At 39.8% G+C, this 72,089-nt stretch overlaps 1 protein-coding gene across 3 annotated transcripts; it reads right to left on the bottom strand.

The window, feature by feature from the left end:
* Positions 1 to 35,152: 35,152 nt before the first annotated feature.
* Nup35 (nucleoporin 35) lies at positions 35,153 to 69,685 on the bottom strand. Of its 3 annotated transcripts, XR_005091355.1 has the most exons (10): positions 62,035 to 62,151; positions 58,534 to 58,704; positions 56,315 to 56,442; positions 54,184 to 54,238; positions 41,373 to 41,514; positions 38,871 to 38,940; positions 38,002 to 38,130; positions 36,715 to 36,879; positions 35,616 to 35,747; positions 35,153 to 35,445 (listed from the first exon to the last, which is right to left on the bottom strand). XR_005091355.1 is itself a non-coding variant. In XM_037204914.1 (9 exons), the coding sequence occupies exons 1-9, from the start codon at positions 68,940 to 68,942 to the stop codon at positions 35,670 to 35,672; spliced, it is 945 nt and encodes a 314-aa protein (XP_037060809.1). In that variant the 5' UTR covers positions 68,943 to 69,685; the 3' UTR covers positions 35,153 to 35,669. The 3 variants fall into 3 exon arrangements, 2 of the variants coding, with proteins under 2 accessions (XP_037060809.1, XP_028740283.1); XM_037204914.1 differs by lacking the exon at positions 62,035 to 62,151 and adding an exon at positions 68,936 to 69,685 and having other exon boundaries at positions 35,153 to 35,747; XM_028884450.2 differs by having other exon boundaries at positions 35,153 to 35,747.
* Positions 69,686 to 72,089: the final 2,404 nt, after the last annotated feature.

Raw genomic sequence — 72,089 nt, 5'->3', positions numbered from 1 at the left:
CCCTATCTGCAGGTTTCTCCCCATCCCCTTAATGGTACTTTCAGTCAAGATATCTCTTTCATTGCTCTCGCTCTCTGTCTCTCCCCCAACTCAGCCATCTGGAGCCCTCATGTTCCCACCTCTCATCCCCTGCCCTCTCTATTCCCACCTCCCAGTTTACTCAGGAGATCTTAACCCTTTTCCTTCATGGGGCAATCCATGTGTCAGTGTTTGGTTTGTTTGTTTTTTTTTTTTTCAAGTACATGTCTTCCTTGCTTAACAGCTTCATTAGTACCTGAAACCCCTGCTGTTAAATAAAGAGCTTTTAAATGAAAAGAAAAAGAGTTTCCATTAAATTTAATAGAAAAATTGTGATATGTTTCATCTCAATACAAGATACCCAATTTTCACAGCCAGAAAAATGTACCAGTTTGCATTAGCAATAAACAGCAAATTTTGGAAAGCAAACAAATACCACCCATACTTAATAACACCCATTCTGTTGCTGGAACCTTTTTACTAATATTTCAAATTTGTGGGCTCATGATTATTTTTCAATTAGACTACACTTGAAAATAAAAATCGTATCACAGAAAAACACCTTCCCAGCAAGATACAGGCCTAGTGAGGGGAGTGGAACAGACTGAGGACTCAGAGGACACTGCATATTCCTATTTCTTCCTTGGACTGTGCATACAAATGGGATACTTTGTGCTCGCCTACCCCAGAGGTAATCAGCACATCCCTCCCAGAAGCGCTGCTCCAATTGCCCTGCCACACTTGCTGCACGGCCTCCAACACCTACGGACATGTCCTGGGTGGGTGTGCTACATTTGCTGTGCTCTCATCAAGGCCTGAGAAATATTTCATCTGGTGATCCTAGCCTCACCAAAACCACCACATTGACTCCCAAACTACCATCTGTTTGGTCCACAGAGACGTTTGCAAACACCACTGATGATTACGAGTGACCAAATCACATGGACACCACCCTGCCAATCCATCCAGAACCATTGCCATGAACCAACCCAGAACCATAGAGCATCCTACCATCTACCTGCAGAAAATTCCCCCTATAAAAGCTAGTCATAAAACTGGAAGAGGTTACTATTCTCTCACACATGTAGAGGTCAGGATAAGGACTCTGAAAACATGAAAAAAAATCAAGCAAACATAACATCTCCACAAAATAATTGAATTTGTCCAAGAATAGACCTCCGCACCAAAAATCTATGAAATGCCTGTGAAGAAATGAAACAATGATTCTAAGAAAACTCGGTGAAATGTAACAGAATTCAGTAGCATTGGTTCATGAGGATAATTCTAAATGAGAAATCAACAAACATTGAAATAATAAACAAAGATTTTTAAGTAGAAGAATTAAATAACATATAACCCCAGAATTTGACCTTAATAAGTATATGTTCCTTAACTCCGCTGCATTTGTAAGGTTGAGTAACTACCAAGTTGAACTTGGTGGCATCATGTGATATAATAGGATACAATGATGTTTGTGTCTTTATGATACAAAAGATTGAGACTTGAATTTGTATAACGTGTGGAGTCAGGAAAAGCATTTAGAAATCTTCTAGCCTGACCTATATTCACATCCTTTCTTGAGGATCCAAACAAGAATTTAACTCATTGCTTGAGTCTCCAGTGATAGGGAACTCAGGAGCTAACACCATTGAACTCCATATTATTGTCCATAAAGCACAAGAAACTGCTGTGGGGGTAAGTGATGTCATGAGATCAAGGAAATAAATAACTCCTTTCTCTACACCCTAGCTAACCTCCTCTTCCACATACTTGAATCAGTTGATTTTCTCAGCCTTATGTGGAGATGTCGTGGCATCAAAGTGTATCTAATATAAAAGGCAACTGTGGAGTTGAGTCAACTTCCTATGCAAAACTGTGAACTTGGACTTCTCAATAAAAATGACTTTTTACCCCAAAAACTGCATTAAAGAATTCCTCAGCTTGATTATTTATAGCAATTAGAAAAATGATTTTAAAATATACATAGAAATCTGAGCGAACTAGAACACTAAAGGCGATCTTGAAGAAGGCAAGTTGGAGACTCACAAGACTCAGCTGAAACTTGCTACATTTCACCTTTTGCTTTTCAATTTGTCTTTGTCTATGATGAGAGATAAAGATCTAGTTTCTCTCTTCTGCATGTCAATGAACTGTTTTCCCAATACATTTTTTAACTATTTATTTTTTTGAGGTTGTAATATAATTACATCATTCTCCCCTTTCCCTTTTCTCCCTCCAAGCCCCCTCATTGCTCACTTCCATACTTGTGTGTGGTGATATTTTGTTTGTGCTCTACCAAATAAAGTTTGTCAGGAGATCAGAGTGCAGAGCTAGCCATAGAGGCCAGGCAGTGGTGGCACACACCTTTAATCCCAGCACTAGGGAAAAGGAAACAGGAAGTGATATGGCTGGGTGGAAAGAGGAATATAAGGCAGGAAGAGACAGGAGCTCAGCCCCCTTTCAGGCTAAGGAGTTGGTGAGGTAAGAGGTGGCTGTGTCTTTCTCCTTGATCTCTCTGATATTTCAGGATTTACCCTGATATCTGGTTCTGAGTTTTTATTATTAAGGCCAACTAGGATTCATGCTACACTTGTGGCCTCTTTTTTTCATGAATCATTGTTACATGCACACACACACACACACACACACACACACACACACACTTCTTAATATAACCTCCTCAGTCTGTATATTACCTGCATGTATATGTTTTCAGGGCTGACCATTTGGTACTGGATAACTGGTTGATGTGCTCTTCCTTACAGAAGACTACTTCTCCCTCTCTCAACTTTTGTTAGTTGCCTGGAGTTCTTTGTGTAGGGCTGAGACCTCTTGAGCTTTTCCCCATTCACATTACAATGTCTATTGTTGCCCTTGTTCAGGTCTTGTTTAGGTAGTCATGTTGCTGAGACTTTCTGGGTAAATATTCTGTTGTTACTAGGAGACACCCTATCACAGCAAACTCTCTGATCCACTATATCTTAGAATCTTTCTATCCCTCTTCTGCAATGCTCTCTAAGCCTTAGGTATGAGAGTGCTTTGTAGAGGTATCCTTTGGGACTGGGCTTCACAACTCTGCATTTTGATTGGTTGTGAAATTTTTTGAAGCAACTGTTCTTTCCCTACGTATTTGTAGCATCTTTGTTTGAAAGTCATTTGACTGAATGGGCGGGTTTCCTTCTGGAATCTCCAGGGGCCTTTCTTGTCTGTTTTTATACCAGTGCCATGTTGTTTTGAGTGATGTGGCATTGTGATGTATTTGAATGTCAGCTGATGGAATGTTCTTGAATTTTCTCTTCATTTCAAGGTTGCCTTGCCTTGAAATACATAGCCTTTTGTAGGTGCATAGATATTTTGGGATTCTATTTGTTTCCATGAAGAACGTCATTCAACTTTTGATAGTTATTCCAATAAGACTTTAGGTTTACTGGGTGGTGTGAACCTTTTTATAATTTGAGTTCTTCTAGTCTGCAAGAAAGGTATATGTTCCTATCTGGTTGTTCCTCTTTCATTTCTTTCCTCAGACTTCTGTAGTTTTTGAGTGTAACTTTTCACCTCTGTGTTTGGATATAATCTTGGATATTTAATTTGACTATCATAGATGATATTATTTTCCTGATTTGTCTTTTATATAGTCTGTTGTTGGTATATAGAAATGCTGCTTGTAGCACTAAGTAGACTCGGTGTGTGGTTGTTTTTTTTTTTTTAAAGAGGACATGGAGTTGCAAGGAAGATGTGAGAGTGATCTAGGAGAAGTTAGAAATGGAAAGTGGGAATGAATATGATCAAACTACATTGAATACATACATGAAATTCTCAAAGAATAGAATGTATTACACAAAATTGTTACATTTAAAAAAATACTGTTTGGCGTCCTGAAAAAAAATGAATTAAATGAAAATACTAAATTTAACTAAGAAATTCAGTAACATACTAAATCAATCAAAAAAAGAATTTTAAATTTGAAGACAAATCTTTTGAAATAACACAGTTAGTCAAATAAAGGTCACATGAGAGCCTCTGACCTAGAATTGTTATGTCAAGAAAATTGTCAAATGTGTCATTGACATTGCCTGAAAGTGTAACATTGAAATGTCATTTTTAATAGCATTTTTTGTGTGAATAAGTTGTTTTACAAAAAGAAAATAAGCCAGTGTCCAAAATGGCACCACTTTGCAAAAATCATTATGGTAAAAGTGCATTCCCTTAAATTGTCATTTAGAAGTTAAGAGTCAGCAATTACAAGTGGAAAGTGCATTTTGAACTGTTTAAATGTTGCTTAAAGCATTAGGCTGCTTATGTCACTTAACTCTTGAGATTACTCAACTAGCTAGCCTGTCTTTTATTGAGCTTTTGATAGACAAAATGCCATGTACTTCAGGACTTTAACCTCAACTTCAGTTTTTCTTTAGAAGAGCCTTGCAAAGCAAAAGCTTTGCCATTTTGGTATAATTTAGCCACATTGCTCAGAACGGTACTGTGGCAATCGTCATCATCACCCATACAATTTCTAGGTCAATCTCATAAATTAAAGTATTATTATTTGTACAGTCTTGCCAAAGTAATTTTCCTGTCTCATAGAGGAGACCACTTTTTTCTGGAGGTCCAAGGATGGCGTGGAGGAAATAAAGTGGCAACCTCCTATCAACAAAGGACCCTTCAACTCAGCCCTGGTACGAACACTGACTGCCTTTCTGCCTGAACACTGTGTTAATGTCTCCTCCTGTTTCTGTGGTTAGCCTAGTGGTTCTCAACCTTCCTAATGCTGCAACCCTTTAACACAGTTCCTCATGTTGTAGTGGTCCCAATCATAAAATTTTGTTGCTATTTCATAACTGTAATCTTGTTACTGTTATGAATCGTAATGTAAATATCTGATATGCAGGATATCCGATATGTGACCCCTGTGAAAAAGTCATTCAACCACCCCAAAAGTGACCCAACCCACAGGTTGAGAACTTCTGGCCTAGGCCAAGCAACTCTCACTCCTCAGGGTTTATAAGACAGTTGGTGGTTTATTGTTTTCATTATCTTCAAAAGTATATGACAGTTAAATACAGAGTGTTGCTCCATTAACTCATATCATGTGACTATAAATTTTTATTTAAGAGTCAAAAGGCATTAGAGCCTGAAATCAAATGTGAAAAATTATCTATTCAGGATTTAAAGCTTTTCAGAACAACTGAAGACAGTGCTATGCAATAGACCTTCTGTAACAATAGATGTGTTCTAATCTGGCTTATTTAATGTGTTAGTCACTAGGCAATTTCTGTTCATTTAAATTTAGATTTGTGTCCATTAGGCAAAGGTGAAAAGTGAAATTTTGAGAGACCCTGGCAAATAAGTCCAAGTAACATAGAAAAAATAAAATGATTGGGTCTTAGCACCATGCAGACAAAAAGCTCAGTTATGACTCTCCCAACTCTCACAAGTCTGCCTATCAGGAAAGCAAACACCATAATTTTGATAGTTCATAAACAGGTGCTTGTCTAAGACTTGTGAATGAAAATGAGAAAAAGTAAAATACTTCTTCTACCCTTTCAGGTTCAGTTTTTGTGGGATATTTGTACACTGTGTGAAGATATATTGCTCTGATTGGTATAAATAAAAAGCTGAACAGCCAAAAGCTAGGCAGGAGGTGTAGGCAGGATTTCCAGAGAGAGAAAGGAAGGGGAAGAGGAATCTAGGCTCATGGGAGACGCCAGGAGACACAGAGAAGAAACAGGAGGTTTAAGATGGAAAAGAGATAATGCCATGTAATGTGATTAGAATACTATAAATGGGTTAATTTAAGTTATAAGAGCTAGTTAGCAACAAGTCCAAGCTATAGGCTGAGCTTTCATAATTAATAAAAAGTCTCCATGTCATTATTTGGGAGCTGGCTGGTGGGACAGAAAAAGACTTGTTACATTCAGTAGCTAAGACATAAGAACTAAAATGACAAAAGAGAGTAACAGGAGAAAGGTGTTTAACTTGATGCAAATATTTTAGTATTTTGTGTAGATGAAACTTCATAGAAAATGAACAAGTATTTAGGCCCAGGAACTACATGCCATGTTAGCAAAGCCAATAATATATAGAAGAAGTGCCATGATAGATAGAAAGGGCATGGCATAGGGTAGGGGTAAACAGATACAGGAACTATTGAAAGGCTGACTTATTTTAATTAGGTTTGTTCGTACAGATCCATCTCAGTGCTGACCTTTGGTCTGTGGTGAAAATGGTTGTCTCCCTCTCCCGAGTGTGGCAGTAAGAGCACAAACTTTCACAAAAGGAAACGCAGAGCATGCTTTCTGTTTCTGCTGTTTCTTACATTGCCTTCGGCGCCAAACAATCCTTAAGTCCGAGTGGCATATTTTGAGATAAGAGATTTCAATTCCCTTCACTATCACTAATGATGTTTGTATAAGTAGAAACCATTTGCCTACTATATACTATTTTCATTTCAATAACATAAATATAAAGTTCAGCCTTTAAGGATATAGTCTGTGCTTCCTCCTTTTTAAGATTTTCATTCTCTAACTCACCTCAAATTTAGATCCTATAAGTCTTTATATATATATATATATATATATATATATATATATATATATATATATTCTGGTTTTTTTTTTTTAATGTGCATGAGCACATGTGCACAGCAGATGGAGAACAACTTGCAAGAGGAGTTGATTCTCTGCTTCCATTGTGTGTGTCTCAGGGACTGAACTGGGGTCACAAGATTGGTTTGCAATGGCCTGTATCCCCTGAGCCTCCTCTTGCCCTATGTAAATCTTTTCTTTAGGTTCATGTGTTAGTTGTCTTCAATGAAATGTTTTCTAAACTCTATAAGATACAGGATAATCTCTGAGTGTTGAGAATCTTTTGGTGAACACAGGCAGCATTATTATTTTTAATGAACTTAAAGGCTTATGGATTGGAGAGATTTAGAAATTAATGAGGTAAATACATGCTGTGAACTGGAGTTAGGAACTATAAAAGAAAAGAATTGAGCCTCATGAAGGAATTGCAGGGAAAAGAGCTTTAGCCAGGAGAGTGAAGAATGCCTCTCTGGAGGGGACACAAGTTTGCAGAGGAACTAAGGAGTTAAAGAAAAAACAGACTGAAGGAGAGTAGCTGTGCCCATATGCCAAGAGAACAAGGGGGACACGTATAAGGATCAGCTAAGGAGGCAAACAGAATGGACTTGTTTGGATTGTATTCTAAGTACAGTAGGAAGCTTCAAAACTGTTTGGAAAGGAAGTGAGTGACGATTCAAAGTACATTACAAAGTAGGGGTTCTGTGAACAAAACAGAGGGAGTTGGCATGAACACAGGGAAATCACTCAGGAGATTAGAAAGAATATTGTAAGTGCTAATAAATGCTGTGAGCCCTGGTTCCTGTGGCAGTCTATAATAATCCCATTGTATACGAACCATGTACTGAAGCCCAGTACTAAAGCGCAAAGTTAAGAAATAGATGCTGAAATTTCATCACAAATCAGCTCAAAACCTCAAATTGATGCCTGCGATTCACTAAGAGTGTGAAATATACAGTCATTCAGATATAGATAGAGAGAGTCAAAAGAAGAAAGGAAAAAATACCAGGAAATGATGGAAGGGTCGCATGGGATGGTAGGATGATTGTAGGAAGGGAGCAGGACTCATGAAGAGTAACTCTCACACAGTGATGGGACTCAGACTCAGCACCTCACAGCTGCCAGGCCATGTGCATTCATTTGCAGATCTCAGTCAGACTTCCCTGAGGGTCCTCATCTATAAATGGAATGGATCACAGAGCATCCACCTTAACTTAGCTGTCATTTGAACGCACATGGAATTGGTACCTCAAAATTCTCAGCTCACTAAGAACATAGACAAAACTTACTTATACTAATGTATATCTTCTCAATATAAATCTGGTTGACTCATATGATTTACCTATCCCATTATATTAAATTTATTTTTATTAGTTACAAAACTCAGTTACCTCCCATACAAACCTTGTTCATTCACTTTGTGGCTCCCTATTGAGTTTACTCAGATATTTGCCCTTTATAAAACAGTACAAACAGCTTGAAGTTTATTTTCTAGGTTAATATATTTAGGGCTCTAGGTATAACTCCTTTGCAAAAGTAGGATCAATCCAAAAATAATCTGTTTCAAGATGAGAAGACAATCATAACTTGGAAAAGGTCAAAAGGGAAGTGTTAGTATTTGAAGTGTGACTCATATTACTTCCCTTGTGATTATGAGCACAGTCAAAGCATTTCATTACATTTCAATGCCTAAATTATAAATCAAGTAGCTATTTGCAGCCATAATTATTTACCATATGTAATTAAGCTTGTAGTCACAAACTCTGGCAAGAATCAACATTAACATTTTTATTACTCTTTTTAAACTGGTTAAATGATGAATATAGTTATTACAGAGGGATTACAGGACTGGAAAGTACTTAATTCTTACTAGATCTTAAACCCTATTCTGTACTTGAATTTGTTCTTATGGAAATTTCAAAGAATTAGCAGTTTGAACAGTCTCTATTTTTACATAAATGCCATGCATTTCTCAAACTTGCCTTTAATAATTAAGTCATTTAAGTACTCACAGACTTCTTATGTACAGAAAATATGTACCAATAGTAAGGGTAAAATTAAATGACTCATTTCCTTTGAGATCAGAGCTGAAAACCTTTTGTAACTGTTAGCTTATGAATTTCATTCACCAAGTACCTCATAGTCATTTACTGAAGTTTTTCTTCTCTCTAAAATGCACATTTCAAGCTATTGTGTACAAAATGAACTCAACGTTTTATAATATATCTCAAAATGTCCTTTTAAATATCTTGCAATAAAGATAATACTAGCTAACACTTAGCAGAGGGAAGACTCAGTTTATTTCCTAATTTGTTTATTTTATTTTTAGTAATTCTTACTTTTTTAATTAAAATATAATTATATCTTTTTGCCCCTTCCTTTTCCTCCCTCTAGCCTATCCCATGTACTCCCTCCCTAGCTCTCTTTCACATTCATGGCCTCTGTTTCTTTAATTGGTGTGTGTGTGTGTGTGTGTGTGTGTGTGTGTGTGTGTGTGTATCTATGTCTGTGTGCCTGTGGGTCTGTATGTCTATGTGTCTATATGTATGTAAATGTACAAATACAACTTGCTCATGACATAAAAACATATAATGTTAATTGTGTGTATATTATTTCAGGGCTGACCACTTAGTATTGAATAACCAATTGTGGATCTCTTCCCTGGAGAAGACTATTTCTCCCACTAAGAATTGCTTAGTTGTCTGCAGTTCTTTGTCTGAAGGTGGGACCTCCTGAGAATTCTGCTTTGCATATTATTATGTCTATTAGTGTTGTCCCTGTTCAGGTCCTGCTTAGGCAGCCCTGTTGTTGAGACTTCACAGGCATAGCTTCCCAGACATTTTTGAAACAAAAATCTCACAGCAAACTTCCTGATCCTCTGGTTCTTACAGTCTTTCTGCCCTCTCTCCAACAATGATCACTGAGCTTCAGGTGCAGGAATTGTGTTGTAGATACATCAGCTGGGCATAGTGATAGACCAGCCTGACTCCATCTTAAGGATGGAAGCCATCTTGTTATAAGACCAGAACAAGTTCATTTCTCCTTGCTGCAAAATTCAAGTTGACCATGCTTTACCCTGTTTCTAGAATGTGACATGCTCCCCACCCCATGGAGTTTGACTCACACTTTGAATATACCCTGACAAGATATTCTGCCAAATAATTTTGAAACATTCAGCCAAGTTCCTACATAACCAAAATTCCTCTGGAAATTTGTCAACCCTTGAACTTTCTAGTCTTACAGTTTGGGTGGTTATACAAGCCCTACCTTTTCCTATGTTCAATGCTGTATTTTCAAACCCCACTTTAGGGAGATAGCCCTGTCTGACAGAAAATAAAGCTTACTTAATTTGATCCAAGAGTTTGGGTAATGGTCTTTATTCTCATTTAGTAGGATCAACACTAGTTACCACATGATCTCTCCATTTTGATCAGTTGTGGTTTCCTGTAATAGTCTCTGTTCCCAAAAGAAGTCTCTTTGTTGAGAGGTGAGACCTATAGTTATCTGTGGGTATAAGGATAAATAACTAGAATGCAGTTAAGAATTATACTGGTTTTGTAAAGTAGTTGTAGGCTCTCCTGTAAGAGTCACAACCTCATTAGCCCTGAGCAGTTAGCTAAGTTTCTGTCACTGGGCATGTTTTCCCTCTTGTTGAGTGAGCCTTAAGTCCAGCTAGAGAGCTTTTGGTTACTGTCAAGACATGAGTGCCACTTTTGCATCCTTAGGGTTATCATGGCATACTGGTCATTGTTGTGGCTTATAGGTGTCATAGCTGGGTAGGACTCGTGGTTGTTCCCCTCCCTTGAATGCTTGCATTGTGCCTGCTCATCTCAGGAAAGCTTTGTCCTCAGGGAGGAAGCATTCAGGTCAGTTCTAGCTCAGGGGTCTCAGTGCTATTTGTCAGAAGTGCATGGTGTCGCTGGGCAGCAGTGGTGCACCCCTTTAATCCCAGCACTCAGGAGGCAGAGTCAGGCGGATCTCTGTGAGTTTGAGGCCAGCCTGATCTACAGAGCGAGATCCAAGACAGGCACCAAAACTACACAGAGAAACCCTGACTTGAAAAACCAAGAAAAAAAAAGTGCATGGTGTCTTCAGAAATAAGGATGTATCTTCCACCTCTGGGAGATAAGCAAGGACAATAGCAATAACCTATAATGTTTTCGGAGTCTCTTGGACAAACCTGACCAACAATTTGAAAAGACATTTCTCATAATTTATGCTGGGGGAGGAGGGTGTTAAATACTCTATGGCTCTTGAGGAGAACATTGTCAGTCCAAGTGGAAATTTTTCATTAATCTATATATGTTATATGTAGTATATGTAATTTCAGGTGAGTAGATCACAGTGTGAATCCTGATGACTTTTTCAGACATCCTTCCTATTATTTTGCCCTCCTTCCTTCTTCTCATTCTATATTGCTCTCCTTTCCACCTCCTGAATTTAAGTTCCTGCCCATTTTTCCCAACTCCCCCTTTTTATCACTTCTATCCTGCTATTCCCCTATTGCCCCTGCCTCAAACCCAGCAATGGTTCCATTATACTTTCCTGGTTTTTACAGTTGCTCCAGGTTGTATTCTCACATCTGAAGATTTGGAGTTAGGAACCACAGATGAGAAAGAAAGTTTGTCTTTCTAGGTCTGGGTTACCTCACTCAATATATTTTCATCCACTTACCTGAAAATTTCTTGGTCTTATTTTCTTTACAGCGGAAAAGTATTCCATAGTGTATATGTACCACATTTTCATTAGTCATTCACCAGTTGAAGAACATTTAGGTTATTTCCACTTTCTAGCTATTGTGAATAGGGCATCAATGAAAATGGCTGAGCAAGAATCTGCGGAGTAAGATGTCAAGTCCTTTGGGTATATGCTGAGGAGTGGTATATCTGGGCCCTCAGTTGATAGACTATTTCTGAATATTCTGGAAACTTTAGGAGATGAGGCTAAACTGGTGGAAGTAAGTCATTGGGGTCCTTGGGGACATGTTACCTCTGTCTTGCTTTCTATTTCCTGTTTGGCCATTAAGAAAACATCATTCCTTTATCACAGGCTTCCACTTCCAGGATGTTCTAAGCAAGTGTATGGAGCCAAGCCACTGTAGATTAAACCTTCTGAAAATTGTAAACCAAAATAAACCCTCCTTTATTGTTGTGTAGTCACATTAATTTGAAAACTTTACAATATAAAGTGAATAAACTCAACACCAAAGCTCACTGGATAACATTGTGATAGGCATCAGAATAAGTTTAAATTATTGGAAGTGTATGATCTCATTATGTATTAGGGGGAAATGGCTGTAAGGAAGAAGGGCTGCTCTATCTACATTGTTAGTTATGAACAAGTATTGTGTCCAGATAACTGATGCGTAACTGAGTGGTAGCTCTAAACTGGAGTCAGGAAGCTTAGATCTGAGTGTATGCACATAGTAATTTATCTTCTTCACTGAGCTTCAGTTTCTTTATGTATATAACGGGAAGAAGGGAAGATGAATACTGCCCCCAAAGCTATTTGAGGATGAACGGAGAAAGCGTCCGTGAAAACCTTTTTCTATAGGAAAGTCTCCAGCTGAACAAAGCTTCATTGAACGTGTGCTCAAGTGAACTAAGTGAAAAGCCAAAGACAGAAAGGCAGGCTGCCCACTATCAAAACCTCTCCTGGAAACAAAAGACAGAAAAAAAAGCCTAGCATACATTCAAAACTTGCAACTGGTGGTAATATTTCAACTGACATGAAGATATTTCCATTTTGCAAGTTTCTATTCCCTGTTAAATAATATTATGTCTAATTCCATCCAGTTTGACTGACAGGCTCAATTTCTCTCTTTGGCTAATACTAAATAAAAACTGCAAAAAAAAAAAAAACTGCATTCTGTAATAACCAAAAATTAAAAAATATTTGTGTGGAAAGTTTAAAAACAAATCATATGTGCTTTTTCTTTCAAAAATCTGAGCAGAAATCAGTCCAGGAAAGTGTTGAGATCAGAAGTCAATTTGCAGTAGGCTGAAGAGGGAGTAAACGTGAAGATGTGCATATCTTTAGGAAGACAGTCTCCAAAAAGGAACGGAGGAAGCTATGGTGGACTGTGCAGGAAGGCCTCCAGCACACAAAAGAGGGAAGGAGCAATAAATTCCAAATGCACTCAGAAACAGACTTTCTTGAAACAATTATGCAGTCAGAAGCCAGGTTGCTGGGATTTGAGATGTAGGCGACAAGTGAAAGGCAAGAGTGAGCCTGCATTTTCTACAACCTGTGTTTCTGTTTCTACCTCTTTCCTTTGAAAATAATGGAGACTATGTACACGTTCACAGTCACGTGATCCTACCCTACACTCAATGAGAATCATAGTTGTATGACCTCTGTGACTACACCCCCTCCTGCTATTATAAATGTTTTATAAAAATTAGTGTTAGCTTTCTCCTTAGCGTGTACATGGTTTTCTTTCATTTCAACAGTTTATTTTATTAATTATTACTGTATGTGAAAGCACATGCACATATGAAAATCAGAGGACAACCTTGTGGCATCTGCTCTCTCCTCCCACCTATATGTCATCAGATTAGAGCAGAGAGTGGATTTTACCCAGTGAGCCATCAAGGGACCCGATGCCCTCTTCTGGCTTCCACAGGCCCTGCACATTCTTGGTAGACAGACACACATACAAACAAAATATCCACACATATAAAATAAATGATTTTTTTAAAGAAAGAAAATGCTATCTATTGAGCAGGGGAGACAACTATGTTGTCAAAGAATCTGCCTCTCATGTATGAAGATCTAGGTTTGATCCCCAGAACCAACATGAAAATGTTGGGTATGGTGGCACTAGTTTATAATCGCAGTGTCTTAGGGTTTCTGTTACTGTGGAAAAACACCATGACTACATGCAATTTGCAGAGGAAATGGATTATTTCATCTTATGCTTCTAGGTAACAGCTCATCATGAATGGAAATCAGGACAGGAACTCCAGCAAGGCAGGAACCTGAAGGTGAGAACCGATACAGAGGCCATGGAGAAGTGATGCTTACTGGCTTGCTCCCCACGGCTTGCTCAGCCTAATTTCTTACAGCACCTAAATCACTAGCCCAGGAGTGGCCCCATCCACAGTAAGCTGGGCCTTCCCATAACAACCAAGAAAACACCCCAAAGGCCAATCTGCTGGGCACACTTTCTCAACTGAGGTTCCTGTTTCTCAAATGACTCTAACTTATGTCAAGTTAGCATAAAACTAGCACCCAATGCTGGAGAGGCAGAGATAACATGATCCATGGGGGCCAGCATAGCTGAATTAGTAAGTTCCATGCTAAGGAGAAACCCTGTCTCAAAAAAGGAAGACAGCATTTCTGAAGATGACTCACAGTGTCACTGATCTCTGGCCTCCATGTGCATACATAACACTCATGGGCATACGCACACAAACACTCACACATGCAAGCATGTACACATATATACTTTAAAAAAGAAAATGATATCTGTTGAATGAATGGTGAAGCCCATGTTTTTGGTGTGTGTATACATTCTTCAAAAGCATCAGGTTGATCATGGAAAGCCTTAGGATTCAATCCTTTGGAATGGAGTAAGTGTCTGCAATTAGGAGGTAAACTTAAAAAGAGTTTAGAAATGAGAAAATCAGACAACAGATATATAGTAAACATCTACTGTGATCATGCACTACTTTAAATACTTGTGATACATTAACAAAAACTGGGTAAAGATTTCTGCTATTTTGGAGAGGAAAACAGTAAACAGTAAGTATTACATAATAGAATCATTAAAAAGTGAATTATAGGGGTTGGAGATTTAGCTCAGTGGTAGAGCGCTTGCCTAGCAAGCACAAGGCCCTGGGTTCGCTCCTCAGCTCTAGAAAAAAAAAAAGTGAATTATATAATACAATGAATGTGCTACAACAGAACAAAGGGTATAGGGAAGCCTAGAGCTAGGGACAAGGGTACAATTTTACATGAAGAGGGTGATCAAAGTTTACTTCATAGGAGCAGACATATCTGAATAGTCCTTAAGAAAGTTATGATGTTGGTAAGTAGGTACCTGGCCTTTTCAGCTGGCAGGAGCCACCCACACAAAGTGGGAGCATTCTTGGGATATGTGAGGGACACCAAAGAGGGTGGCTGGAGCTGATTATGTGAGGGTCAGCAAGGAAACATAAAAGAGGAAGTCAGATCATAACGGCCATTAAAGACTTTCATCTTACTCTGAAGCAATTGCAGATCCACTGGACAGCTGTCAAAAAATGGAATGGCATGTTGTGAGATATTTTTAAGCCACCCGTGTGGCTGCTGTTAGAATAAAGGAGGTGGTACTGGATATTTACATGACCCAAGTTCCCCACACCATGGCATCTTTGAACAATAAACATTGATTACTTCTTGACTGTTAGTCTAAAAATATGGAAGCAGCTAAGCTGGCTCACTGTGACTCAAGGCATCTCAGGAGTCTACAACTGAGCTGTCAGCTGGGGCTGTGGTCATCTCAAGCCAGGGTGGCTGAGCTGCATAGCTGTCACCAGAGGCCTCAGGTCCTTGCTAACACAAGTCGGTGTCTCCAGAGGGCTGCGTAACTGTCCTTACAGTGAGGCTGTTTCTCCAGAGCAAGGAATTCAAGAAGACAAGCCTATGGCCACAGTGCCCTCTAAAAGCCGCTGCTCCAAGGGAGAAGGGTCACTTTGCCTTAGTCTATCCCCCAGGAAAGTCTTTGTAAGTTTTCTGTGTTTCCACATTTTCTGAGCTTCACTTTTGGAGCAACTGCTTTAAAAAATGAGAGCCCATAGTTTTCCAATTTAATCAAATATGTTTAATCACAACTTCTACTTGTGCACACCCCCAGTACTTTAAAGAATTGGAAGAGAATTTCTTCCAAGGCATTTAAATGTGTATATATTTGCATTAAAGTAAATGATAGCAAATTGATAAGAAGATATGAAATGTGCCCTTAAGAGGTCCATATGTGTGTGTGTGTGTGTGTGTGTGTGTGTGTGTGTGTGTACACCCAGGAATCAAGCCTTTGCTATATACATATATATACATATGTACATATACATATATACACATATACTCTATTTATATAAACAAAGGATGAAAAGGTCTGAAACCATCAGCCAAAAACTAATCTTTCCTCCTCATTTCCATCAAGTATCTGTCACAGCAATGAAAAGTATGAGACAAACAAAAGAGAGAGAAGAAATTAGCACCAGGCACTGTAGTGTCCACTGCAGTCATCTTACTGAAAGGCTCAGTGCTTCTGTGTTTACATTCACCCACACTTTGAAGCAATGTCCTTCACTGTGTAAATATCATGACACTCAGCCTTCACAGCATGCAAATACAATTGTATTTTGTTTCAAAGACTTAGGACAAGAAACATGGGGACATTTTCCAGAGGCCTGAAAAATGAGAGCCAGGGCATTACATTTAATTTCACTGTAGCATGCTATTGTTTGAATCCAAAATGCTTCCCATGCCTTCCGTAAAACACACAGGCTGTTCTAATGGCTGATGGTACTGTTTCAGGAGATTGTAGAACCTTTATGAGGTGGGGTTTAGCAGGCAGAAGAAGAAGGCAACTAGGCATAGGCCGTTAAAGGCTAAGCTTGGATCCTGGTTCCTGTCATGCTTTCTCTGCTTCATGGTCTACCGTGATATGCACAGCTGTCCTCTACCACAAGCTCCCATCACGATGGTACTCTACCCAGTCCACATACAACCAAGCAATCATGGACCTGACCTCTAAAACCTTGAGCCAAACCAAGCCTGTCCTCTAGTTGTCTCTGTGAGGTATTGTGGACACAGCCACACAGAGGTAACCAACATGAGGTACTTCCCTCTCTCTTCTTCTACTAAAGTATAGTAAAAGGGTCAGAAATAGATTGCTTTGCTGCAATGGAAGCTCACCCAGTACACACTGCTGGATAAAAACCAGACCCTCTGAAGAGTTAGGCTGTCACCTACAGGTGTGATTAGCGTCTAAGAAGTCTCAGGAGCATTGTAGTTGGGCAATAATAAAGATCATGCAAAAATGATCTGTTGCTTTTAGCATCCTAAAATTTCTATCTCACTATAAGGAAAAGAATGAAAGGAAGTCCTCTAACATAAGAAGGAAAAGCACAGCAGTTTCAGCAGACTGCTTCCTATTTAAAGACCTTTCTGTGTTTGGTTTTAAGTCCTCTGACCTATTTGCTTTAATCTTGATTTTTGTCCTGAGAAATCTATGTAAATGCATCATGGCTTTGATTAGTTGTTACTCATAAGGAAAAATTCTATAGTTTCATATATATTCTGATTATTTGGTATGATAATACAGAATTTTTATAACAGTAGTTATATACAATTAAGTACTTTGATAAAAAATATCCTCCAAGATGATATACTTCCTTGTTAATATTCCATACTTAGTTCTATGAGGGGCTTACTCCTCCGCTGAGCACACAATAAACTGATGACACACTCCATCTTTATTTCACTAAACGCAACCTGAAAATGAACATCTTTTATTTGGGAACAAAATTCAATTATAAAGAAAATGCAACCTGAGATCAATAGCTTATTAGATGCTCAGCATGAGGGATAGTTTCAGTTCAGCTTAATCTACTGAAATATGTATCTATATACAGTTTATTGGCATATTCAAGTCTACATGAAAGAGACATGCATTCAGTTTACTTTTATTGAAACATAAAGAATAGAATGGTTTTCAGAAACCTAACAGAAAACTTGAAATCAACAATCTAGGAATCCAAATAATGTATAGCTTCTCCTTAAATGTAAACTCAAAATCTGAATATCCAGTAGTCTCATTTTCATGAATATTTTATATTTCAAAAAGTTGATTGGCAAGAAAACAGAAATGTCGGTCCTCTGAAATAGAAATAATTTAAAGATGTTTATTTCAGTTTTATATATCGTTTTGCTCTGTTTTGATACAGGGTCTTTCCGTGTCATCTAGGCTGGTCTTCAATCACAGTGCATCTCCTGCCATAAGCTCCTGAGTACTGAGACTACAAGAGTGCCTCCTCACCTCCGGAGCCATCAGTTTATAAGGTTGCAGGGATGTATGAGAAAGGAAGCATCTGTGGAAAATGTTGTTGATGGGCTAAGCAAGAGAAGATGAAGCATTAACTCTTGCATTCCTTGACATGGAAGACATCATTTGCCTTCATAAGACCACCTTCAGTGGAACGATCATGGTGAAAGCTTACTGTCATATGAGTTTTGTAAGCACTGGAGAAGACATTTTCTGTTGTTGTGAGATTTTTATATACACTAAATAGGGAGATATATAACTAAAGAAAGATAAATTATGTTAAGAGGATATACTGTTCTTGTTTTCAATGAGATGTGTCACCATATGTTTCATGATGGACCACCCTTAGGGGGGAAAAAAACTAATGACTTGGGGCTGGAGACATGGCTCAGGGGGTTACGAGCACTGACTCTCTTCCAGAGGACCCAGGTTCAATTCCCAGCTCCCACATGGCAGCTTATAACTGTAACTACAGTTCCAGGGAATCCAACACCCTCAGACAAAGATGAATGCAGACAAAACACCAAAGCACACAAAATTTTAAAAAAAAAAAAATGAGTCAAAAGAAAGGTAGGAATTGTTATAGTGGGCAAAAATAATACAAGAGCTGCCCCAGAAGAGAGAGCAGGTGACTCCTCTACAGTCACAGGAGTGAAGACAGTATTTTAGTCATTTTTCTCATTGTGACAGAATGCCTTATACAGAGCAAGGAGGGAAGAGAGACTTAACTTTGGTCACGGTCTGAGAGGATACAGACCATCATGATGGGGAAGGCATGATGGCAGGTGGCTGGCAGAGTAGGAACCAGAGGGGAGGGGAATTCCAGTGCTCAGTTGGAGTTCTCTTTTCCCTTTTTTATTCAGTCTGGGACACTAAATCACAAGCTCCTGCTAACCACACCACAACATGTCTTTCCCCATTCAGTGAGTCCTCCCCAAAAAAGCCCTCATAAACATTAATGCCCCAAGTGTTTCTTGACCCAAGCAAGTTGACAACTGAGATGAATCATTACAGCTCACATAAGACTGTGGGTGAGCATATGTAGACCTGAGGCCTGTGGAAAGTTCTCTTCTGCTTACCTAAATTTCCTCAGTGGAAAGCGAACCCAGATCCACTGAGAGCGAAAAGTAAAACTGGCAAATTTGGCAAATTCTCAAATTTATATTTCTTCTGAAATACGCAAAGAAAGTCTTTTTATAACTCAATTAATTTCTTTTTAACACTTCACTCTGTTTGGAAAGATGTAGGAGGACAAGGATACTATAAAAATGCCAATTAATAGGTCCAGCTGGAACAACCTCTAAAGTGGGAGATACTCAACCAACTCAAAAAATGTAGCTGTTCTTATCATCCTCCTCTTCTCAAGCTGGCCTCTGAGCCCAGGGGAAGCCGGAAGAACTAAAGAGTTGGTTTGATCCTTGCCTTGTAGCCTGCCATCACTGTGCTAGTCTCTGTGGGGCGCTGCGTATGACTTATGGGTGTACCAAATTGTTAGCCTGAGAAACAGTCCTGTTTTCTGAGGGCACAGTCCATCACCCTTGCTCCTGAGACTTCACATCTACCTTCCAACCATCATTGCTTCCACTCTTTAACAGACCTACTGTGTAAATATCCTCAGAGTCTGAAGGTGGCTCCCAGTGAGCATCCGGCCTCACTCGCTCCCTTGCTTGACACAAGGGGTCTTTGAGAACCAGTAAAGCTCATCTTTTTAAGTACCTTTACTCACCTTTGCCACAAAATCACTCCCATTGACACAGAGACTGCTGTGGAATAATCCTTCTGTACACTGTGTGAATATATGTCACTATGGTTGGTTTAATAAACAAGCTACTGGCCAGTAGCTGAACAAGATAAAGTTAGGTGGGAAAGCCAAACTGAGAGTGATGGGATGAAGAAGGGTGGAGAAGAGACACCAGCACACACGGAGGAAGCAGGATGTGTAGAAAATGAGGTAACAAGTCATGAGTCACGTGGCAGAGGGTAGATAAGAAATATGGGTTAATTTAAATGTAAGAGTTGGCTAGTAACAAGCCTGAGCTATAGGCATTTATAAGTAATCATAGGTCTCTGTGTTAGTTATTTGGGAGCAGGTGGTTGGGACAGGAAAACTCCCCTACAAGAGACACCCTAAGTAACCACCTCACAGGAACATTCCAGATGGAAAATGGGGACAACAACTCATCTATCTGGGGCTGCTTACCACCTCAGAGAAGCCAGGAGACCATGTTTAACTACTTCTTTCTACACATTTAGGAGCCAGAAGAAGCAGGCTGCTTCAGTTTACTGGTGGGGTCTTCCAGAGCATCGCATCCTACTTTTTATCTTGCTACTAAACCCACCTACTTAACCTGAATGGGTAGAGGGGTCTTTGTTAGATTGCAGAAGAAAATATATGATAGATACTCTGGGTATGATTCTAAATAACAATAGACTTGCATTGTTAGAACTGAGGATTACTTAAAATGGAACTACAAGAGTCCTAAGATCTGATGCACTCCACACAAGCAGTAATGACTGACATCTGTGCTTTCTATTTCCCCATGTACTTAGAACTCTGTTGAAAATATTCTTTCACTGCTACGGTATTACAGTGGTGACTTTTCAAGCCAGCATTCCATTGTGATTGTTTTAGCATCCCTTTGTTTTGATGGCATTACCATCTTTGTAATTCTATACTGAGGGGATTGTTTAAAAGGCACAAATTTTACAAATAGACAAGTCAATAAACATGCTTTACTGCTACCTAAACTGCAAACCCAAAATATTTACCAGCCGACTATGTTTAGGCCATTTATGCATTCTCCCTGAAAGGTCACGTCTCTGGATGGAAGGGCAGACTGGCATTACTTGTGTTTTGTTCATTGTCGCCTAACCTGTAGCAGCCTTTCTCTTCTTGGGAAAAGAAAACCTCATCAATTAATATTAGCATACATAGGTCTGACACTCAAGGCTGTTAAATTTTCAAAGCTTATTAATGCTACAATGTTACTAAGAATGTGTCAAGTGTGTTAAAATATTAGCTTCACTTAAGAAGCTTTAAAGTTGACGTACTTACTAAAACAAAAATGTTTATCGATTGTCCCTTTCAGTGTTTAGTAAATTAACTCCTTAATCATGATTGTGAAGTCAATGCATTTGAGCCATGTTTGGATCTTTGAGGATAAATTATAAATACACAGGAGGTTAAATAAAACAGCCAATGAGTGATACATCTTATAACAGGTACATAGGTTTTTAATTCTATACCAAGAGTAATTTAATGAGTCCATCAAATCTCAAAAGTTTATAATTCATTGTGCTTCTATGTTGTACTACATTGCTGGATTTTTCTACTAGAATTTTGCACCTTGTTTCATAATGAACACATAAACTTTGGAAAACATTTACCAACTTGCAAATTGGTGATGAATGTATGCCAATTACAGCTGTTCATATTTGTTAAGTTCCCATTTCTTCTAACTGGCTTTAACATTAGACAAACCAGGCTTAAATCAAACTCTCCATTATTCCCATGGCCTTACATATCTGTACTGACTCAATGTCCCTGTCTGTATAATAAGGACAATTATATTTAAGGTTCCTCCAGAGTGATGAGTTTTTTGTTTTGTTTTATAAACTGCCCAATGACGGGTGCTCAGTGACATAGCTTTAATGAGCTCATAAAGGAGGAACTTGGAGTTCAGACGTGGAGGAAGGAAGGTGTAGGTTTTCTGTGTGAGGCTGTTATGAACAAAGTCTCAGAGGCAAGTGACATTTCTTTTTGTGGTTGATGTTTACATCTTTCACTGTTGATCACATATTCTCGGTCCATGTTCACAGACTTCTAGTGCTACCTATGAACATCTGTATCCACTGGTTGGCCCCAGGGATACACTACATGACATACGCTGGAAATAGAACCCTCAGCTTTACTTTCACATTGGCATCTTCAACCAGTCTCTTGCATTCTGCTCATGCATCTTCTAGTTTTGTTTCTTATTTTTATTTATTGTATGTGTGGATGTGTGTGAATGTGACATGCCACAGTGTGCATGTGGAGATCAGAGGACAACTTATGACATGTGGCTCTCTCCTTTCATCATATGGGTTCTGGAGTATGAACTCAGGTCACCAGCTTTAGTGGCAAACTCCTTACCCACTAAGTCATCCATCCAAGTAACCCCAATGCTTCCAGTTCTGACACTGGAATGGGGAGGGGGTGCCTCTATTCCATAGAATTGACTAAACAGAGTCCTTTACTTCTCATCCAGAAATGTTTCCTACCCATGTTCCATTTTGCTTTTGACTGCCTTTGTCCAGGTCTTGATACTTTCATGTACAGGTGAGCGTTCACTTTTTCCTATGCTCTTAATTTACTCTAGATATAGAAGACTGGTCCTACTTCATGACTTTGTTCCATATACTGTGTATCTAAGAAAAACATGCACAGGTCTTCACTTTTCAAAGTATAGTATGTAAGGTCGAAAGGAACACCTAGGATACTTACCTGCTCCAAGTACAGATTCCTATGGACATCATCATGGTCTGTATATGACCCCAAAGGCCAATGTGTTAAAATCTTGGTTGCCATGTGAAGGGTTTGGGGACAGAGTTTAGACTATGAGGGTTTTTATCCTCTTCAGGGAATTAATTGATCTTATGATTTGATAGCATCCCTGGCACAATAGGTTACTTCTTACTCTCAACCACACATGCCCTCCACTAGCCAGCCATCATTAGGCGAGCACCTTTCCTTCTCCACACCTTTCCAGCATGGTACACTGCTTCACCACAAACTTAAGGCAATGGAGCAGCTAAGCATGGGCTGAAACCATGAACTGTAACAACTGAAGAAGCTGTACTAGCCTACAGCAGAGCTTCCTGTGACACTAAATTTTAACTTTTTAGTTCTGCTTTTTAAAATAGGGGCTTCAGTTCTGTTATTCTGTTCAGAGGAAAACTTTGAAGGAAAAAAAAACTTATTTATACCTGCACATTTTTGCCCCAGTATATTTTTGATCCTTTATAATAAAACCAAGCATGTATTTTAAAATTAAAATCAAGACTCACACATGGCAAGAAGGTACAAAGATGTAAAAAGTATTTCAGTATTTCCAAAAGCTTAGGCATTTTCACCTCACATTTTCCAGCTGCTGTCTGGACACTTCTTGCTAGTCACCACAAGGTGGAGGCACACCTGCATTTGAGAAGTGTTTCTAAGCAAAGAACTTTAACTTCCTGTGGATGCATTTCAAAGCTACCTCTGGAAGGGTTAGCGTCTAAGCAGCAGCTAGGAGAGACTATCTGTTCCACATAGTAATCACGAAAATAACTTAGTAGTTCAAGGCATAACACAAAAGTCCCTAGCAATTTTTTTTCACTGATCCATCTCTTAGAGAAGCATTCCGAGACCCTGCCCAGGAACTCTGCCCCCTGGTTCCTCCCCATTTGCTGAAACTTGGAACTAAAAGGCTGTTCATGTTTCCTGAGCAATCGAAACTTTTTATACCAAAAATGTGTGCACACCTCAGCCTCGACCACATACACTAACACCAAGATACAGGAAGCATTAAACAAATTTTAACATTTAAATATTCACAACTAACAAATACGACCAATGTCAATATTCAGACAATCTTTTGCACAAAGTTTTGGTTTACAGAACCATGTGGTTTTTAAATTGTTTATATGTTTTTTAGTACTTTTAAATAATTTCTTACAACATTTTAAAGCAAGCATTGTACCAGAGCCCAGAAAACACAACAGTTCTCTAGTGCATCTCAAATTTAAAAATCAAATGTATTTCCATAATTTTCCTTCCTTCTTCTAACTACTCCCATGCTCCCATGACCCCTACTCCCTCTCAAATCCATGGCCTCTTATTCGTTATTATTGTTACATATAAATAAATATACCTGATGAGTCCACTTAGTTTTACACAGATATGTGTGTGTGTTTAGGGATCACTAGTTGGTATTATATAATCATTTAGGGCGCTCATCCTGGACCACTGATTGTCTCTCATCGACTGTTAACTGCTTATAGCACTGAAGCACCCCATCTAGGTATGGGACCTTGTAAGATTTCACCCATCCACATTGGCATGTCAGCTAATGTTGTCAGTGTTGGTTAAGCAGCCATGTTTAAGTAGCTTCTCTGTAACAGATAGAAGACACAATCTTGCAGATGTCCTGGTCCTCTGGCTCTTAAAATCATTCTACCCCTCTTCTGCGATGTCCCTGAGCCTTCGGTGCAGAGGTTGTGTTGTTGCTTGTAAATGCAGCACTTTTACTCTGTGAAGAAAGGTCACGAGGCACGACAAAACCCAGAATCAGAGCTTTATTGTGGAGAGGGGGGAGGCAGAAGAGAGTGATCAGGCCTGTGAAAGACATATGCCAGGAGAGATAGGGGAGGAGACGAGAGCAGAAGAGAAAGGGGAGGAGTCTGTGACTGGCTTTTTAAGGATTCCCCCTGCACATGTGCATGTGGGCTTATGGAGCTATGCCAGGCATGCACAGATTGTGCAGCACACAGATGACGTAAGACCCCTTACTTAGCTACTGAACTGTACATATGCGATCATATAACTGGAGTGGCAGAATCCTAACATTCCAGACTTTTTGCTTATTATAAAAAAGCAGGTAAGCAGGTGAACAGGAATAGGGGCATTGTTTCTCCCGAAAAACTGCTTCCGGCTGACTTGGTGGGCGTCGGTTGACTCTTGGAGGGGTAGGGAAGGGGACTTTTGGGGGAGCCAGTTGTCCTGGGGTCATCTGCTGCTTTGAGAATTGTCTAACAAGCTGCTGTCCAGGTGGATTCAAGGTGGTTTCCAAGCTTGCTGACCTGTCCAGGTGGATTCTCTGGAGCTTGGAAAAAATTTTCAACATATTAAGAAGTAGCTATGGAAAATTTAAAATGTTGGGCTGGTAACTATAACATTGTAGTGTTTAGTACTTTGCTTATATTGGTTAGTTTAGTGAGAGAGAGAGGGAGAGGGAGAAAGGGAGAGAGAGGAAGAGGAGAGAGGGAGAGAGGGAGAGAGAGAGAGAGAGAGAGAGAGAGAGAGAGAGAGAGAGAGAGAGAGAGAGATTTGGAACATGTTTTTAATTTTTACCTGAGATAAGCCTTATCAGAGACAGATTATTTTAAGGCACCTGTTTCCTTTATTAGTTTAGCATCCAGGAGACACAGGTGATCAATTGCTGAGAGCATTTAACAGTAATAGATTGTTATATTAAAGTCTGTTTTTGTAGAGCCCAGACACTTTTGGGTCTGGGGGTGTAAATACCTCTGGTCTGTTACTGTTTCCTTACCGCGTGGGTATACACTTGATGGTCCTTGGACTCCAGCTCTATGGTGGTCCTGTAACAATTAGCTGAGTAGTTAATTAGAAGAGGGAACCAGGAAGAGAAAAGCTTGTGGGGTAAAACCTCATTCTTCTGGAATTGGGGACAGGGCAGTGGATCCTGGTGTCCTCTGGAACAGAGAGAGAGCAGGGCCCTGTCTGTGTCACTGTGCATGAGGAGGAGAAGCACTGCTGACCAGTCTAGAGTGAGGCACATGGAGGGAGCAAATGAAATGAAAGCTCCTACCTTGGCTGGAAAATCTCTTCCCATTAGGTACCCCTGAAAGGACAATGAAGTGGTGGGTTCTGGTGAGGTGAGTAAGGCTGTCCCCCTACCCTGACAATAGGGAAATGAGGAGAGGTGGAACCCCAAAACTCCCCCAAGACTAAGTGGCTCAGTGTCCAACAGGAAGGAAATGGATCGCCCCATGCTGCATCCTGGGTTCCCTGTGAGCCCGTGGACAAGCCTAGAAGGTCTGCTGGAGGTCTTTGATGTCCCCATGCCACAAGGTGCACGAGGGCAGTCAGCTGACCAATTCTCTCTCTAGGTGGCTTTATGAACCGAGGGGCAAGGCATGCACTAGCCCTCATGGCCTTTTCTAGCACACATTTAAAACAGGGATCTGGAAACCATTGTGCAGCAGCCGCTCAGATAACATGTGCCAGCATTTGGCAATTCTGTACATGGGCTTTCTCATCTCTCCCATGGTACCTTAAATGCCACAGCTGAAACTTCCGCCTGTAGGGTCAGGAGCCTTGCTCTCCAGATGAAGCATAGCCCTGATGTTAGGAATCTCTGGGAGACGAGACAGATTTTATTCCATATCTCGAATTAGTTTTTTTGTTGTTGTTTTGTTTTGTTTTTTGGGTTTTTTTGTTTGTTTGTTTTTGTTTTTGTTTTTGTTTTTTTGGTAGTTTGCTGGCTTGAGGACAGCTTTAGGAAGACCTGCCAGGAGGCAGGCTGTAAACTGATCTCTGGCTGGAGAGCCATCTGGACTATTATGATCCCAATGTGGGTCCTGATCACAAATTCATTTGCATGCATCCTAGCCTGCTTCCAGACCTGTCTGTGCTTCTCAGGGCAGCTGAGAAGGGTGACAGCAAGAGTGAAAGTGAGATCCAGAGTTGGAGACACTGGAGAACAGAGCAGAGGTCAGATAAGCTGAGGTTCTTTGGAGTCAGAGATTCCTCAGGTTCAGGAATGCACGTGGGCAGGAGAGGAAAAATCAGAAAGAGACGGTTCAGCCTTTAGGTAAAAGTGTGGGGATAAGGTAACTTTTCATTTGCCCATTCGCTGGCAGAAGTTAGATAATTCCTGTGAAATATCGGGGTTCAAGCAGCTGTTACATGGCCATATTTCTAGGGATATTTAAGGCATTTATCAGAGGAGGAAGCCTTTATGTCCCATGACTGCAGCTGAGAGAAAAATAAAATTAAAAAATTAAAATGACAAACGGGATCCAAGACTCCCATCTTAGGTGTCCATGAGAGTAGGTATTCTGTGGACTGGCATAAATTAGCAGCACAAATTCACCAAGGGAGAGGTAAGGGCTGGGAGTATATATAACAGATGATACTCCAGGAGTCCAGACAGCATTCAATGCTTCATCAAGAGAAAATGAGTCATGGTACGCAGCCGGAGGATGCCCTCCAGGGGTCCCATTCGAGAGATATATCTCAGTCTACAGTTGTGGGGAATGGCGAGGGATCAGAAAAGGAAAATTCATCAAACTGGGCAGCTGGTGTGTTTTGCAGAGCAATCCTTGTGGCTGGGCAAATGAAAAAGTGGGTAGTAGTAGATCTAAGAAACCTTGGTACAGGGTCCTGGACACAGAGCGCTGGAAGAGCCTGATTTGCACAGCACCAATGTTGGTTTTAAATAAGTGGTGCTGTTACCGCTGTTACCGTGAGAGAAAGGTCACAAGGCACGACAAAACCCAGTATCTGAGCTTTATTGGTGGGGGGAGGGAGGGACAGAAGAGTGTGACCAGTCCTGTTGGAAAGACACGTGAGGAGAAGGGAGAGATGGGGGAGGAGTCTGTGGCCAGCTTTTTAAGGATTCCCCCTGCACATGCACATGTGGGCTTATGGAACTATGCCGATTGCATGATCGCGCTGTGCACATTGCATGATCACGCAGCGCACGGATGACATAAGATGTAAGACTCCTTACTTAGCTACTGAACTGTGCCATGTGCAGTCATGCAGCTGGAGGAGTGGCAGAATCCTAACATGTATAATTTACATGTTATCAGTTGGGGCTGGGCTCCCCAGTCAGTTGTTCTCTGCATTGTGAGCAGCTGTGGCTTTTTCTGTAAAGTGTAAGTGCTCTCCACTTGCTGTTAAAGAAGAAAAATAAAAGCTGCTTTGATGAAGGTAAGAGCCACATGTATGTGTGCACATAACCATACACACTTAGATGCAGGCAAAGATTACACGGTTTAGGGAAGTAGCAGAAGTACTAAGATCCATGACCTCACTAGCCACCGATAACTAACTAGGTTAGAGCATGATTTCCGTCCTGTTGAGTCGGACTTAAGTCCAATTAGAGAGCTGTTGGTTGCCGCCAAGATAGAAGTGCCTTCATTGCACCTTTAGGGATATCTTGCCATGATGTCATTGTGGTTCATAGGCATTATATCTGGGCAGAGCTATCGATCCTTTGGTAGTTTGCAAACCACCTTCCAGTACTGTGAAAAAAGCCCTCAGGGAGGAGACTCCCAGGTCAGATTCAATTCAATTCCTCCAATCCTGTCTCCAAAGTGTGTGCTATCTTCAGCAACCGGACTTCTAGGAAGTAAACACAGGTAATAGCAATAGCCTACACTGTTTTAGGAGTTGCTTGGACTCCCCCAGTGGCAGAAACCAGGAAAATAAAAAATGACCATGGAGGTAGGAGGAGTTCTAGTGGGAAATACCAAGATGCAGGTAATATGAAGGGAGAAAAATGGGGGGGGGGAGGCTTTAGAGAAGGCAGAGAAGACACTATAGAAGGAGAGGAGAGAAAGGAGAGAGCAATAACACTGGGGATGTTTTAAAAAGCCGGGAGGGGGGGGGAGGGCTGGAGAGATGGCTCAGAGGTTAAGAGCACTGCTTACTCTTCCAAAGGTCCTGAGTTCAATTCCCAGCAACCACTTGGTGGTTCACAACCATCTGTAATGAGATCTTGCGCCCTCTTTTGTCCTGCAGGGATATGTGCAGACAGAATACTGTACATAATAAATAAATAAATCCTTTAAAAAAAAAAAAAGCAATCAACGTCTCAACATTCAGAGGCTAATCCAGTGGGGCCCTCAGCCTTTGTTCATATTCATGTTTCATTCGTTGGCTATCTGTCCCTGTGCTTTATCCAACTTGGTTTCAACATTCTCACTCATATAAACCCTCCTCTTTCTCATAATTAGACTCCCAGAGCTCCACCCGGGCCTAGCCGTGGATCTCTGCATCCAGATCCCTCAGTCATTGAATGGGTTCTTGCACGACTATTAGGGTTTGGCATCCATCACCAGAGTTGGTCAGTTTTGGCTGTTCTGACCATTGCCAGCAATTGATTGGCTTGATCTGTTTGGAGCTCTAGCAGTGGTACCGGTCCTGTGCTCATTGCATGAGTTGGCTGTTTAACCCTGGGCTTATGCAGGGACGCTTGGCTCTGTCTGGGAGGAAGGGACTGGACCTGCCTGGACTGAGTCTACCAGGTTGATCTCAGTCCTAGGGGGAGGCTTTGCCCTGAGGAGGGGGGGGGGGGCTGGGGAGAGAGGAGGGCAGGGGTGGGGAGGACAAGGGAATCCATGGCTGATATGTTGATCTGAATGGTATTGTAAAATAAAATAAAATAAATAAAGAAAAATTAAAAATAAATAAAATTAAGGCAGCAAACTTACTGCTGCCAAACCAAAAAAAAAAAAAAAGCCACAGAGATGATAATACTCTCCAAGAGCCATAGACTCTAATAAAATCCCCAGTACTGGGCGTTAGAAACCTCTTTTCAAAGACAATTGTGAATATAATCTGATACTGTCATTTACATCCACACATCCCTCACGAGCTTAGGTGTGAGACTGTGAGAAGGCACCGAAATGGAGATGGGTGTGTTATTAAATTGAGACAGAGGTTCAAGGCAATACAGGAATCTCTTTCCTGATCCTAAATAATGATGGGAAGTACTAAAATAATCAAGAACATAGTAACAAGACAAAGGACCAATGAGCACCAAAGCAGCTTGTGGAAATGTATGCACAGACAGAACAGCGCATATTACTGAACCACCCTGAGCAAAAATGAGACAAAGCAGAACCTTGTGTGCAGCATGCATTTCCTCAGTTCCAAATCCCTTTCTTTACTCTGCTTTGTGAGGTGGAACTGCTTCCAAAGAGTCTTTTCTCCCCTCCAGCCAGCTGGATCCTGGACTCCGCCAAGAGAGGGTGCAGAGAGCGCATGGGCAGCACCAGAACAGGCGCTGTTTCTTTCCAGAGGTCTGTTTTCAGTGTGGCTCAACTGAATCAAAACCGAGAATAACGACAACAGAATCCCTGTATATGAGGGCCAGTGAACCAGCACCAAGGAAAACCAAAAGCCAGCTGCCAAATATTTGAATATTACAAGAAAACCACAGGAAAGAGGGCAATAGGCAGTCAGAAAGACTTCCCTAGAGTTTACCTTTTCTAAAAGTTTAAATAGAAAAAAATCTACATAAAGAGAATCAAGAACAAAGTATCAAAATCAAACCTCAGTCCAGCCTGGAGGCACAACTGGGAAGGGCCGAGGCAGGCAGATCTCTGAGTTCCAGACCAGCCTGGTCTACATAGAAGTTCCAGGTCCACCAAAGCTGCACAGTGAGACCCACCCACCCCCAAAAAAGAGTGGGGGTGGGAAGGAGAAGAAAGAAGAAAGGGAGGAAGAGAAAAAGGAGAAATCCAGCTTCCTAAATTAGCATGATGAAAGAGGGAACGACACCTGTGTTTCAGCTATGAAAACAGGAGAGACACACCCCAGAAAAGAACAATATGCCATAAACATCTACTTCAAGTGGAGCTGAGAAACATGAACAAACAGTGCAGGCCTAAGTCAGAATCAGAACAAGGAGGAGATGAGACAGAACTCAGAAAAGAATCCAGTTGAACAGTTTCAAATAAAGAACACAACTGAATAAATACCCAAAGGCCACTAAGGCCAAGGTAGTGACTCTGCTCCTCACATTGTCTTTCTTTTTCTCCTTCCTACCCAAGTACACAGATTAGAGACTCCAAGAATTTCAGGACATTTCTTACTTTTTAACTTGTAAACAGTAGAATGTATTTTCTACTTTTGGAGGGCTTCCAACCACCTTCTCTGCTGTCCAAATACTGACGTAAATAATGAAGCTGAAACATACCTTACTCTTGTATAGCAGTTTCCTTCGAATTGAAACACTTCCTCCAGAAGCGAGGGGAAGGCTCAGGAGAGTCGGGAGAGAAATCCAGAGTGGTGCTGAGAGCCCCTCTCTCGTCTCCAGCAGTATATAAAGGAGAGCTTCAGTGGTTAAGAGCAATGGCTGCTCTTCCACAGAACCCAGCCTATGGTAGTTCACCATCTGTAACTGTTTCCAGGAGATCAGATACCCTCTTCTGACCTCCATGGCACTGGGTATGGAAATGGTGAACAAATATACAAGCAGGCTAAACACCCACATAAAATTAAAAAAAAAATAGCTGATTAAATATTGAAGACACCTTGGTAAGTCACGTGCTTGTCAGAGGCTAGAAGAAAAGCCACCAGGTTTACTATACTTGTGAATTTGTGAGGGGTACAGTGGTCTAAGGCATGGAATAGCCCCTACCTAAGTAACATTGTACTTAGCATTTCCCACTGCTGAAAAGGATAGAATTCTGGATTGCTAGAAAACTGAAAGACCTAGTTCTTGAATGTCAGAAAACTTCCATGGGGCAGAGCAGGAGGGCCATGGAGCAAATTAAGGCTATAATACAATAACCCACCATTTAGGCCACATGGTATGGTATATCCTAACATTCTAGAGATACAGTTATTATACCCAGATCACAGGGACCCCAAAAAGACCACTACAGAGACTGAATCCCATATGTAAAAGCAAAGAGCCTTTATTATATTCAAGCTCTGAGCTTGGCCTCTCGGCCTAAGTGGTGAGAACAGAGAGCCCTGAGCTCAGGTGGGTTGGTTTTATTTTTCATAGCAGAGGTTGGGGTGAGGGGATTTCCAGGGTTCAGGGCCCTGATTGGCTGACAATTGTCTAGGGTATCTGTAAAAAAATAAAAAAATAAAAACAGATGTGTGCTAGACTCAGGGACATTTGGCCACCTTATCTAATGGTTGGAATGTTTGGGGTGTCAGGTACTTCCTCATCCCTGGGTGGATCCCTGGGTGGTGTCAGCTTAAGGCTTTTCCTGGATCTGGGTGTTGCCTGCCAGTAAGCCTGTCACAGAAGCTGTGTCTGGGCCCCTAAGCCTGTCGTGGTAGCTGTGTGGTCAAGCTGTTTTGGGGTCCCTCCACAGTCTCTAGCAGTGCTGAAATAGAAGTCATCAACACAAACCTCTACTGTTCCAGAGCTAAGGTAGTTTTTCTAGAGCCTTACTGTTCACTGATTATAAAGCAAGTGCTGGCATTTTAACAATTACATAACAGAATAGTAAACATGCGACCAGAGCTACCCATTAAAAGCGGGTATCATCAGCTATACCAAGGCCTAAGATCACATCAGCGGAGCGCCAGCTCACAATATTGTCAGGATAGGGTCCAATTCAGGAAAAGGTAGCCAAGTCCCCAATGCCTCTACTTCCAAAATACCAACACCTCAACCTCTCCCTCACCTCACCACTTTTGATTTTAGTGCGTTTCACTACCACAGCTGACAGTGTAGAGAAAACACGGGTATTAAACAGAAAGGAATTGACATACCATTTTACGGCACACCAAAATTTGCTGCCATAGTGGACTTTGGAAATCTACCCACTTGGGTGAACTTTCAGTCTCAGCAGCTCCTTGGCCTAGTGATACAAACAAATGAAATGCTGACAACAGGATGGCAATAGCCATCAAGTTATCGTTTTGAGGAGCTGTTTGAGCTGCTTTCCTGGTCCAGTGCCAGTATATAGAAGCTTATTCACTTTCCCTAACATCTCGGGTGCATTCATCTATTTCCCCCAGTAGAAAGTTCCTGTTTCCAGTCTTGCTGTTTTCACACAGGTGGTCAAGTCCAAAGCTTGCTGTCGCTTTCTGTGTTAAAATCTTCAGCTAAGTTGGGTTTTCTTGCAATGCACACTTCCAAATACTTGTTTATATTTTTGTTTGCCAGATATTTCCCTTTTTATTCGACATTTGTTTTATTTATTACTCTCATTAACTGCTTTTCTTTGATTTCAAACGCCATCTTCAACTTACTCTTGCAGTACCAGACACCAAGTCCACAGCCTTACATATGCTGGACAAAAACCTCTTGGCTCACTCCCAGCCCACCGCCTCAATTCTTCTTACATTCCCCTTAAGGAATACATCTGCTTTTGCTTATTCTAATTTAGTTTTCTTGGAGACTTTTTCACCTTTAGTTCCAATATTTTCTTAAAATTTTAAATTCTGGGTTTTTGCTATTCTAGTTTGTTTTCTAAACATTAAAATTCATTATAAGGGGTTATAATTTTTAGCTACTTCATGGGCATTCTTCCATGTCTATGGGAACTTTATTTTGTCCTTTATTTTTCGTAAGTTAGTGAGTGCTACAATAATTTTGCCATCCTTGTTTGAATCACCATTTCTGAACTTTATTTCCTAAAGGCCTAGACAAGCAATAAAAGGCTCTACCCAATAAAAACAAGGCAGCTCTTTTTAAGTGTGTGCCCATTTCATAGCCAATTCGATTGTAATAGAGTTCTTTGTATAACAAAACAAGATATAAAATACTTCAATGCAAAAGTGTCTAATGAAAACAGATTTTTATCTAAAACTTCACCCCAGAAAACTAAAATCTTCAGCTGTAGTTTGCAGAGACCTAATGAAACTTACCAAAACCTTCTAGGAATTGTTTTATATAAAAATGTACTGAGGCCCAGACTGATGGCCCAGGGACAAGTGCTACACTAAGACCCGACAGTGTTTTAACAACCAGCAGTAGTGAATGCTGAGTAACTGATTTGTGTCCAGCACTAAAAGGGACTTCTGTACCAGAAGAGGGAGTGGGAAGACTGTAGAGCTGGGGAATGGGGAAGCATGCTCCGGGAATCACGAACTCGCAGCAGCTGAGGCAGCCCACACTTGGACCTATCAACCTTCAAGTCAGAGGTGGCGGAAGAGCGTACGGGGTCCTGTGCCTCCACACATACTGTCAATGGCTGCTGGAGAAGGGGGTTTCTGTCTTTAGTGCAGCACTGCTGAGGCCCCGATGTTCCAGCAGACAGGCCCACACTCTTGCTCAGATGGGAAGCCCTGGTTAAACTTAGTACATAGTAAAAACAGGTGGGAAAGAGACTTGCAGGGGGTGGGGGACTGTGGTGAAGAGGGGGATAAGGGAGAATAGAGAGGACTGTGACCAGAATGCATTGTAAGTGTCCATGAAATTGTCAATTACTTGCAGTAAATGTTTTTTTTTAAAGTTAAGTTAAATAGTATTAAAAGAAAAACATTAGTTTGGTGCATGCCCTGTATTTAATTAAAAACTTTTCTCATAAGGTGTGCTAAAGACCTTACCAGCCAAGGGAGATAATGTGAACAAAAAGAACATGGGGAGCTGGAGAGATGGCTCAACAGTTAAGAGCACTGCCTGTTCTTCCAGAGGAGCCGAGTTCAATTCCCAGCACCCACATGGTGGCTCACAACCATCTATAATGAGATCTGGTGCCCTCTTCTGGCCTGGAACACATGCAGGCAGAACACTGCATACATAATAAATAAATAAATAAATAAATAAATAAATAAATAAATAAATAAATAAATAGATAGATAGATAGATGAATGAATGAATGAATGAATAAATTTTTAAAAAAAAAGAACAAGGGCAGGACTGGGGTAAAACAGTGATTCTCTCTCTCTCCCTCTCTCCCACCCTCTGTGTGTGTGTGTGTGTGTGTGTGTGTGTGTGTGTGTGTGCCTTTTTCAAAGGGACGAGCAAAGTGATTCTCTTCTCTCCCTCCCTTGCACCCTGTGTGTGTATGTGTGTGTGTGTGTGTGTGTGTGTGAGAGAGAGAGAGAGAGAGAGAGAGAGAGAGAGATAGTGAGAGAGAGAGATATCTATGTATATATTTTGTATTTGAGTTCCTAAGACACCAAATGATAATGTCACTAGCATGTGCCAAGGCACGAAGCCATTATTCTGGAAGTGTAAAGGGTAAGGGTTGGCATTTCTGTATCAATGTATGCTATTGCAACCAAACCCTGGTGGAGGAGCTCTTCTACAGAAAATAATTTCAAACTGTAAAGACAACAGCAGTGCCAGCTGGGAAGTCTTACTGTCTCCAAACAACTGCTGCAGGAGAGCATCAGCAATACAACATTTAACTAAAGAATTCAAAGGATGGTCCAAAGGTGACAGGCTTGTTTGTACCTGTGTCTAATGATCAAGGTAAGCACCATTGAAAGTGTGACAACTAGAACTCAACGCCTCTTCTCTTTGTGGAAAGTATACCTATTGCTATGAAAAAGAGGAAAGCAGAATGTGGTTAATTCTCTCTAGAGCCAATGGCTAAGACGTGGACAACTGAGGTCCAAGTTCAGCAGCAGCAGCAGCAGCGACTGATCAGATACTGGCACTGGACCAGGAAAGCAGCTCACACTCACACCAGTGCTTTACCAAGGCCCAGTGTGCTGGGGGCTGAGGAAGGAGAATGGTTTAACTCTACAGTCAGGAAGACACGATTTGTACTGTGGCAGCCTCAGTAAGATCATGTTTTGAATAATAAACAGTTAATTTGGGGAAAACCACAAAATTTTTAAATGGCCTCTATTTTGCATATTAACAAACTTAATTCTACAGAAATGTTCTTTTGGGTTGTTTTTGTTTTTTTTTTTATATCCAAGTATTTGGAATAAAAATAACTCAAATCTGAGAAGTGCTTCAAACAAAAGGAAAGAGAAATCAAGTAGGAAAAAACATAATGGTAATAAAATCTAGACTCTAGGTATAAGTTAACAAAATGTTTTCTATTATTTCAGTGAACCCTTATAACTTTTTGTGCCAATAAATCAACCTTCAAACAAATATTCAGCACATAAAAACTGACAAAGTTTATTAAGAAACCTTAGTAGTCGGTGGTTTTTAAAAAGAACATAGAAGATGACAATCCACAAGACACATACAAAAAAAATCAAGATATTAAATACCATCTAAAATTAAAGACCATAATTCAAATCGCTAATTGTAATCACGATGTATGGTGAAGTAGTGGTTGCTCTCCATGAAATTCATCCATCTCCTCAGGAAAGCTAACGAGACTCACTTCAAACTCCATCATTTCCTTTCCTGCAGTCAATGCTGTCCAGGCGCCAAGCATGCACTATATCACAGAAAGCACAAGATGCTATCGGACAATCTTTTCCTCAGGTGTGTTTCAGCCATCTTTTAAAGTGCAAGCCACAAACGGGCTGTTTCCGAAACAAAGGCTGTAAAAGACAGACTTAGCTGAGACAGCTCTCCAACCCTGCCGTAGACGGTTATAGAACTAACCCAAGGAAGCGGCAGTCCTCCGCTAAGGGGCCCAGTCCAGCTCGTACTACTGGACTACCAGCCGAACATGTACTCCATCGCTCTGGACACAAGACTTTCATCTTTTTTTGGTGTTTGTCTGTCAGAAATAACCTATTAAAACACACAACAACAAAGAAGAAAGAGAGAAAAAAAATGTGTTACGTTACTGTTTTAGTCAATTCTACAGTTAATGTCTAATTTAAAATAGAAACAACAGAATGAACTTAAGAGCACTAAACTATATATAAGTTTGACACTAAAATATGGATTTCTAACATTAACATTTCCAATTAAAAAACTAGGAAAAATCAAACCCTACAAGAAATGAGTAATTTAAAATACAGATTTAAAAAGATAACAACAAAAACCTCCAATTCTGTAATGATCTCCAAATATCAGGAGATTACAACACAAAATTTGAGTGCCCATCTGACTAGCTAGCGCACACACACTCAAATGCAGGTATCACGACATGTGCCAGAATTCAGGACTCTTGGTTAATTGGTAGGGGACAAGTAACCACCAAGCAAGCACCACAATTCCTCTACCATTCTTCAGAGAATGTGATGAACTGCTCTACTTTTTTTAAATGACAGCTTTTTCATGTCTGATATTTAAAGTTGATCACCTCTCGATAACGACTACTATTACATTACAAGGATTTTTTGTCTTTGCTTTTGTTTATAACTTTTTATAATCAAATAAGCTTTAATATTTTCTCATGTCAGCAATGTATATAGTATTAATGTTCTGGTGGGTATACAACTGTAACTGAGGGAAGAAAAAAAAAACCTTTCAAGATATTTTAAGAAATGTTTTCTTCTGCTGTGCAGTACTGGAGATCAAACCGAACACTATGCACACGTTGGATACGTGAGCTACCACTGAGCTATATCCCCAGCCCAAACAAAGAAACTGCTTCAATGTTCTAGACAACTTTCAAACTGGCAAAGGTTCTTAACTTTAAAATGGGAAACGTAGAAGTCTGAATGTTTCACCAACGAAAGCCATCAGGAAACATTTAACTGTAATCTCAATCTCAATCTCTCTCTCTCTGATATATTATTATACTAAATACCTGGTAGTCACTGGTGGAGGCCTTGTATGCTGTAGCAAGAGGCCTCATGGTAGAAACCCTGGGAGTGCTTCCGGGCTGTGTTGGAGTGCCTAAGGTCTTGATTGGTGGTGTAAAGGCTAGAGATGGAGATGACAAGGCTCCTCTGTCACTGTTTTCCATGACACTCTGGAGAAACAAAGAAACACAGGATACATCATCTAATACTATGTAGTATTTCACAGAAAACCTTACTTAAAAAAAAAAAAAGGTTACTGGATTTGATCATATATAGTTTTCAAAATATTTTACCTTTGAGAAGACAGTATGTTTCTTAGCTATAATTTGAGACCTAACTCTCAGCCACATCAAACAGCCTCAATCTAATCATAAACCACAAGAACAAGAATCTCTGAGCAAAATGGATATTTGGGGAAGAAACAGGGTTCCAGAGAAGGAGGTAAGAGGGAGGAATGGGGATGAACAGGATCAAAGTATATGATATACATGTAAGAAATCTTTTTTAGAAGCATCTCAGGGCAGACCCTATGGTAAGTCAGCAACGACAAAACAAAAGAAAAACTAACTACTTTACATGTAATTGTACAATTCCTGTTGTGCCATTAGCTATTCCTATGGAAAAGAGGACTCTCTGAGTCCTCTCAGTAGCCTCAGACTTTCAGTATCCTTTCCTATTCAGGTTTCCCTTAAGGAGTCTAAAACAGAAACACCATCTGCTTTGCTTGATTTCGGTGTGTACTGGCAACAAGCAACGTTACTAGTATGTAACATTCAGGGGAGGTTTGCATACACTTTCTTCAAGTATGTTCAAACTGACTTTTTAAGCCACATGAAGTTTAAATTTTACTCACTAATATTGAAAAAGTAAGTACATATAAAATAAGCTGTAAAGACTCTGACACAGAAATGAGTATCAGAAAGCCTTGGCTTTAGTTAGCATCTATGTGGAAACAGCACCAGCCATTACAGTTTATGGAACCTGATGCTGCTCTGAGCAAGATCAGAGTAGGTTAGAAGTCCAGAGTCTAAACTCCAGGCCTCACTTTAACAACTCCACACAAGTTACTTAGGCTCTCCAGACCTTTCTTTTTGAAAACTGAAGGGGTGAAGACAGATTAACGTCCTGTGATTAGTTTTGGCCCACTGCAGAACCATGCTACCATAAACACCATTTTATAAACTAACAGAAAGAAGTATAGTGAGGCTCAGGGGCAAACACTAATGCCAACACTTATCTGTGCTCTTCATACAGACTAAGAAGTTCTTTTCTTTAAGTCACCCACAACTTACTTTATCTATACATGGCTTGACACCAATCATGATGGATTCTCCAAATATTCTCCCATCTTTGCTTAAGGCCTTCCGGGCTTGTAATTTAGACTGGTAACGAATATGCATCCAGTTGCCTGTGTTGGACATCTGCAAAGAACCAAGTTATTTCTTGAGATACAAAACCCATACCCAACATACAAACACGGAGACAAAACTGACTTTCACTTTTTTATTTGGTACCCCGTAAAAAGCTGCATAATAGAATTCAGAAAGATCCCATAGAAACAGCTTCACTAATCCCGATCCAGATCTCAACTTTCTAACATAGAACATGTGGCAAATATTCCCTAAAAGTAAAAGTAACTCTCAGAGGAATTATCTCCTACAGAAAAGTTTTATTAGCAGCTATTATGAAATTCTAAAAGGCTATATTCATAAACATGACTTTGTGTAGAAGAACTGAAGTAACAGAAATGCAGTCTGGGTATGGCCTGCATATGGTACAAGCATCTCTGAAGGCCGCTGTCGGATAAAGAGCTCTTAGGAGACTCCAGCAGCTCTGGGCTCCCCCCTTCCTCCGCTCCCAGTAAAGCTTAAGAGAAAAACATTCATGTAATATGAGACATATTATTAACCCTGGGAGGCTGTGAACTGTTTAAGAAGGGGAGGGTGGACCCGGACACTCTCACTCAACTCTTGAACTATTCCTTCTTAGCAAACACTATACACGGTTGAGTCTTCTAGACTCCACAGTATGTGTTCTTTGAAAATACAAACTAAATTTAAATTTAGAAAAAAGACAAAATTCAGAAGTAGTGTTCTTCAGTTTATAACTTTTTTTCATAATCAAAATCTTAATTGAAGAAAAAAATATGAGTAAGCCTTACCACATGCTTTAAGATATTCCCATATTGTGCAAACTGTAATAATATATAAGAAGCAGATGCTTGTGGAAACCTGGGGGGAAAAATTGCCCAGACAAAACTGTCAATTTCCATTATCAATACAAAAGCAAACTACCATACCATACTTCCTCTATTATATCAGTCACTCAAAGGCCATACCTTAAAATTACTTTTGACTCAGCTATTCTCCATTTTCAGAGCCCATCTCTGAAATCTTTGAAATTCCCTCTCCCATAGCTTATTACCACAGCCCTTCATCAGTTAGCCAGATGCAGGTCTGCACATACACATAATGTGTATTTTTATAAGATTAGGTGTAGTGTGACTAGAAAGGGAAATTTTTAACACTATAAAACTGTATCACTCTGCACTGTGCATCACCTTAAGATTTCTGGAATTTACTGCTTAAAAATAAAACTCAGCATCAGTAACAAAGCTAAAAAATTATTTAAAAAGATGACACTCAAAAATAAATCTAGCATCAATAACAATGATATTAATTACTTGAAAATTATTAAATTACTACAAAATTACTTGAAGGTGATATTCAAATTTTTAATAGCCATATCTTTAAGAGAATACTTTATTAAGTCTTACACAGTTTGAATATTTTGCAATAAGGTATGATTACTTTTGTAGTCCAAATAATGAAGTGATTTTTGTCTGAAAATAGTATCAGCTACTACCAGTATAGAAAAATAGCTTTAAAAAAATTTAAACTACTAATATATATTAACCTGAAACTTCAATTAAACAGTTCAAGGGGGAGAGGTTGGGGGGGGGGAGTCTCTCACACACAGACAAAAAAAGTGAAATTAAACACATTAAAATCTATATAAGTAAATCAGGGGCCATGGCACATGCCTTTAATCCCAGCACTCAGGAGAAAGAGGCAGGATGATCTCTGAGTTCTAGGAGTCCAGGAAGCCAGGGATAGAGTGAGATCCTGTCTCAACCACCTCTCCAACAATGTGAATAAAACACTGAATTCAGAACTGAAATTTCATTTTTATTTATTTATAGATCTCTGGATATGATATTTTTTTGTTCCAAAAAAGTAACAAATAAATAGGGTACAAAAACGAAAAGGAAAATAATGATTGCATGTGAAGATGGCATTTGAGAAATAAGACATAGTTTGTAGACTCTAGGGTCACTTTCAGTAAAATCTAAAAGTCTCCTACTCTTAAGGAGATCATCCAAGACAACAGATGTCTCGTTTATTTTTATTACTATGGCCCCACGTTGACGGAAGTTAAACAAGCAAAGGAACATATAATGTATCTTGGAAATACTTCCGTTAAATGATCAAAATAAAGTTTTATTCCTTAAAAAAAATGCTTCAGTAAACACATAAAAATAGTTATAATATAAAAGTAATAAGATACAGCACTGTAAAATCTTAAATATTTTTTAAAACACTAGAAGTAATTCAAGTACTTTTTCAAAAAACAGCCTAAGAAATCGACATGCACACTCAGCACTGCTCCTACTTTATGAGAAAAAATAGAATATTTCAACACTGAAAAGCAGAATCAAGTAGCCAACTCAACATGGGACATGGGGCTTTGCAAGGCTTCCAAAAAATGCATAGGAATGTGGTTGCCCTGCTTCTCACTAAAGCAGTCAGTAACGTGCAAAATCCCTTCAAAGCAGTGGCCATCATACCTTAAAGAGAAAGGCCAGTTACAGCTGGGAATAAAAACAGGATGTAAGACTTTCCACCATGCACTCTTATACACATTTTGAATTTTTAAATGTTAAACGCATAAAACCCAATAAACATTTATTATCCACTATTTATTCTTCCTTCAAGGAGCCCTGTTATCTTTATATATTCTACTCCCAAAACAAACACAGTAAGGTCCAATATAAGTGAGGCAATCACACTTTGAGAAATAATCTACATGTGGTTTAGTGTAAAGACCAAACTGATATCAAAAGACCTCAGTTTCTGAAGTTCTTGCTATTTAATGAGTTGTGATTCACTGAAGAAACCACTTTTCTGTCTACAGTTCATTTCCCTCATCTGTGTAAAGTAAAAGATTTCCTGGTATCTCTAAGGTGCTTACATTATTATAGCAATAAAAATTGTTCTTTGCATCTAGGAGTGTCACCACATTTCTATTATTAAAGACTGACTAGAGTGTGCCACCTTGGTGACACAGAACATAAACGTATCTCAGCACTGCCAGTTCAAGCAGCTGAGAAGATTACTTAAGCACAGAAGGAGCCACTAGAAAATGCAGAATATCCAGGATATGGACAGTATGCACACTGCTGTCTGCCACTCAGTATGAAACACGTCAGCAACAGAAAGTAACTGATAAGACGAGGTAAATGTTGCCAACGGTTCATAGTTGTAGAATCTAGTAGTAGGTGTATGTGTGTTTGCTGTCCAAGTCTTTCAAAGCTTCTGCACTGTTCAACAATATGACCAAATACTGGGTGGGCCTATGTTTTTAAAAGGTCCATAATCCTTACCCAAACACAGTCACCCAAGTGTCATCGAGGTGATCTTCTGAAGTCAGAGAATCTCCTTGAGTATAAAAAGGATCCAATTGGGCAGGAGAGAGTGTTGTCTTTCGTGGTTGGCCAATATTTGCTGGACTAAACATGCTTTGTCCTATATTGGTAAATTTAGGAAGTTAGTTACCAACATAAACACATGAGCTTATTTTAAAACAAAGATCTTAGTTCAAAGGGCAAAGTGTATTAAAAGTTGACCATTATATATAAATGATTTGAAACATGTAGCTGTAGCCAATAACCATTTCATACTGTCATGAGAGGCAGTCATTAGTAACTGGGATAATTTATCATTTTGTCTTTGTCTTTCGCTATATAGCCTAGGCTGGCTCCAAATTTGCAATCCTCCTGCATCAGCCTTCGGTGCTCAGATTACACATACATGCCATCACACGTGATTCTGCATTTGGTTATTTTGAAATTAAGTATTAATGTCACATCATGAACATGGTAAACATTTGTAAATCTCCCTCTCCTCCCCCACACCCCAGTGCTGGGGATAAATCCAAGAGTGTCACACACGTGAGTCAACTGCACTGTCACTGAGCTACACTCCACCCTTGGTTGTTTAAGCCACATGATCCCCCTGCATCTGCTGGGATTGAAGATGTATGTCACTAACCCTTTTCTTTTTTTTGCTTTGGTTTTCTGAAACAGGGTTTCTCTGTGTAACAGCTCTGGTGTCCTGGAACCAGGCTAGCCCCAAGCTCACAGAGATGGCCTGCCTCTGCCTCCCAAGTGCTGGGATTAAAGGTGTGTACCACCACTGCCCGGCTGCCACCAAACCTTCTATAAATATATTTCATCTCAAAGGTCTTGTCAATTCAGACTACAGATTTCTGAGAAGTAGACACTAATTTTCTTTAATTTTTACAATTGAAGTGATTTATTTAATTCAGGAAATCACTTCATATATATGGAACAACATTTTTGATGTTTCCGGCATAGCAGCACAAGTCTTAAAAATATGAAACCAAGCACAAGCATCCCTAATGGAGCCTACATTCCAGAACAAAGACAAACAGATGTTAGAACCCATACTATCCTAGACAATAGCAACTAACAATTAGTCAAGAGAGGGGCTGTGAACACAGGAGGGCAGCATGAAAACAATGCAAAGCACATCAATGTCAAGTGTGGTAACCAGGTGGAGACAATGGCCAATGCAGGGCCCGAGAAGGCTGGGGCTGGTGTTGAATACAAGCAAGAAATCCACTATACCACACTGAGCAAGGAAGACAGACCAGCAGGCTCATAAGGAAGCCCTTATAAAAGGGGCTTTTGCTTATACCTCAGATGAAGCTGAAAAAAATCAACAAAAAACTATGAGCAAGAATGACAATAAGGGGCTGGAGAGCTGGCTCAGAGGTTAAGAGCACTGTTCTTCCAGAGGACTTGGGTTCAACTGCCAGCACCCACATGGTGTTTCACAGGCATACATGCAGACAGAACACTGTATACATAATAAATAAATAATCTTTAAAAAAAAAAAGTGAGCCGGGCGGTGGTGGTGCACGCCTTTAATCCCAGCACTCAGGAGGCAGAGGCAGGTGGATCTCTGTGAGTTAGAGGCCAGCCTGGGCTACAGAGTGAGTTCCAGGAAAGGTGCAAAGCCACACAGAGAAACCCTGTCTAGAAAAAACAGAACAAAAAACAAAAAACAAAAACAAAAGAGTGGGGGAAAAAAAGAGTGACAATAGGAGCAAGAGGACCACAATGTGAAGTAACAGTACAGAAAAGAACCCCTTAAGGACTTAGCACGCCATTCTTTGCATGTGCAATTTTACACCCTTACAGTCCTGTAAGATCAGAAAAGAGGATGCTATAGGGACAGGAGGTTAACAACAAAGGAAACCATGTAGAAGGCAGTTAGAATTCCCACTCAAACAGGCAATCAGAAGCATAGCCCCCCCGACGGTAAGCCAGTTAAATTTGTATTTACCACAGTATCAGTACACAAGTGTAATCCAGAGACCTTGGGCCCCAGCAAGACCCTCTCAGGCTCAGCCAAGTGAAAATTACCTCTAATGATAATGCAAAGTTTCATTTGCCTTTCATTCTTGCTGCTGTGAGCACACATGACTTTTCCAGGACTTTGTCATGTGTTTGACAGAATGAGAAGCAGCTTATAAAAATGCAGCTGTTATCTTACTAAACCAGACACTGACTGTTAAAAACACACAACTTCGGGGGCTGGAGAGATGGCTCAGAGGTTAAGAGTACTACTGACTGTTCTTCCAGAGGTCCTGAGTTCAATTCCCAGCAACCACATGGTGGCTCACAACCATCTGTAATGAGACCTGGTGCCCTCTTCTGGCCTGCAGTCATACAAGCAGAACACTGTATACATAATAAATAAATGTATCTATTTATTTATTTAATTTATTCATTTATTTATTTAACACACACACACACAACTTCACCACTATCATGAAAACTAATCTTAGAAAAAATTATTTTCATTTCAAAAATATTGATTAAATGAAATGAGTTTACTATTAAGTATATCACACCCCAAAGCCCCAAAGGTTTACTATTAAATGAATACATATTTAAAATTTTTGCTTTAACTTCCCATCTTTAAATGAGGATACAAGAATTTCTTTAACTAATAAATGAACAAATTACAATGAGGTGTGTCCTAACACCACCCTTCTTACAGAGTGATCAGGTCACTCTGGTTCCTGACCACCACAGCCCACTCTATCACACAGTAATTACATTCAATGTATATTAGTTCCTCTTGCACACTGATTGTTTGGGAGCTCATGGTTTAAGGCAAGGTGTAACAACTCTGTCTGTAAAAATGGGAGTGTGAGACAGAGTAGATGTTCACACTGCGGCAGACCAGGAAACACGAGCAGGCTGGAACTAGAGTCCAAGCAATGAATCTTACCTCTACTCAACTACTTTCACCAGCCAGGGTCTACCTCCTAAGGGCTCCACAGCTGTCAAAGCACTACCACAAGCTGGGAAAAGAGCATTCAAAACAACAACCCTGTAGAGGACACTACAGAACCAAACAGTAACATACCACCTCAATGTCTCCTAGTCATCTCATAATATGAAATGCAATTAGTCTCTATCAAAGTCCCCCCAGTTTTAGTAGTGCTACACACTTCAAAAGTCTAAAAACGAGGCTAGAGGGATGGCTCAGAGGTTAAGAGCATTGGCTGCTCTTCCAGAGGTCCTGCACCCACATGGGGCCTGATGCCCTCTTCTGGCATAAAGGCATACATGCAGACAGAACACTCACTCATTCATTCAATCAATCAATCATGTTTTAAAAAGTCTAAAAACAAAAAGCAAATTAAAGTTATCAAATAAAAACACGAATGTAAATGTATTTCTAACCAAAAAAAAATATGGTCACCTAAAATTTCAAACATCTCAATTCTCTTAAATATGTTACATAACTTGGGCCTAGGAAGCCATCTAATCCAACCTATTAATGTAGCCTTTACTTCAGGAAAAAGGTTAGATCACATTAGATCTACTAAGCTTATTAAAAATCCCTTCAAAAGGGCCAGCTTGGTGACTCAGCAGGAGGTAAAGAAACTTCCAGCAGGAGGTAAAGAAACTTCCAACCAAGACAGATGACTAGAGTTCTATCCCTGAGATCCTTGTGGTGAAAGACTTGTCAACTTCTACAATATGTCCTCTGACCTCAATCAACATGTATGCCATGGCAGGAGTACATACATACATGGACAAAATAAAAGAGGGGAAAGACAACACAAATAAATAGACTAAGAGTGCTAACTACATATATGCTGTCATCTTCAGTTTTGATTGTCTACTCGACACAAGTAGAATCAGGCAGAGTCTCAATGAGGAACTGGCTATACAAGCCTGGCCTGTAAGCATGCTTGTAATAGATGTTGTTGACTGTATAACTTAAGTGGGAAGACTTGTCTTCTGTGGGTGGGACCATATCTTGGCTGGGATGCAGGATTGTGAAAACAGAGAAATTAGGCTGGGCACAAATATGCATGCATTATTAACTCACAGTTCTTTATGTAAATATAACGTGACCACATGCTTCAAGTCCCTGTTGTCTTGACTTCTCCACAATGATAGGCTACAGCCTCGAACTGTGAGCCAAATAAGCCCTTTCTCCCTTAAGTTGCTTCTGTTAGGGTATTTTTAAATCAATGCAACAGGAAGAGAAACTAAAACATCTTATAACACACTGGACAATTATTCTTTTCCTTGTCATCACAGATGGACTTAATAGGTAAAATATATTTTTAAAATGAGACATTTAAAATGTAACATTCCAGGGACTTGCGAGTTGTCTCAGCAGTTAAGAGCACATAATGCTCTTGCAGATGACCTAAGTTTAATTCCCAGCACCCATGTCAGACAGCTCACAACTGACTGTAATTCCAACTTCAGGGGATCCAATGGCCTCTTCAGGACTCTTCTATAGGCACTGTCTTTACATGTACATTCACATGCAGACAGACAGACAGACACACACACACACAAACACACACACACACACACACACACACACACACACATAATTAAAAATAAATCTTGTCATGTATAGTGGCACATCTTTAATCCCAGCACTTGGGAGGCAAAAGAGGATCTCTGTGAGTTCAAGGCCAGTCTGGTCTAAATAGCAAATTACAGGCCAGCCAGGGCTATACAATGATACTCTGTCTCAAACATAAATAAATAAACCTAATCAACCATCCCTTTAAAATCTAATTAATTCCTCTATAAAGATATGCCTTTAATAAGCCAAAGACAATAAAAGGTACATTAGTATAAAACCTAAAGCCAATTCAATTTTTATGCCTTGTATAAACCAGTTTAGTTATGCTATATCATGCAATAACCTTCAAGCAAGAAATTAAATTAAAGCTCAAGTTGAGACAACCATTATGACCTTTAAAAAGACAAACCAAAATTAAGTCTCAAATGAATAAGCAATCTAATTTTTGCCTTGTCAACTAATCTAAAAAATGCAATTACTTATATTAATTGAAAAAGTATTTACATAAGTTTAGTAGAATTGCTCCCCACCAAGTTAATATTTAATTGCTCCACTGATTTCACTTCCTTTAAATAAAACTTCTGGTACCTATACTCTATGCTTTGTAAGATGAAAATAAAGTGTGCCTATCAAAACACATCAGATCGGACTGTAATTTATCTCCCTGGGTAAATCACTATCCAAACATCCTTCATAAAATCAGATTAAAGAGTAGGCAAAAGCCCTTGTTACCCTTCAATTAAAGAACAGATCCAATTATTTCAGAAGAAATGAAAACAAAAGAAAAATTATGGGAAATTTCAAAAGGATACGATAAATGAACATTAGGAAATAAGTTCTTGGGCACGACATCTTCTCACAATGAAAAAAGTAGCACGATGTTTAAGAAAGAATTTTGCTTCAGCTCACTGTACAGTAGGGCCTGTTTGGTTCCTAGGAAGAAATGCCTACACCCTGGGGATTTCCAACAACACAACTGTCATGGTAGGTGCCTCAAATTGATGTGACGGCATCTACTACCAAGGTGACTTTGGTCATTCCAGACAGATCATAATAGCACTTGCAGGGGTTTCTGAGAGCCTTTCACATAAATTATAAAAACTTGGGCTTATTTTGGTAATCCCCAAATTTATATCCAACTCATCTGAAGATATGACAGCCCTGAATATCCTCTAATGCACAGCCTATGTCTGAAGTGAGGATAAACTGGTAGGTACTTTCCTTACAGTGTATGATCTGACACACTCACTGTATCGAGATGTGCCTTGGACAGCAGACAAAGAGCCTAATGAAGCAAAGTGAACACAACACCTCGATTCCCTCGAGCCCCTCAGACACCTACTAATAACAGTCCTTCTAGGAAGTCTCTTTAGTGTGGATGTACAGCTGCTTCAGGGACCTGCTGCCCTGACTTCCCCACAAAGAAGGACTATAAGCTGAACTGTGAATCAAATAAGCCTTTTCTCCCTTAACTTGCTTTTATCAGAGTATTCTGTCACAGCCACAGAAGAAACTGAAACAGTTAAGTCTTTTCTTCCTCATCACAGATGAATTTAGTAGGTAAAATTTGTTTCTAAAATGAGACATTTAAAACAGAACATGAGAGGCTGGAGAGATGGCTCAGCTGCAAAAGGCTCCTTGTTAAAACCAAGGAAAACTAATGTGAGGCTTATATAACAAGGAATGTTGTAGTAGAATATTATTTTAATGTGTTACTTTTGTTTAACTCTGTGAAGCTGTGTAACTGTGCCTGTCTGAAACACCTGATGGTCTAATTGAATGACCAATAGCAAGGCGGGAGAAAGGACAGGCATGGCTGGCAGGCAGAAAGAATATATAGAAGGAGAAATCAGGGAGGCAGGGAAGATCTAGGAGCCAGAGAAAGAGAACGACTCCAGAGGCCAGCCACCCAGTTACACAGCCAGCCATGGAGTAAGAATAAGATTTACAGAAGAAAGAGAATAAGAAAAGCCCAGAGGCAAAAGGTAGATAGGATAAATTAAAGGGAAGCTGGCTAGAAAATAAGCCAAGCTAAGACTGGGCATACATAAGTAATAATAAGCCTCCATGTGTGATTTATTGGGAGCTGGGTGGCAGGTCCCTCAAAAGAGTAAAAAAACAAACAACAATGTGGCGTTCAAACGAGGGCCCTATTTCCATAAAGCCTAGAAAGCTGAACAACAACCACAAGGGGTACAGTTCCCTTAAGGGTTTGGTTGGACAGTTTCTGCCAGTCACTGAGCCCTTGAGCAGCAGTACATTAAGTAGAAACAAAGAAACTAAGTAACAACACCTGCCACAGTATAAGCACTGGCATCCTACAGCTCTAGGAAGGTTGAATGCAGCTCCTAGTCAGAAAAACCTCCAACCAATCGCCAAGAGTTTCACCCTTCGCTTTCCCAACCTGAGAGGCAAGTGGAGCCAGCCAAGAGAGCCACACAGAGAATCCAGATGTATCTTAGCAGTTTAAACGTTTGCTCATGTGGTCAAAAAAAGACTGAAGATATGCAGTAAAAGAGATCCAGACAGTAAAAACCCCTAAGCAGGTTACAGTGTGTTTAACCAGTGTGCATAGGCTAAAGAAAAGAAAAAGGGTATAGTCATAGAAAAAAAAAAAAGAATAGTTTATAAAGTCTTTAAAGAGAGTGTAAAAGAAAAAAGCCATGTAAGATGGAAAATACACAGATAGTCTGTATCCTGTATGTTATTGTGTTGATTGCAAATTTTTTGATTGTTGAAAAGCAAAGGACAGCTGCAAAAAGACCTGGAATTGAAAAGGGGACTGTTGAAATAAACCAGCCTATATACTTTAGGAATGTCTTAACCTTTAAAAAGTCAAAAAAACATTTGTCAAGTGGAAATCAAAAATGCTTTGGAGTTTTGTTCCCACAGGAGATGAGAGGCTATAGATTCCTTCAGGGTTAATATGGATCAGGTTTGATCAGGCGAGACCTGAATCTTGACAGGTGTCAGCAAAGGTTACTCCTGGTCTTCCCAGGACTTGGTCATTATTTCAAAATTTTCTCCCTGGGAACCTAAAGATACTTTGTCCACAGATAGTAGATGGAGAAAACTATGCCCACGTTCCCAGGAGTTGGGGGGTGTGGATGGTTGTTGGTTATTTAGTGGTTTCTGGATGTTTGTTATTATTTAGAGGACTATAGTATATTGATATAAATTTAAAGTTATTTGTTACACTCTATATATTTCTATTCTTCTTTAAAAGGTTTTTGTATATTGATGCAAATTTAAGGTTTTTGTTACCACATATTATATATATGTGTGTATGTATATATATGTATGTGTATGTGTATATATATATATATATATATATATATATATGTTTCTACTCTTGTTTAAGGTATTGTACCTATGAAGTTCATTTAAAAATTTAAGGTAAAATTCTAGTTTTTGAAAGCTGTTATTATAAACTATATAGGATAACCAAGAAACGTAGATTAGTAGTCATTTATAATAATCATGTACAATCACAATAATAATGTAGCTATGTTAGGTATGTTTTCCAGATTGTACAGAGATATATTTTAGATAGATAGATGTCTTCAAACCTTTCAAAGACTTATAGAACATGGCATTTAAAATGTTTTGTTAACTTAGGGTTTTTCATGAGATGATGGGCACTGAAGAAACTCCTTATGGAGTTTGCTTTCATTGTGGCAAAGTTAGCCACAGGGCAAAGAAACTTCTCTTGCCTTGACTGTTGACAGTCCTGTGAAGGACACACCAGAAACAGATGGCTGAACTTTGCCAAAACAGGGCTAGACAGTCCTTCAAAATTCCTGCTTCACAGAAGAGTCTGCCAGATATTCTGCAGGACACTGAGGAAAGCAACTGATGAACTTTAACAAAACAAGGTATGATAGTCCAAAATTCCTGCTTCATAGAAGTTTACAGATATTCTGGGACTGTAGGCTGAAGATGGATGCCCCAACGTCGCAGAGGAACATTGGGTGACTGTCCAGGCAGTCAAATGTCTCCATTGTTAAGAAATATTACATCCTTCTGGGTCTTTGATGAAGTTGAAGACTAGGTAGCTATAGTTGCAGTTTTTCTTAATTATGATAGGAAGTTAGGTATAAAACTTTGGATTCACTAAGATATGATAGATAATGCATTATTTTCTTTGAATATTCTAACTACAAATGAACTGAATATTGAAAATTAATTCTTACTATTAATTCTTACTTGGTAACTTTTTGTTGTATGTAGTTATACTATGTTAAAGTTAAAACCTTTATTTTTTATTTAGACAAAAAGGGGAAATATAGTAGAATATTATTTTAAAGTGTGTTACTTTTGTTTATATTGCATTTGTTTAGCTCTGTGAAGCTGTGTTACTGTGCCTCTCTAAAACACCTGATGGTCTAATAAAAAGCTGAACAGTCAGTAGCAAAGCAGGAGAACGGATAGGTGGGGCTGGAAGGCAGAGAGAATATATGGAGGAAGAAATCTGGGAGGAGAGAGCTAGGACGAGAGAGAAAGGAGCCGCCAGAGAAAGAGGAGGCCATCAGGGGCCAGCCACCCAGCTATACAGCAAGCCATGGAGTAAGAGTACGATTTACAGAAGCAAGAGAACTGGAAAAGCCCTGCAGGAAAAGCCCAGAGGCAAAAGATAAGATGGGTTAATTTAAGAAAAGCTGGCTAGAAACTAAGCCTTAGTAAGGCAGGGCATTCATGGCATTCATAAGTAATAATAAGCTTCTGTGTGTGAATTTATTTGGGAGCTGGGTGGCGGGCCCCTCAAAAGAGCCAAGAAACAAACAACAGAATGTGGTGCTAGGGCCCTTCTCATCCTAGCTAGACGGAAAACTGTCACTGTCGCTGCTTAGAAGACCCCGAAGAGTGCTACTTCCTGGATTGCTCCCCATGGCTTGTTCAGCTGCTTTCTTATAGAACTCAGGACTGCTCAGGAGTGGTCCACCATGAACTGAACCCTCCCATGTCAATCAAGAAAATAACCCACAGACTTGCCTACAGGCCAATCTGATGGAGGCATTTTCTCAAATGAAGTTCCCTCTTCCCAAAATACCTGGGCTCCCAACTTTGTGATACTAAAGATTTTGTCTCTGAAGAAAAGGAAGCTAAGCCCTGGCAGTACTGGCACATACCTTTAATCCCAGCACTAAGGAGGCAGAGGCAGGCAGATCTCTATGAATTTGAGATCAACCTGTGTCCACAGAGCTAGTTCCAGGACAGCCAGGAATGTTACACAGAGAAACCCTATCTCAAAAAAACAAAGAAAAGGAAACTAAATACCTCAAAAATCAATGAGCCCACTCATAGAAATAATGAGAGGGTACAGTGAAAATCTGTATAATGAAAAAGGAAATTTGTCTATATTCAAGAACACTAGCCAGGTAACTTTGATGCCGTTAAGATTTTCTTTGAGAAAAAAATTAAAAGGGAGGAGACTACATATGCTAGAAATTAGCCTCTAATTAGCCCTTCCCAATATTCAGCATATTATCCAATTCTCTTACAGTGCAGCCCAGTAGGAAACAAGAGAGCTTCTATTAACCTTGCCCCCAATCCCAACCAATGTGGACCCTACCTATGCAAAAGATTCCATATAGCTAGCTTTTTCATATCATGTTCAATAAACATGCTTTTACCAACAATGACAAAAGAAAGAAAATAAGTACAAAAAAGAGAAAGAAACAGAATAGAATTAAAAAGAGTACTATTAACCTCAGCCATGAAGACATCTTTAAAGAAAGAATGGGATGTTACATTTCTAAATTCATTCAAAAAACAAAAAAAGACTATGGAAATTAAGATGTCACAGAGAAGAAAGACTCACTGAGGAAATCTGAAAAGGCGGCATACAAATGTGGATGGTAATGGAGAAGAGAAAAACAGAATCACAAATCTCCAAGGGATCCAAATGCAAACCAAAGGAATTCCCCAAAAGAAAGCAAGTATCTAATCTAAGATCCAGATGGGAAGTTCCTCAGAACAAAGGAAGCACCTTAACTAAAGGATCCATCAACTCCCAAGGAAAACAGAAGAAAATCTCACAGCAATGCACACTGTGAAACTGAGAACACAAACCATGTAGAGATCATAAATGTTTTCTCCCAACAGCCATGAGTTGCCATGGTGGGTAACAAACAGAACACTGGAAGGTAAAAGACAAAGGGACTCTGTCTCGGAAATTCCAATCTCAAATATAAAGATTACAAAGAAGCATTTCTAGCCTGAGTTTGTGTCTTACTTATTCTGTAAGCTTTATGATAAAGCTACTCAAATATTCGCTTTACCAAGAAGAAAATGAAAAGAAAGGTCAGGAGGCAAGCGGATCTCTGTGAGTTCAAGGCCAGCCTGGTCTACAGAGTGAGATCCAGGACAGGCACCAAAACTACACAGAGAAACCCTGTCTTGGGGAAAAAAAAAAAAAAAAGAAAGAAAAAAAGAAAGAAAATGGCAGAATGGCAGATACACAACTAGAAAAAAGGCAAATCCTAGGATGACAGTTGTTCACATTTTCAAACAACAAACTGCCAGGAAAGGAACATTCTCAGCTTACAACATGGAAATAGTATTTTGAAACCTCACTCACCCCTATGACAAGGCCACAGCTCCTAATCCTTCCTATACAGTTCTAACAGGGGACCAGTATTCAACATGAGAGCTGTTAGAGTTCATTCTCATTCAAAGCATCACAAGATGATATGATAAGGAAGCATACAGTAAAACTCATGCCAGTATAGCACAAGACATTTCACTAGAGTTGCAATTTCAGAAACCTGAAGTTTAGGAGGTAAGCAAGAAAGGAGCATTTAACACTAAATACAGGAACTAAGAAAATAGCTATAAGTGAAGTCTATGTTTTTTCAAGTTTCTCATCAATTCCCTTGTATCTTACTTAGCCAAGCCAAGTAAGATCTATCTGCTAGATCTATCGAAAAACTATTCCTTTTTACTTGTGCCTCATTAAGACTTTCTCTACATAAATTCCTTAAACTCAAAGCAGAAGCAGCAGGGTATTCCAGCAGTCAGCTGATAGTAAGTATCATTTTTCTTGCTTCTTACATTCCATTTTCTTTTGTTACTATGTTCTTCCTCATGTATCTAGCCCACAACCATCTTGCTCTTGGATTACTCTAGAAGTCTCCAAAGGTTCTGTCTCTCTGTTCCCACTCTACCTCAAACCTATATAAATTAAGAGCCCTTCCAAACCAAAAAAAAAGAGAGAGAGAGAAGGTTTTGTTGTGTAGCCCCGGCTGTCCTGGAACTCCCACTGTAGGCCAGCCTGGCCTTGAACTCAGAGATCTGTCTGCCTCTGCCTCCAGAGTGCTGGGATTAAAGGTGTGTAGCACCATGACTGACAACATTAAACATTTAAATTAAAAAAAAAAAAAAGCCCTTCCAGTACCCTCATTTAGTCCACTAAGATCTATGGCACGCCCTTGCCCTTGATAACTGCACCACAGTACACAGTACAGCTCAAGTCATTATTCAGTTTATGGTTAAGTAATAACATAGCAATAGAAAACTAACATATTACTCTATAAAACTCCAAGCCCAGCCAGATGAGGTAGCATGGCTATAATCCTAACACCCAAGAGCCGAAGACAGGAGGGCTGAAGGAGACTAGCCTGAGTTACTAAGCAAGGCCCTGTCCCCCCAAAAAACAAAACAAAACAAAGTCCCCACCCCACCTATACCTTTTCCTCTACACAAGATGTATTAGCTTCTAAAGAACGTTTATAATTTGCTTATTGTTTATAAACATAATTCCTGCAACCAATGCTGTCTACTTGAGGATTATCTACTGTGTTGTTTCTCATAGCTTGTTACTGAGCAGCTGAATACACACTCAATGGGAATAATAAACATGTATAAAGTATTATGTCCTAAGGATTATACCTATAGTAATTAAAATGTTGTTAAAGAAAAACTAGGGATTACACTCAGTGGCTGTTAGATTACAGCTTTGTATCAATACCCCTCAAAACACCTGTATTGTTTGATCTGAGTATTCTTCCCAGTTGGAACAACTCTTTATTTTATAGTTTTTAATAACTCAGGAAATACTTCAAAAGTCTATTAAGTACACATTCTTAAATTCTTAATACTTTTGGTAGACTATCCTATCTATAAATTCAGAAAGCAATCTATACAAAACACTGCCTTCCTTAAGGAAGTTACTGACATTTCAGGAAGTCTCCAAATCAAAAGAGGAAGACTGCTGGCAATCATCATCACAGAGAACAGAGTTTGAGTAAGAGGACTCACCAGTCACAGGAGTTGTAACTCCAACAAGAGGACTCCGCATCACTGAAATGTTTGTCTACATGAAAACAAGAGAACTAAGTTAAAAGCACAAAGTTCTACGCATGCACAAACAGTCATTACTACAAAGCCTTCTTCAATGGATAACTGAACTACTATAATGTACTAACTAGAGTTGTCGCTAATCAGCTCACCAAAAGTACTTACTCACTTTGTCTTCTGTCTTGACCAGTATTAACCCAAAATAAGCAAAGATCCACTTTCCTTTGGGTCCTTTAGCACACATTACAAAACAAGACACATAGGGCTGGTGACAGCTCGGTGTGAAGTGCTCTTGCTGCCAAGCCTAACCAAGGAGCTCAAGGCCCAAATCCACACAATGAGAGGAGAAAACCGACTCCTACAGGCTCTCCTGTGGTCCCCACAGGACATCTTGACACTCATTTGCCCACAACATACAGACACACACAAAGTAAATAACTTGATTAAAACATAACTTAAAAGAAGTTACATTGGATAAGAAAAAATCTTATAGGAATTAATGGTAACATTGTAGCTATTTGGTTTTATTTCCCAATGTACAATACTCAAACTAATGGATATAATGGTGATTTCTTCAAATCATCAAATTCACACAGAAAAACAAAGACAATGCAATTTTAAACAGACACAAACTATTAAACAGAACACATTCAAAAGACAACTTGTGTTTAACACTATCAGTATAATATTACAAAGAGGAAAAAAGTATCATTAAGCATCCCTAAATAAGAGAATATTTTAAAGGAGTTAAAATCCTTTTATAGGGGTTGGGAGATGGCTCAGACCTGAGTTCACCAGAAGACCTGAGTTCATTTCCCATTGCCCATGTCAGGCAGCTTGCAGAGGCTTCTAACAACAGCTTGAAGAGATCCAGGGCCCTCTTTTGGCCTCTCAAGGCATATGACATATACCCACATAGATACACATATACTCAAAAATAAATGGTTTTAAATCCTCCTATAAACAGAAAAAACAAGAAACCCACCCACTATCCAACCATCTGATACAAACCAGAGCTGAGCATGGTATCCTGGAATAACTAATTTGGCCTCATCTATTAAAATTCATACTGACTTCAAAATCAAAAACATCTCTGTATTCGATGATCTACAACTCTATAAACATTTCAACTAAGGCAGTAACTAATGCTAGTTCTCCTCATGTATCAGAAGAAAAATGAGAATGGTCATGAATCCAGAAGCCAGTAGTTCTCATACCAAGCTGCACATCAGGTTTACTAAACCTTCAGAATGGTCTCCATTTAGAATGTTCTAGATTTAGTAAACCTAGAAGATCACTGCCCATTAAGAAGCTCACAACGGGTGGTGGCGCACTCCTTTAATCCCAGCACTTGGGAGGCAGAGCCAGGTGGATCTTTCTGAGTTCGAGGCCAGCCTGGTCTAGAGCGAAATCCAGGAAAGGCACAAAGCTATACAGAGAAACCCTGTCTCGAAAAACCAAAAAAAAAAAAAAAAACAAAAACAAACAAGATTCTCACATATGCAGGCTGGGTGGTGGTGGTAGTGGTGGTAGTGGTGGTAGTGGTGGTGGTGGTGGTGGTGGTGGTGGTGGTGCTGCTGCTGCTGCTGCTGCTGCTGCACACCTTTAATCCCAGCACTTGGGGGGCAGAGGCAGGTGGATCTCTATGAATTCAAGGCCAGCCTGGGCTAAAGTTCCAGGACAGGCTCCAAAGCTATACAGAGAAACCCTGTCTTGAAAAACTACAAAGAAGGAAGAAAAAAGTTATCTATAAAAAGCACAGATTACTAAAGTGAGAAAACAGTCTAGAGTCTGCTACCTTCTCTTTTTTGCTAATAGGATCTTGCTATATAGGACAGGCCAATAATCCTCCTGCCTTGACTCAGCCTCCCAAGTGCAGGGCCTATAGGTGTATGCCACCACGCTCCCTTAGAATTCTATAACATTTTAAGTACATTTCATGATAAACAAGCACATACATGTACTTGCTTATTCTGTGCTCATGCTTACTCCAGTCCAGACATCAGGGAGAACTTTCTGATTACTGACCTCACTGTGTCAGCCACAAAAACACAACATGACTCATTATGGAGCCTGAGAATTCGTGTATCACCTGTCTTCTTGAAGTCAAAGGTGTTGATCCAAGTCCTGGACTGGAAATATCATCATATATACTTCTAACAGGTGGAGCTCCACTTTTATCTTTATGAGCAGGTACAACTGGCTGTGGTGGTGATCCCCCTACGATGTACAAAAAAGTCAGGTGAAAGAGCAAACTAACCATTCATCTTTCTTCTAAGGTATGTTTAATTTGTGGTTTTGAAATAACAAACTCTGTTTCCTAGAGCTATTCAACTTTTATTATGTATAACCGTCACCTGGGGCTCTTGTTTGATGTCAGACTGATTCAAAAGATCCAGATAGAACCAGTGACTACACCTCTAACAAGCTCAAGTGATATCACACTGTTGGTGAGCTGCAGACTGCACTTGGAAAGGGTTTCAGAATAAACTGCTGTTGGCAATTTTAGGTTTTAAAAAACACATGTAATGTTGCTTCCTCTACTCTACGCTTAACATTTCAACACACAATGTGATCAATCCCAGAGCTACAAATGTTGATATATGTTGGTCCTAACTACCAAGAGGCTGGGTTGGGCCGATCACCTGGATTACAAGATCAAGGCCAGCACTGACAACATATTAAAACCCTGTTTCCAAACAAATAAAATATAATCTCATTCCTTCCTTGAAAGTATGTATTAAACAACTCCATTATACACCGGGCAGTGGTGCACACACATTTAATCCCAGCACTCAGGAGGGAGAGGTTGGCGGATCTCTGTGAGTTCAAGGCCAGCCTGGTCTACAGAGTGAGTTCCAGGGTAGCCAGGACATTTCATGGAGAAACTTTGTCTCGAAAAACAAAAAAAACCAAAAACTCCACTATATATATCTGAAAAATTAAAATCATCTCAGTATAGAATTTGACCCTACTTATAATTCTTACAGTAGAAACATTTTTAATAATAACATAGGAGGGGCTGAAGAGATGGCTCAGTGGTTAAGAACACTGACTGCTCTTCCAGAGGTCCTGAGTTCTATCCCAGCAACCACATGGTAGCTCACAACCATTTGTAATGTGATCTGGCACCCTCTTCTGGCCTGCAGATATACATGCAGATTACTGTATACATAATAAATAAATAAATAAATAAATAAATAAAAAATAATAATAATAACATAGGAAAGGGCCAACTTTTGTGGCATAAACAATGCTAACCAATGAAGCAGCCAGGCCTTTATTTAAACAAATACGACAGCTTCAACAGTAGTCTGGCTACTCTGAGCCCAGACTATGGAAAGAGATTGTCACTAAAGAACAATAAAGAGCCGGGCGGTGGTGGCGCACACCTTTAATCCCAGCACTCGGGAGGCAGAGCCAGGCGGATCTTTGTGAGTTCGAGGCCAGCCTGGGCTACCAAGTGAGTTCCAAGAAAGGCGCAAAGCTACACAGAGAAACCCTGTCTCGAAAAACCAAAAAAAAAAAAAAAAGAACAATAAAGAACAAGCATTGTCAAATTATTATTTATCTTCCGATTCCTCTTCTGAAATACTATTTTTTGAAAAATGGAATTATTACTACCTATTTTTTCAAACCTTTTTTTTTTTTTTTTAGTATGCATGTTTGTAGCCTTGACTGTCGTGTGTCGTGGAACTAGCTCTGTAGATCAGGTTAGCCTGCCTCTGCCTCCCAAGTGCTGGGATTAGAGATGTGTACCACCATCCAGCTCACACTGATTATTTTAATGAGGTAAATATAAAATGATGAGCATTCAGCCTAGCTCACTACTTAGTCAAGACACTGGGGAAAAAAAATATAGCTTCATTTCTTGGAAGGGGGGGGTTATGGTAGTTGCTAACTGGTTTATAATTTATTGTTTTTAGACATGTGGTCTGTGGTTCAAGCTGACCTCCAAATCACTATGTGGGAGAGGATGTTCTTGAACTAATCCTACTGCTTCTATTTCCTAAGTGCTGGATTATAGGCTTTCACCACCATGCCTGGCTATATTTATGCTTTTTAGGCCCCAGCTTGCCTGAAATACCCTATGTGGCCCACACTAGCCTTGAACTCACAATCCTCCTTCATCAGCCTCCTGGGTGCGAAGATTATAAGGGCTCACCATCAGGCTGGGCTAAGGTATAACTTTATAATAAAAGTATTTAAAAAATAATAATGTGCTGGTGAGGAAGAATTTTGAACCATTCCTTATCTCAAATTCTACTATGCACACTGATAACATAATACTACTATAAGCAATTAGCCCACCTGCAAGCAAAGGTGATCTCATTTCCATTACTCCTACTGAAGGGCCACTAATTGATCGAGGTTGTGGAGTTACTGGAGCTGGTAAATCCCCCATTAAAAATCCAGGTAAGAACTGGGCATTAACTCCTGTCTTTGGTGATGTCGGTGAACCCAGCATCATTGGTTCAGATCCTAAATTAATCAAAAAAAAAAAGGAAATAAAATAAAGTCATTTCTGTTATAATATCTAACAAATAGATATAGCAATTTACAATAAAAGTTGAATAATTTAACAAAAAAACTTAAATATTTTGAACTAGAGTTGAATTTATTTTAAAAGCTACTAAAGATTCTTTAAAAAATGTAAAGCAGTCTTGTATTCACAATATTAATCTTTCCTTCATTTTTACGATACTAGAGATCCAGCCCAGGGCTTTGCCCATGCTATACCCACAATGTTAATCTTTGACAGATGTTCCTGGGTACATTATTCCACTGTTTTAAAGCATCATTTGAAAACCTTAGCTTATTATTTTAAAAGAAATCTCTAATACAAGCAAAATATTTTTTTCTACAGTTTCTACTGTGCAACCAAAACCAAGGAGAATACACCAAATTTATACAAATCTTGACAAATCAGAAGCAATGGGTTTCGTTTCTTCTTCCCTATACATAAAACAGTGAATTAAAGTTATAACCTGACTTTTAACTCAGAAATACATTGAAAAGAATTGTAAAATTTATTTTCAGATCATTTGTCATTAGGAAAATCATTTGGAGAACTACAATCAACAAAGGTTTCCCTAACATAAAAACCAATCTAACGAGAGAACACTTCATAATCATCAACTCAAAATCAATCTTCTAGGGTTGAAGAGTAGCCACAGTGGTTAAAAGCACTGGCTGCTCTTCCAAAGGACCCAGGTTTGATTCCCAACACCCTCATGGTGGTTCACAAAACTCCAGTTCCATAAAATTCGATGCCCTCTGTGGCTTCTTCAGACACCAGGCACACAAGTGGTACATAGACATAAATGCAAGCAAAACACTCATGCACATAAAATGAAAACAAATACATATTTTAAAAACTTAACCTTCTCAAATGGCAGCTATGGTTATTCCCATTATGAAGATAAGAAAACTATAACTGAATTTCAGAGGAAAATTAAGCCATAAGAAAAGCACAGGCTACAGAGATGTGAGCTCAGGTTCTCTTAGCAAAATGGTTGTAAGGGTAGAATCCATTCACAGCTTTTATTAGAATAATAACAAGTATAACACTTGACCTGATAGTTAATATTCAGTAAGTACTTAATACTAATTAGTCTACCAATATCTTATAATACCAAAACCTTAGTGAAGTGGTGATGTAGAATTTGCATTTCTGCTGAACACCTCATTTTCTTGCTTATGTAGTAAACCTTTGTATGATTTATTGTATTGAAGAAGCCTGGTGTTTGATATTAATAGTTATGTGGTTCTTACTAACTATTGCTTAACTTCTAAATAACCTAAATCCTTGTTTTCTGCTGTTCAAAAGCTTTCAATTACTTATTCTCCCTCCCCCTTTTTTTTTTTCATTATTGCAGACCTAGATATAACATAAGTTTAAAAAGAGGGAAAAACCAAAGTAATTCATAAGGGTAAAATAAGTATCAAAATAAGATGTAAAGAAAAATAGCTTTATTGTAGTTCTTTTGTGAAGTACTAATTACATGGTGCTACCACATAAACATCAAACTCAACAGTCAAAAAGGGCATATTCTGAAGAGATATTTAGAAAACTACAGTAACAAAATAAAAGGGTTTTGGAAACAACACAAACTACCTTCATTCTACCATCTATAAAGGGGAAGGAAAATTATGACAAGTGTAAGAATTAGGTCAAGGGCTGGTGATGTGGGTAAAAGCCCTTGCCACTAAGCCTAAACTCAGTCTCCAGGGCACAGACACACACAGACACACACAGACACACACACACACACACACACACACACATACATACACTTGCACATTATATAAAGAAAAATCTAATTAGGTCAAGAAAAATTCAGTTCCCTAAATACATAGTGATAAAGTAGGAAGCCAGACTGTCACTAACCATCCTTTGATGGCTAGATTTAAAAGCTTTGTGACTGCATCCTGAATGTCTTAAGTGTCACTTCTCAATCTCTGGCCCTAATTAAGTACTGCACTGTCTTACTCAGCAAGCAGTGTGTGATGAGTAGGGGCTGGGAAAATGTCATACCAGGAGATATCTGGAAAATGTGCAACATGTGAACCTGAACAATTAATATTGGGGAATGTCAGTCTTGGCTAGACAATATACAAGGATGTGCTTAATCACAGTATTTATTAACCCAACAAACATACACTCCAAAATGTCATTGAACAGAAAAACCTGGACCTAATAATGAAGTTTTCCGATCTCTAAATTAATATGAAAAAACCTAGATCAACACCGGGGCACAAGTTTAAGGCAACACTGTATCTACATTATTAACATTATAGGTTTAGCTTTAATGACACGCTGAAGGAAATCCAATTCAAGTTAGCTACTTTTTGTTTTTGTTGTTTTTCAAGACAAGATTTTTCTGTATGTAACTCTCTCTGTAGACCAGGCTGGCCTCACAGAGATCCGCCTGCCTCTGCCTCCGAGTGCTGGAGTTAAAGGCGTGGGCTACCACCGCCCGGCCAAGTTAGTTATTTTTAAAAGAAACTTCTTCTACCGGGCGGTGGTGGTGCACGCCTTTATAATCCCCGACCTTGGGAGGCAGAGCCAGGCGGATCTCTGTGAGTTCGAGGCCAGCCTGGTCTACAGAGCTAGAATCAGGACAGGCACCAAAACAACACAGAGAAAACCCTGTCTCAAAAGTAACTTTTTCCCAAAACACGGCAAGCATTACAAGCCATTTGAATCTACAAAGTTAATTCTGCACAATACATGCCATGCTTGCTCTCTTTTCCAAGCTCAGAAAGTTAGAAGCTAATATTCTGGCAAGTTTACTCAACGGTAGACAGGTTTTTGTTTTCGATTGTAACGTATGACGGTTGTCCTTACAAAAATCGGCGTTAATTAACTCGCTAGATTTTCTTTTCCAAAGACGGCACCTTCGGAAAGTTTCCCCAACAATGAACGGGAATGAATCTTCAGACTAAAATAGTCCTCCCATAGAGCCACATTCCCGAGCAAAGGGCAGGGAGAGGAGCGGGGAGCCAGGCTGGGTCTAGGTCATGCTTTCATAGACACACTCCTCCTTTAGCGAAGGATACCGAAACCCAGGTGGCTCGGCGGCAGCCGGTTCACACGGCGCCCCGGGGGTCACCGCCCACCCACGTGCACGCTTTCCGGGTGCGGTGCCGGTGCCCACCCTGGGGCCGGGCGCAGTGCAGGGCTCCCGGGTGCCGAGATGTCACCGAGCACAGCGCTCCAGCGCTCCCTCTCCCTCCGCAGCGCGCGACGGCCGCCGCTCGGTCCACAGCGGGCTGGCTGGGCCCCTGGGGAGGCTGCGGTCCACTTACCCAGCGTGGGCGCCTGGGGATCCACAGCAAACGCTGCCATCGCAACGGCCGCCACCACTCCGGCGAGGACCTTCCCAGTTTTCAAAAGTGGCGGAAACGCTCCCCGCGGTCAGGACCGCGCGGCCTTATGGGTGGCGTAACTTCCGACCATGCGCTCTGCGGAGGCTGCGGGTGCTCCGGCCATTTTGGAAGAGGGCAGACTTCTTTGCCGGGTCTGGGACTCTTAAGCAAGGCTTTACTGGGTATGCATGGAAGAGTGTGAGACCTCGGGTTCTGAGAATGGCTTTGGTCACGCCTCAAGCCTCCTGATAATGTTGGTGTTCGTGCTTCAGAGAAACAGATTCCTTTGCTCACTTGATTATTAGTGTGAGTTTCCCCAGTGCACTGTCTTCCATCGACTTTCCTAACACCTGGGGAAATAGGCTTAATGAAACTGTATGTTCCTTTTGCTCAACAACTTGATTTCTGCACTTGATAGAGGACGTTCATTTCTCAAAGTTTTCCGCCATCTATATCAATTCTCTTAAATGTTGTGTTATGTAGGCACAAGTCCATATTAAAGCATAATCAATTTATTGTGTATTAATACATACAAAAGAATATAGATAAAAATATGTAAATAAAGGTCAAACTGCTCGTGACATTCCTGTCCTCTCCTCTTCACTCTGCTGTTTTTCCCTTAGGGTACATTCATGTATTAATCACACACATCTACATAGGATGTATATGTTAAAAAGTTTAGTTTCACTCTTTGCAAACTTAATAAAAAAAAATGTGCTTCAAGTTCTATATTCTGGGGTGTGCTCTGTGCCTTTCCCAAAATATTGACGTATCTTTTGCTAGCTCTTTCCAAGCTTTCTAAAATCCTAAATCCAGGAGGGCTTTTGTTACTGGAGTGAACTAATAATGTTGTGGTGTTCAAATCCAGTGGGAAAGACCAAAGACTTAGACTCAATTCAAATTTGGATTAAAGGGATAAATTCTTACTGCTAGCAGAAGGATGACAGCCTTAGAACCAAAAAGCAGGTGGGGCCAAAGGGGGCTAAAGGAAGCATTTATAAAGGTGGACATTACAATTATCTATGCTTTATGGAATCCACAGCTGGTGAGAAAACTGCTTTATTCCTCTTAGTTGTTTCTCTTTCAGAGACTGTCTTATCCCAGTCCCACAGTGACAAGTGGGTTTACAAAATCAAAAGCAAGCAGTTAATTACCTCATAGCCGTAACATCTCCAGGCTACTAGGATCTCACAGGCATTTCAGGGAAAAGATCGACAGCCCTTGAGGGGTATCTGCTACCGGGCTAAGTTTCTTAGCCATCACAGGGGAATCATGTATAAATCATGACACAGGTCCGCCCACTCTGGGGAAAGTGTCACTAATGGCTGGGATTAAAATGGTTTCTTCCTGGGCAGGCAATAACATGGTGCTATCAGGTTAGGACTAGCTGTCACATGTTGCTGGAGGGCTTCTCTCCAGGTTCCACCAAGCCCCGCAGTCCCATAATCCACGTATAAAATAATCACTTGGACACTTATATTACTTATAAACTGTATGGCCATGGAAGGCTTCTTGCTAACTGTTCTTATATCTTAAATTAACCCATTTCTATAAATCTATACCTTGCCACGTGGCTTGTGGCTTACCGGCATCTTCACATGCTGCTTGTCCTGGTGGTGGCTGGCAGTGTCTCCCTCTCCTTCTTCCTGTTTCCCCAATTCTCCTCTCTCCTTGTCCCCCCTATACTTCCTGTCTGGTCACTGGTCATCAGTGTTTTATTTCTATAGAGCGATATCCACAGCAGTCACAGCTCCACAATAGCAATTCCAGAATTCTATTTTGTGGTTTTTGTTTTTGTTTTCGAGAACGGGTACTCTGTGTAACAGCCCTGGCTGTTCTAGAACTGGCTCTGTGGAGCAGGCTGGCCTTGAACCCACAGAGATCTACATGCCTCTGCCTCCCAGGGGCTGGGATTAGAGACTACCACTGCCCAGCATTAGAATTCAAATTTAAAAACCACTTACAGGTTCAATTTACTTAAAAGAAAAAAAAAAAAAGATGAATGTGCTGAATGTAATGGTTCATGCCTTTAATCCCAGTTCTTGGGAGGCAGAGGCAAGTAGATCTCTGTAAGTTCAAAACTATCCTGGTCTGTACATAGTGAGTTCCAAGACAGCAAGGACTACATAGATCCTGAAAAAATTAGAAGAAGGAGGAGAAGAGAAGAAGAAGGAAAGAATACAAATTTTAACTTTTAAAATTAGTGTGAGCTGAACTGCACATACCAAAAGGTTCACATCTTATCCTTGTACATACGAATGAGAGTTTACTTGATGGTGGTCTTTGCAAACACAATCAAAAGCACATAAGTTTGTGCTGGATCGCCAGCTAATTGGTAACTTTAAAGCATCACAGATTCTTTTATTTGAGGCCAGAAATCCAAAATGTATTTTTAAAATTATCAAGGTGTCGACAGGGCTGGTTTCCTCTGGAGGCACAAGAGAAACTTCTCTTTCTTTCCATCTTCTAAAGACTAGACGTGTCATTAGGCTGCAGGCACCATTCCTGCCTGATGGAAGACAAACACATAGCATTCTCTGTCCTCTCTCTCTGCTACTTCTTCCTGAAGCTTCTATCATCATGTGACTAACACATCTGAAGTAACACATGTTTCTCTGCCTCTTTTCTAACTGTACTTGGGGCTCATTCTCAAGTCAAGTAACTTCGTTTTGGGGAGAATCTGTGTAGCCCTTGCTGTCCTGGAACTCACTATGTACAGACCAGGATAACTTTGAGGTAATTGTCAATAATCACATCTGCAAATGTTACCACACAAAGTGACATTCACACTTTACAGAGTCTACAGCCACACTACTCATAGCAATGCACTTTTCAGAATAAATTACCAAAAGATTTGTCAGTAAAATAATTTCTTTTTTGTTTTTTTTTCTTTTTAATTTTTTTCTATTATCAGCTTGATACAGTACAAATTCTTATCCTAATAGTGAAATGTTTCACTGAAGCTTGCCCTTTGATTGAGTAAAACCACAATTTATTATAAGCCAGTCATCGTAGGGTCCCCCCTGCTATGTAGCCTTCCTGGTTCTGTGGGTTGCAGTCTGATTGTTCTTTGCTTTATATCTAGTATCTACTTATGAGTGAGTACATACCATGTTTGTCCTGGGTTTGGGTTACCTCACTCAGGATTATACTTTCTAGTTCCATCCATTTGCCTGCAAATTTCATGGTGTCATTGTTTTTCTCTGCTGAGTAGTACTCATTGTGTATATGTACCACATTTTCTTAATCCATTCTTCCGTTGACAGGCATCTAGGTTGTTTCCACATTCTGGCTATTATGAATAGTGCTGCTATGAACATAGTTGAGCATGTATCTTTGTGGTATGAATGAGCATTCCTTGGGTATATGCCCAAGAGTGGTATGGCTGGGTCTTGAGATAGATCAATTCCCAATTTTCTGAGAAACCGCCATACTGATTTCTACAGTGGTTGTACAAGTTTTCACTCCCACCAACAGTGGAGGAGTGCTCCCTTTGCTCTGCATCCTCTCCAACATAGATTGTCATTAGTGTTTTTGATCATAGCCATTCTGACAGGTGTAAGGTGGTATCTCAGAGTCGTTTTGATTTGCATTTCTCTAATGATTAAGGATGTTGAGCATTTCTTTAAATGTCTTTCAGCCATTTGTAATTCTTCTTTTCAGAAATCTCTGTTTATCTCTTTAGCCCATTTTTTAATTGGATTGTTCAGTATTTTGATGTCTAGTTTCTTGAGTTCTTTATATACTTTGGAGATCAGTCCTCTGTCAGATGAAGGTCTTTTCTCATTCTGTAGGCTGTCTTTTTGTCTTATTGACTGTGTCTTTTGCCCTACAAAAGCTTCTCAGTTTCAAGAGGTCCCATTTATTAATTGTTGTTCTCAGTGTCTGTGCTACTGGTGTTATATTTAGGAAGTGATCTCCTGTGCCAATGTGTTCAAGAGTACTTCCTAATTCCTCTTCTATCAAGTTCAGTGTAACTAGATTTATGTTGAGGTCTTTGATCCACTTGGACTTGAGTTTTTTGCATGGTGATAGATATGAATCTATTAGTAATCTTTTACATATTGACATCCAGTTATGCCAGCTTGGTTGTTGTTTTTAACAGGGTCTCATTAAATAGCCGTGATTAGCCTTGGAACTCACTCTGCAGACCAGACTGGCCTCAAACTCACAGAGATCTTCCTGCTTCAGCTTCCTTGGTGCTGAGATTACTACCACACCTAGCAAGAGATGTTCTATACAAATTATGATCTAGCCAAACAGAAGAAAAATTAGATACTTGTTAAAAAACAAAACATATGAAGATGGGAAGATGTTTAGGTTAATGAAATACTTGCCTTCATGAAGATATAAGTTTGATACTCTGATCCCACATTAAAAATCCAGCACTTGGGAAAAGAAAATATTGGATCCCTGGGACCCACTAATCAACTCTCCTAGCCTGCTTGTCAAACAGTGAGATACTCTGTCTATAAAAAGACAGCTCCTGAGGAGGAACACCCAAGGTTTTCCTCTAGTCTTCCTGCACACTTGCACACAGAGGAGCACACACACAAGAATGAAGAGAGGTCCACCAGGTTGGTTCAGAGGGTCAAAGTGCAAACTTGATGACCCTGAAACACAGTGCAAGGAGAGAAACTACTCCCAAAAGCTATCTTCTAATCCCCACATGTATACTGTGGCACATGAAAGTATACATACATACATACATACACATAAATGTAGTGATATTTTGTTTGTACTCCTTAATAAATAAAATTTGCCTGAAGATCAGAGGACAGAACCAGTCACTAGATTAAACATAGAGACCAGGCAGTGGTGGCACACTCCTTTAATCCTAGAACTCAGGAGGCAGAGATCCATGTGGATTTCTGTGAGTTCAAAGCCACCCTATACTACATAAGATTAATCCAGCCTAAATGAAACAGAGCCAGGAAGTGGTGGCACACATCTTTAATCCCATCACTTGAGATCTCATGCCTTTGCTATCAGTATTTGGGAAGCACACATGCCATTAATCCCAGAACTAGGAAGGTTGAGACAGGAAGTGATATGATTGGGAAGAGAAAGGAATATAAGGTAGGAGACAGGGACTAGAGGCCCTTTTGGCTGAGGACTCGGGCACTCAGTCTGAGGATCCATTGAGTTGGTGAGGTGAGAAGTGATTGTGGTTTGTTTTCTCTGATCTTTCAGCATTTACCCCCCAAATCTGGCTCCGGTCTCTGTGTAGAAGTCCTGGCTGTCATTGTAGACCAAGTTGGCCTTGACCTCACTAAGATCTGCCTGCCTCTGTTTCCCCGAGTGCTGGGATTAAAGGTGCGTGCCACCACCGCCCAGCTTCCAACATGTTCTTCAACAGTCTACTCTACACACCTTCATCCTCTTCTGAACAGGTCTTCACATTAAGAGCCTTGCTTGCAACAGTCTGCCTGCCTAACATACCTTCACTTTCTATCCCAATCTACAGTGATCCTGCCCTTCATTCAGCTAAGCCAACACCCTTCAGCTGAGACCTCCAACATTCCAGCATTGATCACCCTATTTCAGAACGTCCAATGTGCATGAGGACTGCAAATCATGTGCCAGAAGATGCTTGTTTTAAAGGTTTTATTTTTAGTCTTACAACATGGATTTTCTTGAGAACAAGGGCCATTGTCTTTTCTTTCTTATTTTCATTTTATCAGTAAATAGATGAACAAATTAATTACAAATTAAAATAAATATTGAACAAAAAATAATTATCTGACATAACTTATTTGATGCAATTTTTCATGTTTGAAGATTTTTTCAATCATAATCATAAGAACCTTAGTTCTATTGGAAGTGCTTATTATCATAAACAAAGACTTGTTTTCAGTTCTGTTTATTGCCTTTGTTGTATAATGAGAGTTTCAAAACTTGGATTATCTTCTATGAGAAACACTTGTTCATTTTTTTATGCTTCTTGTCACTCTTTGGAGGTGTTTTGTATTTGCCACAAGCCTGTATTCATTACATTAGCATCTTAATTAGAAGGCCTGTCTATTTTCTCCTCTGAACCTGTTGAATAAAATGTCACGTGGGCTTCCCCCACGTCTATTCTGAATTTCTAATTTACCCAGGACTTGAGATCTCATCAATGTGCTGCTTTGTATTCTGCTGATTATTCAAGCTTAGATGGAGAACTCTTTCTTTAAAGCATGGTGCACATGTAGGAGCAAAACAAGAATCCTGATCTAGCTATGGAAAAATATAGAAAAAGTTCAAGCTAGACCAATCCAAGGCTCTGGCCCACTTGCCTGTCATTTAACAGTACAGGAAACACAGGTCAGAAATTTGATCTATGAAGAATTCAACCTGAAAATTAATTCAAGGCTAGATATGTTTGAATTTCCTTCTAAACTAAAGCAAATTGTGAAAATTCAGAAATATACCTCGGAATTTATTTACCTTTAATGAACAGACACAGCCACAGTCAAACTTTTGTGTATCTATCATATATACTAATAATTCATCGATTTAATTAAATTGCTATTAACAGTTATATACAAATATAAAATCGATCTCATGCTCTTAAGATAACTTTGTCTATTGTGTAAAAATGTAGTTTTTAAAACTCAAGGAGGGGCTAGAGTGATGGCTTAGTGGTTAAGAACATGTACTGCTCTTCCAAAGGACCAGAGTTCAATTCCCAGCACCCATACCACACCCAGCTCATAGCCACCTATAACTCCAGCTCCAGGGGAATCAGAGGCCAGAGGCACTTGCAGTCACACACACTAACCCACACAGAGACATACGCATACATAGAATTAAAAATAACTTTAAATTAAAAATCAAAGTGAAGAGAAAAGATACCCACCTTTCATAAGACTTTGGAAAACAGATGGAATTTGTCTTCTTCAGACAGAGAGCAAAGGGAGGAAACATCATGCCGGTGTTATCATCTCTGCCTTTTGGCACCTGATATATCCTGGGCTGTCATTTACTTAGACTGTGACATCACATAAAGCATCCACATGACTTCACAGCAGGCCAGGCCAAATGATCTCCAAAACAGCTTCATGATTTAAAGTGTATCCTCTCAACAAAAATACACACCTACAGTTGGTACTGCGTTTTTTGACCCTATAAACAATAACAGCAGCTGTATCTCTAAATGTCTTTAAATAATAATAAACAGAAACATGAGGGTTTGCTGATGAACTCATTACAGGGAACAGCTGACAGAGAGGGCACAGCCAGACATCAAATGAAACATGAACTAGGCTGATTTGCCTGTTTGTTTTTTAACCAACTAAATGTATCCAGTAATTTCCAAACTTAAGTAACTTTCATGTGAAAATCTGTTTCCTGTCCTGTGTTCAAGTACCATTTAGGTTTAATCAGATATTATAAAGGTTCAGGGAAGTCATAGCTGTCAGATGAGACAACTTCGGGGATGGGGGCTGGTCTCGATTCCTGAAAGAATGATGTCTGGAATTTACCTTGAGATGATATGTTCAGGGGGTAGTTAAAAGAGCTGACAGTAAACAAAACTGCTGGTGAGAAGCATGCTGTTTTCTATAACTCTGTTTGAGATTTTCTCTACATCATTTTTTTTTTTTTTAAAGAAACAAGCCTAGGGGCTGGAGAGATGACTCAGAGGTTAGAAGCACTGGCTGCTCTTCCAGAGGTCCTGAGTTCAATTCCCAGCAACCACATGGTGGCTCACAACCATCTGTAATGAGATATGGCGATCTCTTCTGACCTGCAGGTGCACATGCAGACAGAACACTGTACATAATAAATAAATAAAACTTTGAGAGAGAGAGAGAGAGAGAGAGAGAGAGAGAGAGAGAGAGAGAGAGAGAAACAAGCCTAGCTGGCAGCGGTCCCTTTCATCTCAGCACTTGGGAGGCAGAGGCAGGCAGATGGGTATGTATGAGTTCGAGGCCAGCCTAATCTACACAGCAAGTTCCAGGACAGCCAAGGATGCTACACAGAGAAACCTTGTCTCAAAAAACCAACCAACCAACCAAAAAAACAAACAAAGATAAACAAGCCCAAATACTAAGATATTCAAAAGTCATACATTTTGGTCTCCACTTATGTAAAAACTATTAGTGAAAGATCAATGAAGCAATTATTCTTTGCCTGATGATTTTATTTTTTTAATGAACAAGTATTTTGTTGAGGACTGTGCAATGCTCTTGACTTTGAATACATAATAATTATGGGGCACTGGTAACTCTAGAATTTAGTTGATTCATCTGAATTGTAGAAAGTTTAGCATCAGCCTTGTATGTTATACACTGGCTTATTCACCCCAAAGTAGATACATGTTATTGCCTTATCAGTAATTTGGCATATCACATAGCATTTAATAAACAAATCTGGCTTCTCCCATCACTTAGTCTACCAAACTGATTTTGCCAAGGGTAACAATAACCTCCATGATGCTAAGCCCAGATGCCTTTGGTACATGTTTATTGTATGTATTTTCTCAGCATCATTTGTTGCATCTTATTTAGCACGCACTTTGAAGCTTTCCTTAGTTCCTTTGACAGTGTGCTCTGGTTGCTCTCTTCTCTCTCTAGCCCTATCTCCTTTCTTGGCTCACCCTCCACCCAGCCTTTATATGGGGTTGTTCTCTAAAACCCAGTGTTACACCCTTAGTTTTACTCTAAGCTCTTCCTGTGGTGCTATCCCTTTCTCCTGCAAATTCATACCAAATAACCAGATGCCCCATCAAGTTCCCCTCTTGGCATACACATTGACTTGGATATCTCAAGGACACCTCAAACCAAATATAAAAGGCCAACTTAAGAGTGAATATTTATTCCAAAGAATGACATCACCAGCTCTCTAATTATTAAAGCTGGAAACCTTGGGATGATTTTGATAACTCCTTTTCTTTTTTTCTTTTTTTGAAAACTCTTCTTTTCAATAAAATTCAATGCCAAAGTTTATAAAACCTAGTCTCTAAATATTTTTCAAAAAGTACCCACCTGTTTCCTTTTTATAAGATTCATTTTATTATTTTGATTACGTGTAGGTATACGTGTTTGCATGTGGGTATGTGCAGGTGGGTGCAGACATCTGCAGCAGCCAAAGGTATCATACATTCTGGAACTGGAGCTGCAGTTACAGACTCTTGTGAGTTACCTGATGTTTGTGCTGGGAACCGAACTCTGGACATCAGACACAACAGTAGGTGCCCTTAACCACTGAGCCATCTCTCTAGTTTCCACTTCTTTCCCTTTTTACTGCATCAGCTAAACCTAGTTTCACCACCTGAAACCTGGACCTAACCTTCTGACTTGCTTTGCTTTTTCTCCCAACTCACTTGTCTATGCTATACAAGCAGACTGATGCTTTAAAACAACATTGTGAAGTTTAGGGATCTAGCTCCGTTGCTGAAGTGCCTGCCTCGCATGCACAAAGACCAGCACCAACCACAGAAACCAGCTTTGGTGGCCGGCAGCTTGTCGCTGCAGCAATTGGGAACTGATGGAAAGGGGACCAGAAGTTAAAGGCCATCCTCAGTTCGATAGCAAGTTGGAGGCCACCTGCTAAATATGAGACCCTGTCTCAAATAAATGAACGATCATTCTTGAGGCTGGAGAAATGGTTCAGTGGTTAAAAGCCCTGGCTGCTCTTGCAGAGGACCTGGGTTCAATTCTCAACACCCCCATGGGGCAGCTCAGTTGTCTGAAATTCCAGTCCCATGAGATCCAGTGCCCTCTTCCGGCCTCCATGGACACCGCATGCACATGGTACACAGCCACACATGCAAGCAGAATACCTATACACATAAAATAAAAATGAAAATAAAACAAAGCATTCTAACCAAGCTCATTACCACCTCTTAACCTCTTCACTACTCTGAAAGACTAACATCTCAAAGCTCTCTACTAGGTCTCACTTGATCTGGCCCACAGTTCACATTCATGGACAGCATCTCATACCCTCCACCTCGGTGCTCCCACATCTCAGCACTTCCTTCCATTACTCCAACATTTCATGCTCCTCCT

The sequence above is a fragment of the Peromyscus leucopus genome, chromosome 4 (assembly GCF_004664715.2).
Source record: "Peromyscus leucopus breed LL Stock chromosome 4, UCI_PerLeu_2.1, whole genome shotgun sequence".
Lineage (NCBI taxonomy): Eukaryota > Metazoa > Chordata > Mammalia > Rodentia > Cricetidae > Peromyscus > Peromyscus leucopus.
This window is presented reverse-complemented; position numbering and strand designations above follow the sequence as displayed.

What these genes read in the sequence shown, in the direction of transcription:
- Nup35 (XM_028884450.2), bottom strand. Translation starts at nt 62,074, where the DNA reads ATGGCAGCGTTTGCTGTGGATCCCCAGGCGCCCACGCTGG. An exon ending in AGTTACAACTCCTGTGACTG is followed by an intron (nt 41,515 to 54,183) that starts GTGAGTCCTCTT and finishes TTACCAATATAG; the next exon opens with GACAAAGCATGTTTAGTCCA. An exon ending in ACTTGGGTGACTGTGTTTGG is followed by an intron (nt 38,941 to 41,372) that starts GTAAGGATTATG and finishes TTTTCCCCCCAG; the next exon opens with GTTTCCACAAGCATCTGCTT.